This window comes from Anomaloglossus baeobatrachus, chromosome 11 (genome assembly GCF_048569485.1).
Source record: "Anomaloglossus baeobatrachus isolate aAnoBae1 chromosome 11, aAnoBae1.hap1, whole genome shotgun sequence".
Taxonomy (NCBI): Eukaryota; Metazoa; Chordata; class Amphibia; order Anura; family Aromobatidae; genus Anomaloglossus; species Anomaloglossus baeobatrachus.
This window is the reverse complement of record NC_134363.1, coordinates 25,415,566-25,487,654: the sequence shown is the minus strand read 5'-3', so window position 1 is coordinate 25,487,654 and position 72,089 is coordinate 25,415,566. Positions and strand designations below refer to the sequence as shown.

At 41.0% G+C, this 72,089-nt stretch overlaps 2 protein-coding genes across 2 annotated transcripts; both read left to right on the top strand.

The window, feature by feature from the left end:
- Positions 1–277: 277 nt before the first annotated feature.
- On the top strand, positions 278–19,947 carry LOC142256034 (formyl peptide receptor 2-like). The gene is made up of 4 exons (XM_075327529.1): positions 278–361; positions 515–585; positions 2,295–2,363; positions 16,633–19,947. The coding sequence occupies exons 3-4, from the start codon at positions 2,308–2,310 to the stop codon at positions 17,609–17,611; spliced, it is 1,035 nt and encodes a 344-aa protein (XP_075183644.1). The 5' UTR covers positions 278–361; positions 515–585; positions 2,295–2,307; the 3' UTR covers positions 17,612–19,947.
- A 14,182-nt stretch (positions 19,948–34,129) lies between these two features.
- On the top strand, positions 34,130–57,585 carry LOC142256317 (formyl peptide receptor 2-like). The gene is made up of 4 exons (XM_075327943.1): positions 34,130–34,202; positions 34,385–34,455; positions 35,237–35,308; positions 56,124–57,585. Exons 3-4 carry the CDS (start codon positions 35,250–35,252, stop codon positions 57,100–57,102), a joined length of 1,038 nt encoding a protein of 345 aa, XP_075184058.1. The 5' UTR covers positions 34,130–34,202; positions 34,385–34,455; positions 35,237–35,249; the 3' UTR covers positions 57,103–57,585.
- Positions 57,586–72,089: the final 14,504 nt, after the last annotated feature.

Sequence of the window (72,089 nt, the reverse complement as noted above, 5' to 3'; positions counted from 1 at the left end):
AATATTTACAGGATTTTATCACTAAATTCAACAGGAACAAACACTTTTGTATTGAAGTTTTCTTATAATGGACTCAATGCGCTGATAATTATATGACTCAAGAAAAAGCATAAAAAATGATATGTATAAAATATGTATCAACCAAAACATCCCAATATTTCAATAACAACTAAATAAATGATATAATCAACAATTATTTTCTACTTTGATAATTATTTGCACTTTGTGGATGTGTCTGATGGATTGGAGGGTGGAGGAGTGAATATATATACACATATATATACAGGAGCAATACTGGTTATAGGCAAAGGATCCGCTGCTCTCACTGACCAAAGAGAAGAGATCCTGGAGGAGAAGAAAGGTAATGAAATTTATCTATCTATCTATCTATAATTTATTTTTCCTATTAGATTTGTATTTATTACTGAACAGCAAGATATTATACCAGTATTGTGCTACTTATTGGATTTCTTACAGTGAATTTGGTCATGTTTTGACTTTTCATTGTTTTCAGAGAGGAACACAACCCTATAATCAGTGTGTGGAGAGGATTGTGCGGACAGATTCCCTTTCGGGCGTCTCCAGGTAGATATTTAGCTGATGCTTTGAGTGTTATGTCTCGTGATGAGTGATAATGATATAACTGTAGTAAGTCTATCCACAGCACATCATGATTTCTTTATCCAACTCTCTTTGTAGACATATTTGTGGCACATGATATAGGTAGATTTGTGGCAAATTGTCCCTGCACTGCCATATAAAATAATAAAATATTATTAATTAATTAATATCTATATTTTCCTTATTTTGAGCAATGCTAATATTTCTGGATGCTGTCAGTCATAAAGTACTATACTGTGTGCAGCTCTTCTTCCTCCAGCCGGCTTTATAATTTCCCCATAATACTGTATAAGGTGGAAATAAATGTTATTAATGTAACACAATACTTCCCAGTCGTCATCCTCTGCCGTTTCCAGCACTGCTCCAGTCTACTCCACCATCATGTGACCGCAGTTCTGTCCTGCCGGATCACTCAGCGTCTTCTATGTGGAGCGGAGGTCACTTTTTCAGTGTTAAATAAGGAATAACGTTTGGAACACCATTCTAAGTCTGAACTGGGTGCAAAAGCCTAAAAAAACATCACTATGGGGAGATAAGGTATGCACACCAGTGACTATGTAAGGGGAATACATGAAATAGCAGAAACTGCTGTGTGAATACTGACTTGAAAAATCCAATAGCTATATGCAAGAGTGAAAATGTGAAAAATGGAATCTGCATTACTGCCATGAACATATGAATCAAGAGAAATTTAGCTACTGAATTGATCAATGCAATAGAGCCCCAACACTACGCCAAAGTATTTCTCTACGTTGGGGTCCCTAGCTTGTGTGTGTCCTCTCATGCAGTTAAAAAACTTACCGTGTATGGGAAGCTGAGACCCAGGCTATTTGAGCGTATGATGTGGATTGGCAATAGGTGTGGTTGGGGAGGGTTCACAAACGAAAAACTACAACGGTAACAAATAAGGAATAACGTTTGGAACACCATTCTAAGTCTGAACTGGGTGCAAAAACCTAAAAAAAATCACTATGGGGAGATAAGGTATGCACACCAGTGACTATGTAAGGGGAATACATGAAATAGCAGAAACTGCTGTGTGAATACTGACTTGAAAAATCCAATAGCTATATGTAAGAGTGAAAATGTGAAAAATGGAATCTGCATTACTGCCCATACACGGTAAGTTTTTTAACTGCATGAGAGGACACACACAAGCTAGGGACCCCAACGTAGAGAAATACTTTGGCGTAGTGTTGGGGCTCTATTGCATTGATCAATTTAGTAGCTAAATTTCTCTTGATTCATATGTTCATGGCAGTAATGCAGATTCCATTTTTCACATATTCACTCTTGCATATAGCTATTGGATTTTTCAAGTCAGTATTCACACAACAGCTTCTGCTATTTCATGTATTCCCCTTATAGTCACTGGTGTGCATACCTTATCTCCCCATACTTTTTCAGTGTTAGTCTATGATACTCGGAACAAGGCAAAGAAAACTGGAAACAGCAAAAGACGGAGACTGTAATGTAATGTAATATATTCTCTACACACATTACTGATTGCTGACTGAGGGGACAGTAAAATAAAAAAAAAATGGCAGAAATACGGCAGTGATTTTTAATAAAATTCCACAACTTCTGCTGCACAGAAACAATGTTCACATGATAGTCTATATTATTATTATTATTATTATTATTATTATTATTATTATTCACTTTTCTTTTAGGTGACTCCTCAGAATGGCCCCTGATGATGATAATCTGACCACATCTAGTACAACTCTGAACAACAACCAGTAAGTTTATATTCCTAATTCTTCATTTCTCTGAGATATCAGTGCAGACTCCATTCTCATCTATATCCGAGCCTCCGCCCCGATTATATCAATATTCATCGGGATAAATCAGCTCCACCTGCAGCACCATTATTCCTACCACAATGATGGAAACTCAGGATAACCCATCAAACTCCTCTACACATCAGTGTCGTCCATCAGGCGTCAGTGGTGTCTGTGGTGCAGAGGATTCGGCTGTGTATTGCGACTCCTGTATAATAACTACATATTTCTCCGCATCAAAAACGCAACAACTTACAGTTCCAGTGTTTGGGTTTTTTTCGGCATAAACTGACCTGTGTTGCAAATTTTAAAACCATGGGTCTTCCTCCACCTTTCTTATTCTATTTGTTAGGTTTGTAGGCGGCCTCCCTATTTTGCTATTGCACCTTTTACACTTGTGCACATGTTTTATGTTTAATCTAGCTTGGATTTTGTCTACGCCTGCATTCTGTCCTTTTTTTGGCTACATGTGTGTACCTATCTCCTCTCTGGTTCCTTATGACCAATGAGAAATGGTTTGATGGCCATTCAGGGACCCAGGTCCAAACTGTGTCCCTAGCCTCACAACTAGAAACCAATTTTAGGCTATATAGTAAGCATTTAGGCATGGATGTAGCCTTGGTTGTTTAGGCTTCATGTCTCCTTTTATATGTATGTGTCTTTATATGTGCATAACAGCATTATTCTATATGGAGGACTATGGGGTGTGTATTATTCTTCATGGAGGACTATGAATGGTGCATTATATTATATGGAGGACTATCAAGGTGCATTTTATTATATGGAGGAATATGGGGTCTGCATTATTTTTTATGGAGAATTATGGAGTGTTCATATTATAAATTGAAGACTATGGGATGCATTATTTTAGATGGAGGACTATTGGGTGTGAATTATAATTTATGGAGGAATATGTGGGTGTTTTATACTATATGGAGGACTATGGGGTGTGTATTATACTTCATGGAGGACTATGAAGGGTGCATTATATTATATGGAGGACTATCAGGTGCATTTTATTATATGGAGGAATATGGGGTCTGCATTATTTTTTTATGGAGAATTATGGGGTTTGCATAATGTACTGTAAATGAAAGACTATGGAGATGAATTATTTTAAAGTTGAACTATGAGGTGTGCATTATTTTATATGAAGGTACATTATAAAGTATAGAGGACTATAGGGTGGGAGTTATACTATATGGAAGATTATAAGGTTGTGCATTATATGATATGGAAGGCGTTTGTTTTGCTCTGCTTTTTTGAGGGTGGAGGGACCAGCAACTAACACATCTGCATAGGGCACTGTTGTGAATGTCATCCGAGTGGGTGCTGGTGTTGAGCTCCCTCTGAAGGCCAGGAATGGTAATGAAGCTGAGTTTGAATCTGTGATTCACACAGGTGATGGAATTAATTGGGAATCCATAAAATCATATTGCAGATCAGCCTAGTCTATTTAAGAGAGCATTTTGTGCTTGTTGGCCGCCGGTAATAAATGTTTCCTGCCTGCTTCTGAAGATGGATGGGAGTTTTCCCTTCTGTTTCTCCCATTTATTCGGTGCCTAAATCTACTCCAGATAAGTTTACTGTTTCTGTGCTTAATTGCTGGATTTGCACTTAGGAGTTTTTCTGCTTATTCAATTTGGTCCTGTGTTTGGTTTCTTGTATGTGAGGATCTGTCTTTCTGTTTCTGTGAGCATGGCAGTTAATCCCGCAAAAATAGGGAGCTGGCTCCCTGTTCATGATTGGAGTATTTATACTTTAGAATATTATTTGTTCTGTGATTTTGTTTCTTCCCATTATATCTGCAGTTCTGTCTAAAGTGTCTGGCACAAGAGTACCTGATATAGTAGGGGAGAGACCCAGTGGTCTCAGATCTTTTTTCCTATCAGGAGATTGGTATTTTTTGCAGGGTTTTTTGCTGGCCGCAGTCAGTTATCTCAGTTATCTGTCCTGTTCTGTTTTATCTAGTAAGTCGGGCCTCACATTTGCTTATATATATTTTCTATCTGTGTATTGTGTGTTCTTACATCACCGTCATCTACATGTTGGGGGCTTGCTATTCCTTTGGGGACTGCTCCGAGGCAAGTTAGGATTCCTCATTTCTATCTTTGAGGTGAAACTAGTTTCTCCAGCAGTGACGAGGTGTCTAAGTGTGTTAGGAACATCCCACTGCTATTTCTAGTGTTGTCCGATAGATAGTGAATTGCAGGCAGCTTAGTTTCCAACTACTCTTGTGTTTTTTTTTTCCCTGATTAATGGGATTTTTTGTGATTGTCCATGGTTATCAGATCATAACAGGGCACGCCTGAACTATCACGGCGGTAATGGTAGTATGGCTAATTTTCTGTAGATCCTATCACTCGTCCATTTTTCCATGGACATCTATTATATATAGTTGTGAGAAATAGTATTTACTCTGATAGCAATAAGAACATTCCTTTTACATATTATGTGCATTATACCTTACGTGCATTTTCCTCATGTTTACATACATTTGGGAGACAGAGCAATATACATTAACCTCTTAAGCCCCAGGGCGTTATCCATTTTTGCGTTTTTGTTTTTTGCTCCCCTTCTTCCGAGAGCCGTAACTTTTTTATTTTTCTGTAAATCTTGCCCTGGGAGGTCTTGTTTTTTGCGGGACGAGTTGTACTTTTAAATGAAACCATAAATTTTACCATATAGTGTACTGAAAAACAGCAAAGAAAAACCAAGTGTGGAGAAACTGCAAAAAAAGTGTGATCGCACAATAGTTTTTGGGATATTTTATTAACCGTGTTCACTATATGGTAAAACTGATGTGTCATTGTGATGCCTGAGGTCGGTGCAAGTTTGTAAACACCAAACATGTGAAGTTTTACTTGTATCTAAGGGGTTAAAAAAATCACAAGTTTGTCCAATAAAAGTTTTGTGCCATTTTCCGAAACCTGTAGCGTTCTCATTTTTCGGGATCTTTAGCTCAGTGATGGCTTCTTTTTTGCGTCTTGAGCTGACATTCCTAATTTTACCATTTTTGCGCAGATGCTTTGTTTTGATCGCCTTTTATTGCATTTTGCGCAAAACTTGCAGCGACCAAAAAACGTCATTTTCGCGTTTGGAATTTTTTTGCCGCTACGCCGTTTACTGATCAGATTAATTGATTTTAAATTTTGATAGATCGGGCGTTTCTGATCGTGGTGATACCAAATATGTGTATATTTTTTTATTTTTTAACCCTTTAATTTTCAATGGGGCAAAAGGAGAGTTATTTGAACTTTTAGGTTTGTTTTTTTTTTTTTAATTTTTAAAACTTTTTTCTTTACTTTTTTTTATTTTACTAGTCCCCTTAGGGAGCTATAGCGATCAGCAAACCGATCGCTCTGCCCTATCTGTAGATCTCAGCTACAGAGCTGAGAACTGCAGATATGGTGCTTTACTCTCAGTGCTGGCATTATGTCGACATTGAGAGGAAGTGACTCATGTTAGCTACAGGCGTCATCACATGACCCTGTGCTACCATGGCAACCACTGAAAGTCACGTGATCACGCACGTAACTTCCGGTGGGGGCAGTGGTAAGTAAAAGTAATGGCCGCGCGCATATACAGTCATATGAAAAAGTCTGGGCCCCCCTAATAATGTTAACCTTTTTTCTTTTTTTTTTTTTTTTTATAATTCTTTATTTAACCGAAAAACATTGGAATACATCAATCCAGAAAAGTAGCATAACAATTTACAACCATTGTATATTGTCACCCATCAGGCTAACTGTAACAACTGATAAATACCACACTTTGACTCCTCCATGGTTACCCGGGAATTTTCAAGTATAGAGATTCTGTAGAGAATTAAGGAGAGAGAGAGAAAGAAGCAAGAGAGCAGAAGAAAGTAGACCATAGACGAATAGGAGGGAGCACACAAAAAGGGGGGTAGGAAGGGGGGGGTAAAGAGCAGAACATAAGGGAACAAACAGCCACTAGGCAGAGATCCATCATCTCAGAACACCACTGTCTAAAGGCAGAAGAAGACCCCCTCAGTCAGGGGGGATCCAGGTACCGTATTCCTTGGAGAATTTAAACTCGATCCAGGGAAACAAAGTCCCATGAAAAGCCTCCTGTCTGTCGTGGAGAGACGCCGTCAGGTCCTCCATATGCAGCAATTCATTCACCCTGTTTGCCCACATTGATAGTGTCGGCGGAGTGGGGGATCTCCATCTCAGGGGGATGCACGTCCTGGCGGCCATCACCAGGAAGCTTAATAGAGACTCCTTATAAGCACGGACAGAGGAGTCGGGCAGTTGAAGTAAGAAGAGCTCCGGGCCCAGGGTCTGCGCGTGTCCAACCACATGCCCGATCACCCCCCGCAGCCCCTCCAGAAAACCGTTGCAACTCCGGGCATGCCCAGAATTTGTGCAGGAAGTCACCTTCCCCAGTCCCACATCTCCATCAACTGGAGTCTACACCTGGGAACATCCTGTGGAGTTTCGTCGGGACCCTATCCCATCGAGAGATACATTTATAGTTGGCCTCTTGGAGTTTGGAGCTAACTGATGTTTTGTGGGCGAGTAACAGCACTTTATTTCTTTGCGAGGTCGAGAGGGTGAGGCCCAGGTCTGACTCCCAATGTAAGAGAAACCCCGGCGGGGACAGGTCTGTAGAGTTGCATAGCATGGAGTGTGAAATGGCCAGGGAGTGTCGAAGAGACCCCCTTTCCATACACAGCTTCTCAAAGTCGGTGAGGGGTCTGTCAAACTGACTATGGACCGGTAGAGTAACGAGAAAGTGTCGCAGTTGTAAGGAACGCCACGGGCCCAGGGGTCCAGGGACCTGGAAGCTCCGAAGTTCCTCTATTGTTGGCCAATGCCCCCCGACTCCGATGTGTTGAGCGCGGAATCTATTCCGCGAGATCCAGAGGCGAAACATCGGGTCAGAGAGACCCGGCGAAAAATTCGGGGCGCCAATGATCGGAGAAAGGGGAGAAGGCAAGGGCAGTAGGGCTCTCCGGACCACCTCCTGGGAACAACAAGATAGCGTAGCACCAATAGTAGGATGGGATTTGAGTTCTGTGCCCACAGGGGGAAGTGCCCAGGGAAGCCCCGCCAATGGCATGTCAGTAATGCTCTGCTCCACCTGAACCCAAGCCTTGGCTTTAGAATGGCGACACCAGTCCACCACCCTGGCCATGTGTGTGGCGATGTAATACGTCTTGAGGTCCGGGAGACCCAGCCCCCCCCGAGCCCTAGGTCTACACAACAACGACGGTGCCCGTCTCGCCGGCTTGTTTGCCCATAGGAACTTCGTTTGTAGAGAGGAAACTTCTCTAAAGAATGGCCTGGGGATCCCTATGGGTAGGGTCTGAAGGAGGTACAAGAGTCTCGGAAAAATGTTCATCTTAAAAATCGCCGCCCGTTCGAACCACGAGAAAGTGCCTTTTGACCAGGTTTTACAATCTTCTTTAATTTTTTGGAGCAGAGGGTAAAGTTCAACTGGAAAAGGGACCTCACGTCGGCCGACAATTTAAGTCCCAAGTATCACAGGTACTGAGGAGCCCACTGAATATCAGAGGCTCCCCGCAGCTGCAAAACTACCTCCGCGGGGAGGTTAACGCCCAGAGCCTCCGATTTAGACAAGTTGACCTTGAAGTTGGAGAGGAGGGAGTAACGATTAAATTCCTGCATTAGCACTGGGAGTGATTTGGCTGGGTCAGAGATAAAAAATAATAGATCATCCGCAAAGGCTGCTATCTTATGAGTCGCTCCCCCGATCTCCGGTCCCTTAATACTAGTGTTCATCCGAATGTGTCGCAGTAGGGGCTCTAATGTGAGTATGAATATCATTGGGGAAAGCGGACAACCCTGCCGGGTGCCATTGGTAATCGGAAAACTCTTTGAAAGCACTCCATTAACCCGAACACGAGCCGACAGTGCACTATATAGAGAACCTATCCAACTTAGCATGTTTCCCCCCAGCCCTAGGAAAGCAAGGACACCATCCAGGAACGTCCAGCTGACCCGGTCGAACGCCTTCTCGGCGCCTGTCGACAACAACATGAGAGATCCACCATCAGGCCTGGCCCTATGAATCAGGTTTATGGCCCTCGTGGTGTTATCCCTAGCCTCCCTGCCCAGCATGAACCCGGCCTGGTCAGAATGGACAATACCCCCTATCAGTGGGGATAGTCGCTCGTCCAGAATCTTAGCAAACAACTTTAGGTCCACATTGAGCAGGGAGATCGGGTGATAGTTGGCACAAGTGGAGGGATCCCTCCCCTCTTTAGGAATAACCACAATGGTAGCAGCAAGGGCATCTCTTGGTAAAGGTGGGGATGGACACGATGGGATGTTGTTGAAGGCTGCTAGAAAATGGGGGGTCAATATAGGACCCAGCTTCTTGTAATAGGCCACCGGGAGCCCATCCGGCCCCGGTGCCTTACCCGAAGGGAAATTCTTAAGGGCCGCAGCTAGCTCCGACTCAGAAATCGGTGCCTCCAGTGCCTTTATATCTTCCGGTTTAAGCCTCGGGAGTCCTGAGGATCTTAAATAATCCTGGATTCTTTCCCTGGCTGTCTCCCTATCGTCCTCTTTCGAGTTGTTGTCAATCGAATACAGGGCTCAGTAAAAGTCCCTAAATGCAGCAGCAATGACAGCCGGAAGTGAGGCTCTCTCCCCAGATTGTTTCCATATATGTGGTATAAACCCCTTCAACCTTTGAATCCGCAACGCCCTTGCTAGAGTCCTGCTATTTTTGTTTCCGAATTCATAAAAATGCCTTCGGCACCTTGCTAATGAGGCTTTAGCTTTGTTGGAAAGTAGTGATTTCAGCTTTTCTCTTTTCTGAAAGAGAAGGGTTTTGGTCTCATCATCTAGTCGGTCTTTGTGAATCCTCTCCAACACGTCTACGTCTGCCAATAGCGACTCGATTTCCGCGTTTCTCTCCCTTTTCAACCGAGCGCCATGTTTAACAAACAGACCTCTCACTACACATTTATGTGCTTCCCATGTTACCGCGGGTGTGGTGTTTCCCCGGGCGCAGAGGTTGAAGTACTCCTCCACCGCCTCCCGTATTTCCTGCATGGTCCCACGATCCCCCAGCAAAGAAGTATTCAATATCCATTGGCCTTGTTTAACCAATGGGCGCACTAGGGAGACATCTAGAATTATTAAAGCGTGGTCAGAAAACAAGATCTCATCTATTTCAGTACCCACCAGGCAGTGGAGATCCCTGTGTTTGATAAAGAAGTGGTCCAACCTTGAGTACGTATTATGGACAGCGGAGTAGAAGGAATAGTCCCTATCTGTCGGGTGTTGCACCCTCCACGCATCGACTAGCCGGTATTCGTGTAACCCCCGTTTGACCCGACTATGAGCGGCTCTAGACATAGTGGCGGCACCCTTTGAAGTATCTATCTCTGGGTGCATAACAAAATTAAAATCCCCTCCCACTATCAACGTACCCTCTGAGAACTCGTCCAGGATGCTCAGGTATTTTAGCCGAGCATTGCACCGTGTTGGGAAGGTAAAGGGCCGCAAAGGTGATGACCTGGGACTGGACACGACCTTTTATCATGATCAATCTCCCCTCCTTGTCCGTGTGGGTCCCCATCAACTCCCATGGCAGAGAGCTCACAACCAGAATGCTTGTCCCCCTGGATCGTGGGTCAGGTGATGGCGAATGGTAGACCGTCGAGTATCTCCGGTCAGACAGCTTATATAGTTTATCTAGGCAATAGTGGGTTTCTTGTAAGAAGATAACCTGAAGTCGCCTTTTCCACAACAGGTTCAGGAGGATTGAGTGCTTCTCTGGGCTGTGAAGGCCCTTGACGTTCAGGGACCCCACTCTAAGATCAGGTTTGGACATCTGCTTCGTGGCTTCAACAGGGACCTATGGGGAAACGACAAGGACAAGACGCACAAACACACCACGGGGAAAGGTATTAAGGGGGGGAGAAAAAAGGGGGAGATGTAGAAGTAGAGGGAGGGTGAAAAAGGAGAAAAAGGAAAATAAAGAAAAATTAGGCTAAAAAAGGAGAAAAAGGAAGAAAACAGAAATCAAGAAAAGATGCTCTCAAAGAGCTTGCAGGCCTATGGGCCCGCCCTAGGCCTACTAGGGCAGTCTCAACGAAGACGGTAGTGAACACACGTATGAAGCCCACCCGCCACCCCCACCCCGCTATATACTGATTATCCCCCCTGTAAACCCACAGAAGGCAATGCTTATTATGAATTCCAACAGCCTCTCCGCCGCCGCCACCTTCAGACCATATGTATGGCCCACCTCCACCCCCCCACCACTGGAACAGAAACCCCAGAAAATGCAAGGGTACGCAATACACCAAAACAGTAATCCAAGAATGGAGCCTTGTAAACTTCTCAGCCACTGCCACCGCTTGGCACGAAACCTGGAACCTTTCCCCTCTTCTGCATCTGGGGGCTCGTGGACTCCCAGGATAACCAGTCTGGAATGGGGAGATCGGGCAAATCCAGGAATTTGTATAGGTCCGGCAGGTTCGCAGGATGCTTCAATAGGAAGACAGACGACCCTTTCCGGACAATAAGGTGGAACGGATGGCCCCAGCGATACTAGGCGTTCCCCTCCTTGATTTTAACCAGGAGTGGTTGAAGCTGACGCCTCATGTAAAGTGTGCAGCTAGAGACATCAGAGAAAAGCTTAATAACTGCACCGTCCATCTTTACAGGTCCGAACTCCCAGGCCCTCCTCAGGATCTGCTCCTTGTCCGTGAAGAAGTGTAAACGGCAGAGAACGTCTCTTGGTGCGGACGAGCCGGCTAACTGGGTGGCCCTGGCAACTCTGTGTACTCTGTCGCATAGAAACGTGGCATCCAGTGGTCTATTAGTGACAGTATTAAATATTTCTTGCACCTTGGTACGAAGCAACTCAGTGGGCCAGTCCTCTGGGATACCTTTTACTCTTATGTTGTTGCGGCGTCCTCTGTTCTCTTGATCGTCCAGCAACAGTGTCATATACTTTAAGCGGTTATTGTAGGCCACACATTCTTTCTCCAGCCGTGTGACTCTGCTTTCCACAGAATCTTGAGCCTGTTCAGTGGCTGTGACCCTGTCGTCCAAGGCCCCTATCTCCTCTCTCACCGCAGTGATGGCCTGTTGATGAGATTGCTCTATTCTGCAGACCAGTGCATCTAGGTCACTTTTACTTGGAAGGTAAGCTAAGATTAACTCCCTCAGTGCCTGTATATCTGCTGTATTATGAGCAGGGCTCGCACATGTGGGGAAGAAAGCCGGGCTGCCCAGGGGAGGCCCCCCCACAGGGAGGAAGATAGCTGGAATGTCTCTGCCTGGGGATTTCTCTGGTGAGTGCAGGGAGCAGCTCTCATGCACTGGGCTTGTGCTGGCCGGGTGCTGCAGGCCTGTCAGGGGCCCCACGATCTGGGCCTCCCCCCCACTCCTCCGTTTCTCCTCACCTTCCTCCTCGCGGTGCCCTGCGGGTCCCGTGGCGTCCCCGCTGTGGAGCTTTTCAGATGTGCGGTGTCCTTTCATCGGCTGGGACGCCCTCTCTGCAGCCGCTCTCGTCCCTGCTCCGTTGCGGGGGCTCGCGCCGGCCGCCGCTGACTTCTGCGGCGTCCCTGCCTGTGGGGATTCCCCCCCAGCGGGCCGCAACATGGGAGCCGGCGCCATCTTAACGCTGCTGCCCGCGCAGAAAATGTGCAATCTGCATTTAAACAAAATTTGACCGGTGCAAAAGTATGGGCACCTCAACATAAAAGTGAAACTAATATTTTGTAGATCCTCCTTTTGCAAAAATAACAGCCTCTAGTGGCTTCCTGTAGCTTTTAATGAGTTCCTGGATCCTGGATGAAGGTATATTTGACCATTCCTGTTTACAAAACAATTCCAGTTCAGTTGACTTTGATGGTCGCTGAGCATGGACAGCACGCTTCAAATCATCCCACAGATTTTCAATGATATTCCAGTCTGGGGACTGGGATGGCCATTCCAGAACATTGTAATTGTTCCTCTGCTTGAATGCCTGAGTAGATTTGGAGCTGTGTTTTGGATCATTGTCTTGCTGAAATATCCATCCCCTGCGTAACTTCAACTTCGTCACTGGTTCTTGCACATTATTGTCAAGAATCTGCTAATACTGAGTTGAATCCATGCGACGCTCAACTTTAACAAGATTCCCGGTGCCAGCATTGGCCACACATCCCCAAAGCATGATGGAACCTCCACCAAATTTTACTGTGGGTAGCAAGTGCTTTTCTTGGAATGCCGTGTTTTTTTGCCTCCATGCATAACGCCTTTTTGTATGACAAAACAACTCAATCTTTGTTTCATTAGTCCACAGGACCTTCTTCCAAAATGTAACTGGCTTGTCCAAATGTGCTTTTGAATACCTCAGGCGGCTCTGTTTGTGGCGTGCTTGCAGAAACGGCTTCTTTTGCATCACTCTCCCATACAGCTTCTCCTTGTGCAAAGTGCGCTGTATTGTTGACCGACGCACATTGACACCATCTGCAGCAAGATGATGCTGCAGGTCTTTGGAGGTGGTCTGTGGATTGTCCTTGACTGTTCTCACTATTCTTCTTCTCTGTCTTTTTGATATTTCTCTTGGCCTGCCACTTGTGGACCTAACAAGAACTGTACCTGTGTTCTTCCATTTCCTTACTATGTTCCAACTTTTTGGAATCCTTCCCCTGAACAACTATGTTGAATAATCTTTGTTTTCAGATCATTTGAGAGTTGTTTTGAGGAGCCCATGATGCCACTCTTCATAGGAGATTCAAATAGGAGACCAACTTGCAAGTGGCCACCTTAAATACCTTTTCTCATGATTGGATAAACCTGCCTATGAAGTTCAAAGCTCAATGAGGTTACAAAACCAATTTAGTGCTTTAGTAAGTCAGTAAAAAGTAATTAGGAGTGTTCAAATCAAGAAATTGATAAGGGTGCCCATACTTTTGCACCGGTCAAATTTTGTTTAAATGCGGATTGCACATTTTCTGTTAGTACAATAAACCTCATTTCAATCCAGAAATATTACTCAGTCCATCAGTTATTAGATATATGAAACTGAAATGGCTGTTGCTATATATAAAAACCCAAATTGTTATGAAGAAAAAAGGTTAACATTAATAGGGGTGCCCAAACTTTTTCATATGACTGTACATCTCGCTGCCAGATTTTGGCAGCGAGATGTAAGGGGTTAAATGTTGCGAGTGGAAGCTATTCCACTCGTAACATGCAGGCACACATGTCAGCTGTTGAAAACAGCTGATAGGTGCGCAGATCGCCGCGAACTGCCCTCAGCAGGGGGCGGGGCTTAACCTCACATGCTGCATGACGGATAGATCCGTCATTGGTCATGAAGGGGTTAAACTCTTGTTAAATTTGCACATGCACTTTAATTTTCTTCCAATTTAACCTTTTTGATAGCACATATTTGTATAAACCATATATATTTTAGAGGGATGGGTAATATGTATTATACTACAGTTGGTTCAGATATGCACTTTATTTTTCCTCCGAGAGACAAACTTTTGCCTCCTTGTATATAACTGTATGGTCAATATTTATCATTGACACAAGGAATGTGACACTTGTAGCCCATGTCCTTGATACGTCTGTGTGTAGTGGCTCTGGAAGCACTGACTCTAGCAGCAGCCCACTGCTTGTGAATGGCTTTTTCTTAAAAATCCAATTAAGGCTGTGGTTATCCTGGTTGATTATGCACCTTTTCTACCACACTATTTAGCTTCTTTAGCAATGACCTTTTGTAGCTTACCCTCCTTGTGGAGTGTGTCAATGACAACTTTCTGGAAATCTGTCAAGTCAGCAGTCTTCCCCATGATTCTGTTGCCTACTGAACCAGACTAAGGGACCGTTTTAAATGCTTTGGAAGCCTTTGCAGGTGTTTTGTGGTAATTATTCTAATTTTTGGAGAAAATGACTTTTGAGCTTTCATTGTCTGTAAGCCATAATCATAAATGAATTAGATCCCTCTGTGTGTAATGACTCTATAAAATATAAAATGACACATGAAATAGATCCATCTGTGGGAAATTACTCTATATAATAAACAAATAAAATAGATCCTTCTGTGTGTAATGACTATATAATATATAATATATAATACACACATGAAATACATCCCTCAGTGTCTAATAACTCTATATAATATAAAATACACACGTGAAATAGATACCTCTGTGTGTAATGACTTTTTATAATAATTAATAAACACATTAAATAGATCCCTCTGTGTGTAATGATTCTATATAATATATAATAAACACGTGAAATAGATCCCTCTTCGTGTAATGACTCTATATAATATATAATAAATACATAAAATTGATCTCTCTTTGTGTAGTGACTTTATATAATATATACATGAAATATATCGCTCTGTGTGTAATGACTCTATATAATATATAATAAACACGTGAAATAGATCCCTCTATGTGTAATGACTCTATATAATATATAATAAACACATGAAATAGATCCCTCTGTGTGTAATGACTCTATATAATATATAATAATACATGAAATAGATCCCTCTGTGTGTAATGACTATAAAATATATACGTTTAACTTTTTGTATTGAATAATTGAAATAAATTAACTTCTTGATAATATTCTAATTTATTGAGATGCACTTGTAACTAATTCATGGGTGTCTAGTTATTCTGGTAACTCTTTATCATTGTGGTATTCTTTCCTTTTTAACAAATATGTATTTTTTATGAATTTTTAATAAATAATATAATATTTTAATCTTTATCACACGGCTTTGATTTTTGTGGGAGCTGATGTTGTTTTACTGCATTTGGATAATTATTGAATATGGAATCTTGATTGGTAGGATATATTCCCTTTATTTATAAGGACATTTGTATGTATACTGTCTGACTTGCGTAGCTGCAGATTAGTGATCATGACACAACCGCCATATCACACACTCACACGTCTGAGCTAACTGCTTTGTATATGTGAGTATGGGCGCCTGTATTACACACCTGGTTGAGTTCATGTCTTTGTTATTTGTACATATAAGAAGCGTTCTCTGACCACAGCCTTCTTTTTACCCTTCATAAAGCCGCACTGCAGGTGGCGACCTATGTGGGATGATTCTCCTCCCCATTATATTGCTCCAGGTTCTGGCTCACACCTCTTCTGCCTTTGGTTGGTGTGTTGCCCCCTCTATGTCTTTCTTCCATAGTGTGGCCGCACTCTTCTAGACTTTGTATATTCATTTATTGCTTTACATTGTGTTGCACTTGTTCTTCTATCTCTCCTATTTATTGCTCAATTATTGCTACGATAATTTTGTTGCTGCGCCACCCATATATTCAACTCCAAGAGGTGGAAGCTGATAGCATTCTCCTATGTTTGTTTTTACTCCTATTATTCAGTGATTTCTTCCTAATCCATATGTTACCACACTTTATACCTATCACTAGGGATGATCGAATACCTCAAATATTCGGCTTCGCGAATATTTGCCGAATAAGTCGCCACTATTCGACTGTTCGCGAATATTTGATGTGCAATGTAAGTCTATGAGAAACCCGAATAACAACTATTCGTAAAGATTCGGGTTTGCCATAGACTTACATTGCACATCAAATATTCGCATAGAGGCCACCAATTTGTCAGATATTCACGAAGCCGAATATTTCAGGTATTCGATCATCCCTGACTATCATCTTTATGGCTGCACACAGATACTGATGATAACTTTCTGATCTGTGAGGTTATACTGTATTCAGACACTTTATTATTGTAGTAACCTCCTTCCACACAAGTGTTTTACATTCCCTCCTTTATTATAACATCTCCAGTATATTGTGGTTGAATTGTATTTTATTGTCATTTTCATACTGAATTGCCATTGTAAATAAGCATTCTCTACATCACTTATTTTATATGTAAGCCTTTACTGGTTCATTGAGGATTCGGGTTATCATGGGTATCATGGGGCAGGGCCGCTGGCTGCTTCAGCATCGCTGTACCTTGTATCATGTCTGCAGTCTCAGCACAGCCGCACATTACATATTGTCATCAGACCGTAAGGGATTGTGATCACGGTACAGTGCGGCTGAGGCACCTGGCGGACGTGCAGCACTAAGCAGTTACTAAAGACCGGCCCGAGGGGCATCTCCCTTTCTACCACCCACTTCCCAGGTGAGGCCACCCCGGCAAGCCAGACATTTACGAAAACATAAATTGTTAACTTTCCTAATGTCTACCCCATCCTGTCTCCTCAGGTCATTTCACGGTTACTACTTTTATTATTACAAAAACATTTTACCCAAGATGTCAATTACATTATACAGCATTGTTTTTGCTCTCGGGATTATCGGTAATGGATTAGTCATCTGGATTGCCGGATTCAGGATGAAGACCACAGTCAGTGCCGTGTGGTTCCTCCACCTGGCCATCGCGGACTTCCTGTGCTGTGCGTCTCTGCCTCTGAGAATTTATGAGTGTGTTTTATATTACTCATTGTACTCAAATGGCCATTTCTCAATAATTGCAAATTGCACAGCAAACATTTTTCTCTTTAATATAAACATGACCGCCAGTGTTCTCCTCCTGACGGCCATGAGTATTGACCGCTGGGTGTCCGTCATGTGGCCATTCTGGGCCAAAGTTCATAGAACCTGTAATGTGGTGATAATCTCTGCAGCGATCATCTGGGGGCTGAGCCTCGTTGTAGCGGGTGTACTGTATTACATGTATACATACCGTGTAGGTGATAGAAATGAATGGTGTATATATTTTGACAATATAATTCCTTATAACCCAGAGTTAGATCACACCATGAATCTGATCAGATTCGTTATAATGTGTGTGATCCCTTTTCTCATCATCGTCACCTCTTATGTCACCATTCTCTACAAGATTAAAAAAAGTAAGAGATCCCAGAGATCTAAGAGATCCTCCAGGATCATCACAGCTGTTATATCGTGTTTCTTCATCTGCTGGTTTCCATATTACATCTGGCCACTAACACCCTGGGATTATTTTTTACATGACTTTCAATTCTATATAATACAGATCATTATCTCCACCCTGGCTTGTGTTAACAGCTGCATGAATCCAATCATTTATGTGTTTATGGGACCGGGTTTCCGACAAGGTTTCCTCAGATCCATCCCCGCCAGGGTAGAAAGAGCCTTAAGAGAACATCCTAATGACCTGAGCAGGGAAGATACAGGAAATACTCGCTCTACTGATGTGTAATATATATCCCTGTTATCTCCTGTATGTGACACCTATTAACCTCTTGGAGTCTTGCCTATTTTTTATTTTTTCACTTTCTTTCCTTCCTCCCATCATTCATGAAACATGACATTTTATTTTTCATCCTCACAACCTAATGAGGGATTATTTTTTTGCAGTATAAATTCTCATTTTTAAAGTCGTCCTTCCTTTAACCATATAATGTGCTGAAAAACAGGTGAAAATAAATCTTAAGTGAAGTGAAATGGTTAAAAAAAAATCTGTAATTCCTCCATATTTCTTTGGGTTTAGTTTTTACTGTATTGTTACCCGGCAGTGCGATTCCCCCGGACATTACATCTATGGTGATTACAGATGAGCGGATCGATCTGCGGGGGATGGAGTTAGTGTCACATTTCCTGTAATTTACTTGAATTTAACCCCTTCACGGTCCTGTCATTTCTGTCTTTTTTACTTTTTTCTCTCCCTTTCAAAGAGACATAACTTTTTTATTTTTCCATCAATATGACCATATGATGGCTTAGTTTTTGCAGGGCAAGTTGTACTTTTGAATGACTCCATTCATTTTACCAAATAGTTTACTAAAAAATGGGAAAGAAAATTGTAGTGAAAAAAAGTGCAACTATACATTTGTTTTTATTATTATTATTATTTACCATGTTCACTATGTAGTAAAACTAATCAGGCAATGATTCTCCAAGTCAGTACAAGCTCTGAGATACCAAACATGTATGGATTTTTTAAAGAATTGGTGATATAAATATAGAAATTTCCCCCCCCCAAAAAATAATGCGGCATTTGTCGTTATTTTCCAAGATCAGTAATGTTCTCACATTTTTTTCACGATTATCATCATTTTTGAGCCAGCATTCAGTTTGGATGTACCAGTACATACAAAGTCATAAAGGGGTAATGAGAACTATTCATAGTAGGAGGATAGGGGTAGTAGTCTGCTCTGCTGGTAATGGAATCAAGAAATCTGGAGACTGTATTCAGGATAGGACAATGCAGTTTATTTTCTACACGTTTCGATGCTTAAAAGCTTCTTCATCAGGTTCTCCTGATCCGATCCTCAATAAGGTCTCTGGATTTATTGATTCCATTACCAACAGTGGAAACTATTACTCCTATCCTCCTACCATTTAGTTTCCATGGTGGGATTTCCCTACCAGAACGTTCTGCAGCAGATGTCATACTTTGCCTCATCAGTTGTTGGTTAGACAATCCCAATAGGTGAGCAATTCCCTTACTCCTCCCCTGGATTATTCTCCGGCGGATAATACCCTATTGCTCTTGGTGTTCCCTTCTCTTAATGAGAACAATTTTACATTTTATCCAATCTCTGAATAAAGTATTACAGAATTGCAGAGAAACGTTCCCCCTCAGTCCTGGAGAAGTAGTGGACAGCCGGAGGTCTCTGACGTCGCTCCAGATACGGTGTTATTTCTTATTATGGATCCATGTGTTTTATAAATTCTTCCTCTGTCTTCAGTTCAGCTTTTAAGTCCAGCGTCGCCCGGTGTTTCCTCTGTGACCCTTTATAGATCCCCATGAAATTGTTTCTCTTATTTTCCCAATAATGTAATAAGTGATGGAAATGATCAATTTACACAAAATGTTATCAATAAAATTGTCAGCTCACCGCACAAACAACCAGGTTCACATCAAATTTTCCACCGATGTAATTGTTCTGATCTGAAGAATCCTGTTTTTGGGTCATTGTTTGCTATATATCGATCACCACAAAAAAAATTACCCTCAAAAATATTGAATATACCATTCAATACCATTTAATTTTTTTCCTTTACATTAACTTCTACAATTAATGTTGTCAGCTAAAACTAGAAGTCGTTCAGCAAGATAACAAAGATCTTGATCCACAAAAACAAGTTTCATTGATGGAAAATAAAAAGTTCTGGCTTTTTGAAGAAGAGAAAAAAAACAAAAACTAAAAAACAGAAAATCCAATGTTCTTGATGGAGATAACAGATGTGACAATGTCTATTATGATTAGTTTTAATTTCACAATTTTTTAAAAGGAAAAAGGTAATTCTTTTTTTTTTTTAATTTTATTATTTTATTTTAGATTTCGCTAGATAATGTGATCCTGTGATGACTTATTCTTTGCACTGTGATCACATAGTATTACAGGATATTGGAGAAATCTCTTCTGAAGCTCAAACAGTCACTGATCCTCTCAGGAGAAGCAATATGGCCGCGATGGCGAGTGACATCCCATAATCATGTCACCTGGGAAGATTCACTGCACTAACTGCCAAAGTCATAGATCCCACATATGTACATATAACATATAAATATACAGTGTGTGTGTGTATGTGTGTATGTGTATATATATATATATATATATATATATATATATATATATATATATATATATATATATATATATATATATATTGTTATATATATATATATATATCGGTATATATATATATTGGTATATAAATATATGGTAAGTAATATATTTATGGATAGAACATTCTATGTAAAGTTGTGTTTCTTACAGAGGTAATATAATCTCGGACATTTAGAATCAATCACAGGACAGAGCCCAAGTTCCAGCCTAGAAATGTGTGTAATAGGCAGAATGTGTCCTGTGCCTGGAGAATATTACTCCAGTGTATTCTTGTATCTTTCTATCACTGATGTCACTAATTACTAATAATCTTATATCTGTAACCTGAGCAGTATTTGCTGATATAGAAGTTACAGGAGTAAATGTGCGACGTATTTCACTCTGCTCCAATAATAACAATGTTATATCACAAAAAGAGAAATAATAATGGTCTCCCGCATTGTAGTAATGTGGCATTGTAACGTCTCTGGAGATTAATCTTATTCCTCACAGTTGTGTTTCTTCTAGAGGTAATATCATCTCAGACATTTATACATTATTCACAGAACGGGGGACCCCAAATTCCAGTGTAGATGTTGGTCCGGAGGTCGGACGTACCCTGCACCATGAGAATATGACATTACCTATATATTCTTTATATACATTAATATATATTATATATTTATATATATTATTAATATATTATTTTTGCTCTCGTGTTATAATGTTCTACCATATATAATCTTATATCTGTGTAACCAGAAATGTATTTTATCAATGTCTAACAGAATATAATGAGCAAAATGTATTAAATGTATAAAGAAGTTGCAATTATAAAAATATGATAATAAATAAAAGTCAAATATGAAAAAGTCATCAATGAATGGTAAAGTCGACTTTGTAACCTGAGAGTGTAAAAATGATAAATATTTTTGAATGCAATATCCATTCTGCATTATGTTCTGAATGATGTTATAATTACTAAAAATAAAGAGATTAAGCTAATGTTTGATTCTTCTATTCACATGAACTTTACCTGGAAATCTCACTTATTGAGAGTTTATTCTCCGAGAGTGTGAAGTCCTTTATTACCGTATAAACAAAGAAAATTCAAGTGGCGCTCACTAATGTAAATGAACATTCTTTATTTCTCAGATGACAGCTGTTTTGCTACACAATGAGCTTCATCAGGTTCCCACCTATTATCTGATATACAGCATACTCCTTAAATAACTTACACCTACGTCAGTGCAAGAAGCCATTTCGATAATACAGTGATAGACATTTCAAACTATGATGAGTTCTCTTACCCTGATGAAGCATCTTGACTACAAATGGGAAATGTACGTTGGGGTCTAATTCTGTTTGGTGCACATGTGTCTGGCCTTCTATCTATTTCCTCTCTGAATATGATGGGTAGGTCTCTTTTATATATATGTAAGGAGGGAAATCCAGGGCACTACTCAGCGCGCACTGTGTCCATTAAGAAAAGAGTCTCTTGCCCAAAGGCTAGAATCAGTGCAGAACTGGGTTGCATATATATGAATATCAATTGTCATCCAATATAAGAAAAGAAAAAATAATATTGCACTCACCGTTTTTTTGCTGTGCAGGGTGCAGTTTATTCAATGTTGGAGGTTACATGTGTGGAGAGGGTTGGTAGGGGAGGGAGTACACGCCGTACGTGGCAGACGACCAGCTGAAGCACCGGACAGGTGCGAAACGGTTGTCGTCTGCCACGTACAGCATGAACTCCCTCCCCTACCAGCCCTCTCCACACATGTAACCTCCACCATTGAATAAACTGCACCCTGCACAGCAAAAAAACTGGTGAGTGCAATATTATTTTTTCTTTTCTTATATTGGATGATCTTTTATATATATATTTGCTGTGGGGATATCCTTGAGATCGCCTATATACAAATATTGATGGAAATTGACTTATAACATATGCACACTCTATGGTGCTTTACCAAAAGGCAATTACAGCTGGCAGCATTTTACTGATAGATCTCTGCATTTACACTGTGATTATATGCACTGTATGATGAGACTCGTAAGAACTGCCCAATTATAACTACTGATGTAAATAGATTTCTATTATACGCACACTTTATGGTGCCGCAGCAAGATACAGTTGCAGTTGGTTAAGATTACAATCCACAAATAACAAGGACAGACACATCAATAGCTGCATAATATTATTATAATATATTATTCTCACTGTATAATTGATCTTGATTAGGCACATTATGTATATGGCCAATTATACAATTACTCACTGCCCTGCTATTAATCAGCTTTTATTTATCTCCCAAGTATGAAGTATGTGTTTTATACTGTCTTTTATTGGCTTTTGATATCTTTTTATTGGCTTTTGATATCTTTATTTAGTCATGATAGTGTAGATCACAGTGTATAATATTATTTAATATAATATATTTATTATAATATAATATTATTTACACCTTATACTTGATTTTGATTGGGCATATTATGTTTATGAACATATATTTCAATTATTTGATTTTCATTGGGCATATTATGTATATGGCAAATTATACTATTACCCACCGCCCTGCTTTTAATCAGCTTTTATAACTCCAGAGCATACAGCATGTGTTTTATACTCTTTTTAAAAATGAAAGACAAACACATTATAAGTTTAAAAAGGTTTATTAAGACCAAAAATCAATAACATTTTACAATGCTTCAGTCACAGATCAATTCCATACAATTACAGAATATCATGGAGCATTACAACTTACATTTCACAACATTTCTGCTTATAGAATCTTATAACATGTTGTGTAAACCTATACTGATGACCATACAATACTGTTTTAGAGTCTGGTTATCTCCCTTTATTTATTTATTTATTTATTGGTTGAACTTATATGCCGCCCCTCTCCGAAAACTCGGCGCGGCTCACAACAACGTAAGTATACAACAACATATGATCCCTATCAGTATGTCTTTATCCTGCTTGCACCCATAACTAAAAGAGCGGACACATCAGTGGTTGCAAAGAGGTATACAGAATTGCTTATGAAGATGTCCTGCACTGCTTGAATGTTTATATAAAATGGAATTTACAAAGTCAGCCACTATAACATATATTTTTTTTAAATTAGTAATAAAGCATTGTAATATCTTACTGTGTGGCATACCCCGCGCTATATGGTATAAAACATAAACTTAGTACTGGCCACACACACTACTATACGTTTTCTGTAATTGAGGGGTGTGATAGCCGTATAATTATGTGTTTATGTTTAAGAAGCTTTCAAACTCGGTGGGAAAAAGTACAGTGACTGGTGAGAGCCCATAACTATCAAAAAATACTGCCTTCTTATCATCACAGGGTATCACTAGTATCCAATGCTGACCACTTTGACTGGCGGCGTCTGTATTCATGATGTGTGCAGCAGGTCTCTGAGTCACTCTATAGGATGATAGAAAATCACAAAGAAATTGTTACGTCACCCCCGGAGTCCGCTCCAGCGACTTCTACTCCGATCGCCAGGTGATGCCGTGTTCCTGCCGTGGATAGTGCTGGTGATGGGAGAGGAGTTGACACCAGCGGCACCAGTGGGCACAAGCTCCGCTCATCCACTGGGCTGTGTTTCCTTGGGATCTGCAGTACCACTGGCTGACTGTAGGTGGCGTGTGTCTTCCAACTGAATTTATCATCATTCAGCTACAACCAATGGGAAGACACCACACCCTTCTTAATTCCCCTCCTGTCTACTGACCACTGCCAGAGATAGTTCCCAAAATAATGGTTCCTGTTCCGCTCTGTTTTGTTTTGTGATTTTGGTATTCTGACTTCTGCTTGTTTCCTGACTACCTCTCCTGCCTGCTGTTCATGTACCTCGCTTCCTGATCCGGATTCAACTTCTGCTTTGTTTTCTTATTACGTCCTTGCCTGCTAATTCGGTCCCTGTTCTGCAATTCCTGGTTTGACCCTAACTGACTACTACTCTCTCGGACTGCAGACTTCCTCAGATAGTGATCACTTTGGGCCCTGTATAATTCCAAATCCCTGTATAGGGGGTAAAGGGTTTCAGGGTTCTCGGGGTCCTGCTTGGTGAGTGGCTTCCCTCTAGCCTGTCCATTACAGCCTGTCTGAGTCTTTGGATTCAGGCAGGCATTACAGAAATACACAAGCAAATATGCATTCTGTATAGTGATTAAACTTCAACAGGTTTGTGAGTTACAGGGTATCCATAGTTAGATTTAATAAAATAATACTTTTCTTCTGTGATTGATTTCAAGTATAGTTGACTTGAGGGCATATACGATCATATTTACAGTGTGTGGCATAGGTTACGCAAACTGCACTTCAACATGCAGGTTACCTGTTTGAACGAGCGAGAAATGGCTTCTAGGCTCTGGATCGGGGGATAAATCAAATGCAAATATTGTGACTCCATCAATAAATCATCAAACTTTTGCTTCCAAGATAATTGGGCATGAGCCATATACTCTTTGACAGCTAAATCAACATTGAAATTAGGTTGGTATGGCCAAACTGGTATCTGCTAACTAGAGACGAGTGAACCTTTGGAGGTTTGGTTAGCCAGTAACCTTGAAATTTTAGATAAGGATTGGTTTGTGACCCTCACTTGAACAGAACCTCAATGGAAGTCAGTAATTGGGCAGTTTGAGTTTCCGCCCACATGCAGCCAGCCATAAGTAAAACACTTCCAGGGGCGGCTGAGTGGGTTTGTTCAATTTTTTTGTTTGTGTGTGAACAATGCATCTGATCATGCTGATTTTACCCCAAATGTGAGCCATTAAAACACTGCATGCAGCTTGCTAAGCATCACTCATACCCAAGCACAGCGCTGCTCGCTTCAGTGGTTTGCCTCATAACTCACACGAACTTCATACCTGAACCTTGATTCTTTCTAAGTCAGTTTCCGAATCCGAACCTCAAACCATGAACCTCTGGTTTGCCCATCTCTACTGCTGACCATCCAGGTAAAGAGCCATGTGGTTTACATTATAATGATTAAAGCACAAAAGATTTTTATTATATAACACTAGAAGTCCCAGAAATTTCGAGCTCCCCCCGAAGTCCCGAAAGAGGGTCAAATGACACTATACAATAAACTGAATAGAACTAACTGGAAACGGCTAAACTCATTGGAAAATAAAAACCTCCTGTGGTGCGACAGTAATGGCCTTAATTACAGAACAAAAGACGGTTATTATAGGATGTTAGCTAAAATCCTTCAGGTCATTCGACCCGTCTTTCGGTTCCAAAGGTAGAAATGTTTAATGACCCCTCTCTGAGACTTCTAGTGATAAACCACTAAATGATTCATTATCTACAAAACCTAATAAAACTGTTGCTGGAGTTTGGCATAAGAAGAGGTTCTCCTGGTTTATAATTTGCGTAGCAGTCAGTATGCTGTATACTTTCATTCAGGTCCTATCAATAGCGCATTTGGCTGTTGTGGATAGTAGGGCCTGACTGTAACCTATTCAGACAGCTGGAGAAACTTGCACTCTCTTTACATAGAGAGATGCTTGTAAGATCTGTACTTTATACAGATCTGCGTCACTTGATATCAAACAGAAAGTATACTTATTTCTCGACAACTTGATCATCAAGTCCATTTGGTATGAGCTTCGGCTGATTAAAAATATATCTCAAAAATTGTGCCCAAAAGATCTACAAGCTTAGAGTGGGCAGTTATATAGGCTCTTTTGACAAACCCAACATTTTCTCCATCCAAGATCCATTCATTATGAGATGACCCGCACTGCCTTCATAGAACAATTCATTAGTAAATTGTGTTTATAGTGTTTTCGAGCTGTAATTTAAAAGAGTTTCAATACATGCACTATGGCTGCAGAGGTTATCCGATTGTGAGTTAAGGCGACCTCCCAGAGTGATATTGACCTGATTAAAAAGAGTCGCTAGAGGATATTTTGTAAAGGCCACACGCGCCCCATCAGCGATAGCTGCATTATCCTGTTTCCCGATACATTCCGATGCAATTTATGTACAGTAGCGCGTTGTTCAGATCATAATAATGTTGAACACTTCCCGATATAAAAAAATCCAGTGGTGCATTGTCTGACGGAGCTGCGATAGGTTTAACTTCTACAAGAAGCAATTTCTCTATAATTGTTTGTGTCAAAGGGAGGTCAAAAATATCTGGTTCAGATTTTATGCACACTACAGAAGCATCATGTATGAAAGTCATGATAAATGATTAGAAGATGTTGTCCACAGAAAGTGTTACTATTTTCTGATGCGTTTATCTCTTGGTAGTATTTTTATTCATGAGCATATGTGGCTGTGAATAGTGAACACGTCTTTTTCTTTTTTGCTGTTTTTTAGCAACACAAACTATGCCGGAGCCCTCCTGTGGGGTCATGTTTATCTGATTCATTACAGCTGATGAGGGGGATGTGACCACATCTTTAGCAATGTTTTTGACCGCTGTCGTTACCTATGCCTATAATACTAGAAGTTAAAAATTAAATAAAAAAGTTAATATTTACTGTTAGAGTAGAATAGATGCTTTAACCTTGTCTTGACCCCAGCTAGTTTTTGGCAAGCACATTGTTTACTAGTCACTCACGGCCTGTATATAAAGCTGTACAGCGGAAAACACACCTTCCGTTCACATCCACAAGCACAGCCCAGTTACTCCCAATAAAAAGATATCAACAGCAGTCTCAGACTGGCTACCGGAGGAACCACCAGTAATACCAATCCTGGCTGCAGTTACCTGCATTGAACTCTGAACCTCTCATCTGAGCTCCGGAGTTCAGGCCGGCCTCTCCGCAGCTGTCATGAACTGAACTGCAATCGCCGTGGAATCAGTCGGCGCTCGTGGTTCAGTCCTGTAAACCCTGAATTCAGTCCATGCTGCTCTCCGGAGTTCAGGTGAGAGCTCCAGAGTTCAATGGAGGTAACCGCAACCAGGCCTGGTATTACTGGAGATTCCTCCGGTAGCCAGTCCAACACTGATTAAGAGTCTATAAAGATACCAAAAGTCAATTAAGATATGAAAAGTCAATATAAAGATACTAAAAATCAATAAAACAATATCACAAGTCAATAAAGATATCAAAAGTCAATAAAAAGATACCAAGAGTCAAAAAAGACAACACAATTTGATACATTTTGATAGATAGGGGGCGTAGTACATGACAAATTACTTTTCAAGTTATATTTATATTGAAAAGATACATTTAACAGGATTTATACAGTTTGTATTTATGCTACAGAGAATCAGATGATGATGCGCACCACTCCATCCTTATTTATTTAATCATCGTATCAAGGCATAGTGAAAAATATTACAAAAACAGTGTTTCAACCCTAAAAATTCTGTTTTTTTTGGAGGTGCTATATAGAGAAACACATAAACATGGTATTAAAAAGACAGATCTGTTTAATTTACTGAATAATCAGTATGCATATACTCTACACAAGCCTGTGACAGAAAGATTTGTGACAAATAAAATTATTGTCAGATATTGATGCAGAATTTGCAGGCGGATCTTGTCAGCATGATTGATTAATAAGGGAAAATTATATCAAATACATTCTGACTGTTATTGATGCAATATTAAAATTTGCATGGTGCGTGGCCTTATCAAATAAGAAAGGATAAGTGTTGCCAGATCACGTGAATTAATATTTGAAAATGATCAGCGGATACCAAAGAAGCTACAACCATACTTATTAGATTACAATACACTGTAGACCCGATGATGTGACAAAACGTAGCTCGCTACAAATCTGGAGAAATTGTTACACTTTTGGTATTACTGCTAAGCCTATTAAACTTTAACAATTGGTGATCATGTGAGAGTGTCACGATATAAAGGAATTTTCGCTAAGGCGTATGAACAAATGTACACAGATATATATTTGTTATTACATCTATCAACATTAAATTTCACAAACCTCTATAAAATTGCTGATTTGAGCGGAAAAGATGTACAGTGGTCGTTTTATAAAGAAGAGCTGCAAGAAAAAGCTGTGGATGAGAATCACATCTATAGAGTAGTAATAATTTTGAGGCAAAAACGTGTCAGCGGTGAGACAGTGTAATTTAACAGCTTTATTAAAGAAAATCATCTGATGGACGTACAAATCAATGAGGAGGGATCATTTTAGATAACTTTACCGTGCAATGCGTCTTCTAAAATGTACCCCTTTGATGCCGAATAAAAGGACTCTCCCGTTACTTCAATCAATGTGGCTCATTATGTAACTTCTCTAAATTATTCTGCAATTTTTTATATTATTCTGTATTAATTGTATATTAGTTTTAATGCTCTAAATTCTTATGTCATTGCTGTAATGTATATGTATATATTATTAATTTCAGATTGGTGTATATAGTTGTAATACTTTTATATTGTTCTGTAATATTTGTTAAATAAAAAAAATGATTTTTGATCTAAAATGTAATTGATTTTTGGTCTCAATAAACCTTTTAAAACTTATAATGTGTCTTTCATTTTATGCAAACAATAAAAAACACAGACTTTATACTCAGGAGTTATAAAAGAGGATTAATAGCAGGGCAGTGGGTAATAGTATAGTTGGCTATATACATAATATACCAAATAAAAATCAAATTATTGAAATAATTGGCCACATACATAATATGCCCAAACAAAATCAATCATGCTGTGTGAATAATATTATATTATAATCAAATTATTATAATAAACTATCAGGATTAAATGCAGATATCAAAAGCCAAAAAAGATATCAAAAGTCAATAAAACCCCCCACACTTTGATACATAGGGGGCGTGGCACATGACAGTTTGATACACATTGATAGAGGTGTGACACCTGTCAGATTACTTTTTATGGATCATGTTGCTTCCACACTACTCATTTATATGAATATTGGGGCTTCTACTCTATAACCAATGGCTAATACTGTAATAATGGAGGGTAGAGAAGACTCGGTGGCATTTTTCACCAACTGTAGCAAGCAAGATGAATTACAAATCATTAGTACCATATCTTTGGAAGGAAAAATTACAAACGTGTCCAAAAAAGAGGACAGGTTATCCTGGACTACAAATGCATTAAAATCATGCATAGAGAGCAATTGGGTTTCCTCTGGTTTCAGATTTTTGAAAATATTTCGTAATTCCATGATAACAAAGAATTCTCAGTATCATGGGAAAAAAAATCCATCATGACTTCGCAATTAATTTGGTTAAGTTGGTCTCAGAACAAAATGAAAAAGAACATGTGAAAGTGAATTTAAAGCTGTAAAAAGTTAAAATTTCATTATTAACAAGCGTAACTGGGCCAACAAGAGACAGCATTTCTTATTAAACTGGACAAAAAGTAACTTCTTTAAAAAATGAAAAATTCTTGAGAGACAAAAAAGAGACTATGAAATGAGACAAGTGTTTAATTTGAATAATAATAATAATAATAATAATAATCATGAAAATATTAAATGCAGAGGAATAGAAGAAATACCACAGACCACAGACTCAGATTCAAGTGCCTCTTTGGAATGCCCTAGACCTTCAGCTTTGAGGATTTATAAGGAATTGTCTCAGGATCACATATTTTTTAGGAGATAGATTAGGATGGGCATAAGGAAGAATAAATACAATAAGAGGAAGAAAACAGAAGCAAATCACATGGAGAAATTAACTTGGGAATCAGCAAAAAATAATTGATAAGTAATTACTACACACAAGTTGGATGATGGCGTAATTCAGGTCTAAAAAAGGGACTTAACTTTTGTATAGAAGAAGACTGTGACTTTGTTGATTTCAGGATCAACATTTTCAAAGCCAAATGCAAAATATATTTATGTAAAATGTTTCAAAGTAACTTTGGTCAGAGAAAAACAGTTGATTTACTGGATGCGTTTGTAACATCTTGTAAGATGATAGAGTCCAATGATACTAATGAAAGTTTAAATGTTAATTTTATAGGAGATTAGAATTATTTTGCAATTTCTGAAATTATTTTCACGAATGTTGAGAAGTATTTCAACATACCTAAAATTAGTTTAATAAAAGACTAGAACCATCTCAATATACTTCAAATTAGTCTGCAAAAGGGAACCAGATTTTGAGACTAAGAACATTCGAAGCCACCTGGAATCAGTCTCAGGGAATCCATATTGACTCCAAATAGCAAAGATGTGTCGTATAGTATTATGACTACATGTACATCAATGGATATAGTGAGGGGTAAAATTAACACAAAGGCCTTAAAAATCATTTATATCCCAAAATATCTCTGACTAATTGTAGTGCATGAATAACTCAGGAGATGGAGGCTCTATAATAGAGAGACACAGGAACCCAAGGACGTCAGGCTCCGGAAACTGAGAGCAAGAAAACTGTTGTGAGATCAGCTACGGATATAAGATTGAGGGAAGGATGGTGAGCATGACAATAAAAAGGTAGTGGCAGGAGAGAAAGGCAAGAGAAAGAGGAACTGGAGAAGAAAGGAAAACACAAAAACTGCTGTTACTGAGAGGATGAGGACAAGGATAGGAGGAAAAGAATATAGGAAAGCCCAAAGAGAGACAAGTGTTCCTCTAGATTTCCATCTTTCCTAAGTCAGATGTGCGCTCATTTTTGCCCAAGAATTTTACCTCAGTTTGTGCTTGTGACAGAGTAGTTTATTGTTATCAACGGTTATTAATAAAGTCAGTTAAATGACAAAACTTGAAGCTAGAAGGAAAAATAAACTAACATGTACAGAAAATACATAATAAAGTTATATTGTGGTTACCATGAAAGTCAGAAACCGCTCCTGTCCTCATGTTAGGCACAAAATGAAGTCACTTGCTGCTTCTGTACAATGGTGGAAGATCATACAGCAGATATCTGTACTGACTCCAGGTATGATTTTGGAGTGGCAAATGACTTTTCCAGAAGAGCAGGTATTTCATTGGATACACAGATAAGCCCATACACCAGCGGTCATTAACTTTTCTTACATCGAGAGCCACATTTTAATCTGAGACATGGTAGTGTGCCATATTCAGACAAGAAACCCCAGAGAAATGACACTCATAGTAAACCATTATAGGTATGATGACAGCCAAAACATTCCCCACAGAAAGTGCACTGAGATCTTGTGTCTATATAGGTAGAATAATGACATCCAATTGTTCCAACTTTAATCTGATTTGGTATTCTTCAATATTCCCTCTAACAGTATCATTCTATCTTTATTCTTCTATTTTTATTTCTCTACCTCGTAATCCAGTAAGTATATGCCCATCCATATTTTCTATTCTGTGAGGAGCTACTCTTATAAGTCACCATGTGGAGATCTTCTCTGCATTTTTAGTTTCTAGCCCAAGTGCTAATGCTCCAAGCTTTCAGATTGCTGTGAGTCACATCTTGGGCTCACAAGTCCCATGTGGCTGCTGAGCTACAAGTTCGGGACCCCTGCTCTATGCAATGATGAAATAGCTCAGACAACAATTCTGAGCAGTAAAGCTGCCCAAAAAAGATCTAATGAAGGAAAAAGCAAGGGAAGCCCAGATATTGCCGATAAAGCAGCCAACCATCCCACCACTACCAAAGAACTACATAACTAGATTGTAACTAGAAATAATAGTAGACTGCAGACAAAGAAAGGAAAGAAAGAATGTAAGAGGAATGGAGCAACATGAGAGTGATGTGCGGAGATTGGGTGAGAGGTGTTGTTTTTCCAGATTACGGACTACAAAGATGACCCATTTGTTACATGGTATAACTTGTAAGGCTCAAGAAGAAATAGTAAATATGGTGAATCAATGACTAATGACTAACCGGCTCTCACCTGTATTAGACTTTCATATTGCTTTACATGGAGGATTGTGTCAATAGACTGAGCTTGCTGCCACTATATAGACTCATCTGGAGATATGTAGGTAAGGTATAATATAGCGCAAGAAAGGAAAGGAAACAGAAAAAATAGTTTGATAATTAAAGAAAAACATTCCCTCACACTAGGATTTTTTGCTCGTTTCGATGCCATATTAGAACTTCGTATCAAGGCAGAGAAATACAAAATACATTTCCGAGTGTTCACTGTGATACTCCAATATGTATAGATTTTAGTAACAAATACTGTCCATTTGTAGTATATGAGACGAGACGCTGCACAGACTGAATTCAGCACAATGTATTTCTCCATACTGGCAGAAATAAAGAAGAAATCCTAATAAGACAAATAAAAATGTATAGAGTCAGAAAACATTTAAAACACTACCAAGTTCTCAGGTATATACACTGGAGATCGAGATTAGAGAGCAATGTACTGTATGATCACTTGATTTTTTTTCAGAAATAATGTAATCTACATTGATCAATATTTGAAGATATTTTTTTTTGCAAAGTTTGCACTATGTCACTAGGACAGGGTTTTACAACAAATCTAAATGTTTATCAACATAAAACCTGTATTTTGCCCAAAAGGTGCTGATGATAATTAGAGAACAACAATGACCGTGGCACAGAGGAAGAATATCAGTAAATGTTCTGCAGGTGAAAAGTCACCTATCAGTTGGACGTGCACCGGCCGTCGCTGTGAATGACTTCAGCATATCTGCAGCCACAGGACATCACTAGCCTCTCACACTGCTCTGGTGGGATTTTGGTCACCTCTTCTTCCATTCTTGTCCACACTTCTTTGACTATTGTGGGTTAATTGGCCATAACTTTGTCACCAAGGATTTTCCAGAAGTTTTCAATTGAGTAGAAGATCTGGACTCCGGGCTGGGGCCATTTAATTGATTTAATGTTTTATGTTTCAGGGAAATGCTTTACCTGTTTTGCTGTGTGACAGGGGACATTGCCCTGCATGAAATTTGCTGCTGATTGAGTGATGAATGCAAGAAAAGAGCCACGTATTGTGAAGAAGGTTCTGATCCACACTAGCATTAACTCTGCATGTAGCTGTATGAGAGATACAACTCCTTCTTCAGAAAACATTCCAAAAACCATGACCTTAACTACACTGCCTCTCCCTGACTTCTTAACACACTTTGGGTTCAGTCATTCCACAGTTTGTTGATAAACATAATGATTTCCATCAGACCCAAATAAGTTGAACTTGCTTTCATCACTAAAATGAACTGTGGACACTTCTCTATCCACACAACATGCTCCTCACCAAAGAAGAGTTTAGCCTTGTGATTCTTTCCGCTAATGAGAGGTTTAATCACTGTAGAGTGGGCTTTCAGTCCAAATGCCCTTAAACGTTGTGACACTGTACAACAAGACAGATCCTTACCCTGTTCAGTGTTGAACTGCTGAGCAATTCTTGCTGTAGTGTTGGAATGATTACCCATGGAGATTCTCCACATTATCCTGTCCTCGCTTGCATTTGTCTTTCAAGGGAGACCAGACTTCTTGGGGGACTAGAAAGCATTTGTGATGTTATAATGATGAAATATTCTTTAAATCACAGACTTTCTCTTGCTATTGCTGATAGGGTCATCCCTTTGGTCTTCATCTAGACAATTTGCTGCTGAAGGGTTTCAGTCACTTTGGAATGGCACACTATTTTTGCAAAGTCAGTGCAAACTGGAAAGTTAGGCTGCCAGTTAGGTTTGTCGGATAATTAAAGAATTAGCACCAAGAGCCAGATTAACACCAATAACTTGCAGATATCTGAAAGTGTTCTCTAATTTTGATCAGTGTCTTTTTCATTTATCTGATTTACATTTATATTATGGGCTTTATAATAAATTAAATTTATGAAATAAGCAGAAAATCCTGCAAGTTTTCTCATGTTAAGATATAATCACATAGGACGACACAATGACTGCAACATTTAGGAAATTGTGTGTTGTTTTCTCATTATCATCTTTAGTGTATGTCTAATACCTAACTAAATGCATTAATATTTACATGATTTTATCACTAAATTCAACAGGAACAAACACTTTTGTATTGAAGTTTTCTCATAATGGACTCAAAGCGCAAATAATTATGAGTCAAGAAAAAGCATTAAAAATGATATATATATAAAATATGTATAAAGCAACATATCCCAATATTTCAATAACAACTAAATAAATGATATAATCAAAAATTATTTTCTACTTTGATAATTATTTGCACTTACTGGAAGTGTCTGATGGATTGGAGGGTGGAGGAAAGAATATATATATATATATACAGGAGCAATGCTGGTTATAGACAAAGGATCCGCAGCTCTCACTGACCAAAGAGAAGGGAACCTGGAGGAGAAGGAAGGAAGGTAATGATATCTATCTATCTATATATCTATCTATTTATCTATCTATCTATCGATCCCTCTGTCTGTCTATCTATCTTTCGATCTATCATTTATTTTTATTATTAGATCTCTATTTATTACAGAACAGCAAGATATTATATTGATATTATTACGGTCATGTTTTGTCTATTTATTATTTTCAGAGAGGGACAGGACCCTATAATCAGTGTGTGGAGAGGATTGTGCAGACAGATTCCCTTTTGGGCGTCTCCAGGTAGGTATTGAGCTGATGGGTTTGAGTGTTATGTCTCGTGTGATGAGTGATAATGATATAACTGTAGTAAGTCATTCCACAGCAGAACATGACGTCTTTATCAGCGATGGGATCCTACTCTCCTTGGAGACATATTTGCATCTCATAATATAGGTAGATTTGTGGCCATTGTCCTTGCACTGCCATATAAAATAATAAAAAAATAATATTATTCTCTATATTTTCCTTATTGTGCTCAATGCTAATATTTCTAGATGCTGTCATCAAGAACTATACAGCGTGCCGCTCATCTTCCTCCAGCCGCCTTTATAATTTCCCCATAATACTGTGTAAGATGGAGATAAATGTGATTAATGTAATACAATACTTACCAGTCATCATCCTCTGCCGTTTCCAGCGCTGCTCCAGTCTACTCCACCATCATGTGACCGCAGTTCTGTCCTGCCGGATCACTCAGCCTCTTCTCTGTGGAGCAGAGGGCACTTTTCAGTGTCTGTCAATGAGACTCGGAACAGGGCAAGGAAAGTTGGAAACAGCAAAAGACGGACACTGGAATGTAATGTCATATAATCTCTGCACACATTACTGATTGCTGACAGAGGGGACAGTAAAAGAAAAAAAATGGCAGAAATACGGCAGTGATCGTTAATAAAAGTAGACAACTTCTGATGCACAGAGACGATGATTACATGACAGTCTGTATTATTATTATTATTATTATTATTATTATTATTATTATTATTATTACTACTGTTATTATTATCATTTACTTTTCTTGTAGGTGAATCCTCAGGATGGATCCTGGTGATGATAATCTGACCACATATAATACAACTCAGGAATACTACAACTGGTAAGTTTATATTCCTAATTCTTCATTTCTCTGAGATATCAGTGCAGACTCTATTCACATCTATATCCGAGCCTCCGCCCCGATTACATCAATATTCATAGGGATACATCTGCTCCACCTGCAGCGCCATTATTCCTACCATAACCCACAAAACCCCTCTACACATCAGTGTCGTCCATCAGGCGTCAGTGGCGTCTGTTGTGCAGAGAATTCGGCTCTGTATTGTGGCTCCTGTATGATAACACAGTTGGGACCGGAGTCGGACATAGACTTTCTCACTGCATTCATTTATTGGGAAGAGACACAAGTACAGAGCAGGTTTTATTCAATTTTATTTTTTCGTTTAGCAAAAATAATGTATAGAAAGCAGCAGACATGCCCAGATATGTTAAACCCACATCTAATCAAGTCTGTCTCATCTGAATATGTACTTACTAACATGAGTTAGATCTTCTCTTTATTGGGGGTTATCTGTTTAAAATAATAAAAGGGGAGACCTGTCAATCACCAGTAGCAGCTTTGGGAACAGCCGGTGGGAGGCAGCACTGGACTAATCTCGTCTCCATCTTTGATCTTGTATCTCTACTTTCTCTCAAATGCCGGAGAGTATCAGAACAATATAGATATCTGTAATCTGTAATCACACAGCCGGCTGTTCTCTTCTGCTCATGGTTTATGCAGCATGAATCCTCAGACAGGTTCCCTTGATGACCATACAATACTTACATTTTGGGGAAAGTTAAGGATGGAAATATCTGTAAGTACGAGCCATTGTAAGATGCAGCTCCCCATGATAAAGGCAGAGGCAGCAAAATACTGATGAGACACCTACTCACAACCATCAATTCTTGGAGGAGGGGGCCTGCTAGTATCACCACCGCCGCAACTGCCATTGCCACCGCACATTACGCTTCCCCTTGGCATCCTCTGCAGGCGCTTCCTTCTACCTTGTTCCACTTTCACACGACCACTCTGACTATGTTCTGCAAAATGTGAAGACCCTTGTCAAAACTTTCTGAGACGGTCGTCAGTGTGACCCGCACAATCTGGTATTTTTGCGTAACGCAACTACCTTGAAAAAGGCGTAAAAGCCGAAACGTTGGTGTTGCTCTGGTCAAGGTCCGCTTTTTGCAGTCTGTTAATAAATTCACTTGCATCAAACCAATCTTTGCCCTTATTTACTCTGAGTGCTTGGAAATATCTGTGAGTACGAGCCATTCTGTATCACTCTGATTTCTGGATATATGGCGTCTCACATAAGACATAAATTAAAAAATCATCACAGATAAAGAAGCCGCCATTACCAACTAAAGACCAGATCACCAATTCACTACATGATGCAGATCCCCATGATAAAGGCGGAGCAGCAAAATACTGATGAGACACCTACTCACAGCCATCAATTCATGGAGGAGGTGGCTTCTGGTATTACACATGCACACAGATGAAGTTTGCATACAACACCAGTTACACAGGTATATGTGATGCATGGTGTCCAGATTATGGCCTATTGATGACACCTATACTATAAGATCAGGCGAGTTGCCTAGCACTATATAAGTACACCCCACAAAGGCATACACCCCAATTCACCCAAACAATAATAGCATCCTGCACAAAGATGAAAGCTAAAATGTTGTATGTCCTGTGTGGTGCAATTATATAGCGCAGGGCAGCTGCCCGATCTAATAGTATGGGCGTCATCAATAGGCTGTGACCCAGACATTGTGCACCACACATACCTGTGTGACTGGTGTCCTACACAAACGTCCCCTGTGTGCATGACTAATAGTAGCAGCCACCTCCTCCATGAATTTATAGATTGTGAGTGGTTGTTCCATCAGTATTTTGCTGTCCCCATCGTTATTATGGGTCTGTTGCATCTTGTAGTGCATTTCTAATCTGGTCTTGTGTTAGCAATGGCGGCTTCTATATCTGTGATGTTCTCTGGATATTAAGTTATAGGAATTGCAATTTAACCCATAAACATGGCTGTGGTCACACTAACGTTATGTGCCATCAAGACTCGCTGTGTCCTAAATGTAGTGGGTCTTGACCTTCGGGGCCACGAGTATCCTCCACAGGAAACCGCAGCTGCTCGTACACATGATCAGAGTTCAGTACGCTGCAGTCTCTTGCTTGAGTTCTCCCTACGGGGGACGCATTCGAATCCGCAGCAAACAATTGACATGCTGCAGTCTGGAAAAAAACAAGAAATCCTGTCCACTGTGCTTGTACTGTACATTGCAGCGTCTTGGAAGCAGCTGAAGCATGCTACATTCAAAACACTGTAAACACTGATCGTGGGCACGCAGCCTAAAGCGGGCTTTACATGCTACGATATATCTAACGAGATGTCGGCGTGGTCACGTCGTAAGTGACGCACATTTGGCATCATAGGTTATATCGTAGCGTGTGACAGCTATGAACGAGCAGAAATACTCACCTTCTCGTTCATCACTGACACATCGCTCAATTTCTAAAAATCGCACGTCCTGTTGTTCATCGTACCCGGGGCAGCACACATCGCTCCGTGTGACACCCCGGGAACGATGAACTGCAGCTTACCTGCGGCCGCTGGCAATGCTGAAGGAAGGAGGTGGGCGGGATGTTTACGTCCCGCTCATCTCCGCCCCTCCGCTTCCATTGGCCATCTGCTGTGTGACGTCGCTGTGACGCCGAACGTCCCTCCCCCTTCAGGAAGTGGATGTTCGCCACCCACAGTGAAGTCGTTTAGAAGGTAAGTGCGTGTGACGGGGGGTTACAACATTGTGCGACACGGGCAACAAATTGCCCGTGCCGCACAAACGATGGGGGCGGGTGCGATCGCACGAGAAATTGTAAGGTGTAAAGTAGCCTTTATGCTGCCCTATTCACCAATAAAAAACACTTCAAAGATATATCATTTTTTAAGAAATGAGATGAGGTGAAAGTTTATTACGACTTGAGGTCCATAGAATACATAATTATTTTCTAAAGTAAGGGAATGTCATAAAATAAAATTGTACTGTGTATATTTATACCTTAATATTGATTCCGCTGCTGCTCTGGTGCCGGCACTTTGTTGCTCTTGTTCGGCCTCATTCACACATCAGTATTTAAACTCGTACATGAAAAATGTTACCGGTGTCATCAGTGAGTCCATTTTTATCATCAATATGTCATAAATGTTTTTTGCAGATGATAAATAAACAAATAAATAAATAAATAAATTACAAAGCTTCTTCTATACCTTGTAATGTTAAGCTGGAGAGCACATGAACCGTACACTGATGCCATCCGTGTGCATGTGAACAGCAGTATAGAATACAATGTATGTGTTGTATCTGTGAAAAAAACAGATATAACACACCCGGGTCACACGAAAGTGTGAATGAGGCCTTAGGCTGTGTGCACACAATGAGTTTTTGATAAGTTTTTAACACTGCAAATTTTCTCTGCATCAAAAGCAAAACATGGTACAGTTCTGGAGTTTGTTTTATATTCAGCATAAAGTGACCTGCGTTGCGAGATTCCAAACCGAAACATGAGAATTTCTCTTGTGTGTTATGTGCTAAATTCACAATTAACAAAACGCATATATTGAAACACACCAAAACACATGTAAACTGCACATGATAATATCAATAAAGTTTTGTCAAAGTGAAATTCCAGGAAGAATCAAAAACATGGCAGCCTAACACCCCAAAAAGACAAAAATCACAGCATCAAAAACATGATAAAAACGCTCATAAACTAATTTAAATATTGGTTGGAGTTAAAAAATTTGCAAAATCAAAAACTTACCAAAAGCTCATTATGAGGAAGTAGCTTTAAGGTCTTATGATTTGAGACACTGATTGGTTGGAGAATTTATGTGAAGTGAGGCGCATCACCACTAGTGATGAGCGAGTGTAATCGTTACTATTTGTATTTGCACGGATAGGACGGTGTTCAGGTTACTCGTTACATTGCAAGTTTTTGTATATTGTATTAAAATGTCCCGCCCAGAAGGTTGGGCACCTGATTTGCAGCCACTAAACATGCTGAGCTTCTTAACCAATCACAGTAATGTTGCAGTCATCTTGGTGGGGGCATTACCGTGATTGGCTGGCCATGCAGCATCATAGGGTCACTCACATTGTTCCAGGATAAATTAATTCTCTCTCGCTGTCCTTCTGTCTCTGCCTCTTTCTCAGCGCTTCATACTCACCGATCACCGGCGTGGCACGGCTGTCACACTGCTTCTGCAGCCTCTCATTCTTCTTCCCTGCCCGATTTTTGGGGTGTTTGTGTTTATTTACTTTCACTGACAGATTAATGAAGGGGATGTCTCATAGATGCCTGCCATGACTAATCTAGGATTTAGTAGCTTCTCTGGGCTGCCATTAACTCCCTAATTACCCCGAATGCCACTGCACCAGGGCAATCGGGAAGAGCTGGGTAAAGTGTCGGGACTGTCACATCTAATGGATGCAGCAAATCCAGGCAGCTGCTGGCTGAGAATACCAGCCCGCAGCTGTGGGACTATATATTGGCTGGGTAGCAAAATTGGGGGAGACCGCACGCTGTTTTTTTCATTATTTATTTATTTTTTTACTGTACAAAATAGACCCTCCCACTGGTGTCTGTGATTGGTTCCAGTGAGACAGATGTTACCCAGCGTGGGGGCGGGTCTGGTCAGGAGAAGCAGTGAATATGTATGAGAATAATGAGTGTGTGCAGTGAATATGTATGAGCCTATTGAGTGGGTAGGGAAGAAAAATGAGAGGCCGCAGGAGCAGTGTGACAGCCGCACCATGCAGGGGATCGATGAGTATGAACCACTGGGAGAGATTGAGGTAGAGAGAGAGAGAATAAGTAGCATAATACTGTGACATCCTTATTCCCAGAAATCATATATGAGTCAGAAATGCATGCAGGCATATCCTCCAGACTCTCCACATTCAGTTTTATCACTTTCCCATCCATTTCAGCCTTTTCCTCAAGCCCCAGACCTCTTTGTTGGGTCCAGCAGAAAATTACTCGCATTTCCCATTGACTTGCATTGCACTTGCTATTTGGAACGAATACACTAACTATGAGTGAAAAAAATGTTTTTGTGTTATCATTCATATTCTCTGAAAAAAGGCCAAGAAATAAAAAAAAATGTATGTAACCTTTTGAGCACTTAGTCATTTAGCTTTCTCACTTTCCTGGCAAAGCTGAACCTATAATAAAATTTAGAAAAATTAAGTAATTCTTGAGTATATCACTCAATGGAACTCATAAGCATGAAATCAGCTGTATGTCATAGCATATTTATGGATGTCATAGCACTTTTATTTAGATACAGTAGCACCTAATATATACAGGTGCATCTCAATATATTAGAATATCATCAAAAGTTGATTTATTTTGGTGATTCAATACAAAAAGGAAATGCATATAATATATAGTCATTACACACAGAGTGATCTGTGTCAAGTGTTTATTTCTTTTAATATTGTAGATTATGGTTTACAGCCAATGAAAACTCAAAAGTCATTATTTCATAAAATTACAATAATTACCACAAAACCCCTGTAAATGCTTCCTAAGCATTTAAAATGGTCCGTTAGTCTGGTTCAGTAGGCTACTCAATCATGGGGAAGACTGCTGACTTAACAGATGTCCAGAAGGCAGTCACTGACACACTCCACAAGGAGGGTAAGCCACAAAAGGTCATTGCCAAAGAAGCTGGCTGTTCACAGAGTGCTGTATCCAAGCATTAGAGATGAGCGAACCGGCCACGGTTCGGCTCGAGTTCGGTTTGCCGAACAGAGGTCTGCTTCGAGTTTGGTTTGGCGAATCGGTTCGGCGAACCACTCGAACCCCATAGGAAACAATGGGAGGCAATAACAAACACATAAAAATGCATTATAAATGTACACATACAGTTAATAAACATTGCCATAACACTTACCTGTCCCCGGGATGCGTCCTGCACTCTGTCTCCTGCCGCTATTCCTCCCGATAATCACTGCGTCCTCCTGCCAACCAGCAGTGATGCAGGACCTACGTGACGTCATCAAAATAGCATGTGACCAGTCACGTGTCTGTTATCTCATTGGCTACAGAGTGGTCACATGACTATGACGCCTCATGCTAGGACCTGTCATTGCATCTCTCTGTTACACGGTGCACGTTTGTGTATCGCCGTGTACCAGCGACATGCTCTAGCTCGACTCCCCGCTCTGCTTCCCCGTTCCCTTAAGGTACCGTCACACTAAGCGACGCTCCAGCAATCCCACCAGCAACCTGACCTGGCAGGGATCGCTGGAGCGTCGCTACACGGGTTGCTGGTGAGCTGTCACACAGGCAGATCTCACCAGCAACCAGTGACCAGCCCCCAGCCAGCAGCGCCGCGTGGAAGCGATGCTGCGCCTGGTAACTAAGGTAAATATCGGGTAACCAACCCGATATTTACCTTGGTTACCAGCGCACACCGCTTAGCGCTGGCTCCCTGCACTCCTAGCCAGAGTACACATTAATTAATTAGTTTTACCCGATGTGTAGTCTGGCTATGTGTGCAGGGAGCAGGGAGCTGGCACTGGCAGCGTGAAAGCGGCGGATGCTGGTAACGAAGGTAAATATCAGGTAACCAAGGAAAGGGCTTCTTGGTTACCCGATGTTTACCGTAGTTACCAGCATCTGCAGAAGCCGGCTCCTGACCAGCTGACACAGCCGGTCAATAACGGAGATCACCGTTGCCATAGCAACGCGCTTGGTAGCGGTGACGGGGACGTCCTGCTACCAGCACGCAGCGGCACCGGAATCACGTACGGAGCACAGAGTCCTTTCTCCCATGCACTGCTGTCTGATGGAGCAGACAGAGCTGCATGTGTTGAAGGGGAAAGAAGACAGAAGAGCAGGATCGTGGAGGGCTGAGAGGGGGTAATAAAGATGGATTCTCTAATGTGTCTGTGTATTTATTTCTAATAAAGTATTTTTTTTCTGTGTGGTCTTTTTTTTAACCCTTTATTGGAGATTCTTAATGGCCGGGTCAAATGTGCCTGACATTAAGAATCTCTGGCTTAATACTAGCTAGTAAAACAAAGCCAGTATTAACCCATGATTACCCAACAAGCCACCCGGCTTCTGGGCTGTTGGAAGAGTTGGATACAGCGCCAGATGATGGCGCTTCTATGAAAGCGCCATTTTCTGGGGCGGCTGCGGACTGCAATTCACAGCAGGGGGGCCCAGAAACCTCGGGCTAACCTGTGCTGCGGATCCAATCCCCAGCTGCCTAGTTAAACCCGGCTGGACACAAAAATGGGGCGAAGCCTACGTCGTTTTTTTTTTTTAATTATATCATAAAATTCATGAATTAAGTAAAAAAAAGGGCTTCCCTATATTTGTAGTTCCCAGCCGGGTACAAATAGGCAGCTGGGGTTTGGGGGCAGCTGTACCTGCCTGCTGTACCTGGCTAGCATACAAAAATATGGCGAAGCGCACGTAATTTTTTTTGTAGTTTTTTGGCAAAAAAAATAAAAAAAATGCTTCCCTGGATTTTCCATTGCCAGTGAAGGTAACACCAAGCAGTGGGGGTTAGCAGCCAGTAACTGCTTGAATTACCCTTAGCAAGCAATACAAAAAATGCAGTGGGAACCCATATATATTTTTTTAATTATTTATTTAAATAACTAAAAACAAAAAGGGCTTCCCTGTATTTTGATTGCTGGACATGACAGTGCTGTAAAAATAAATCTTTAAAAAAATGACGTAGCGCTTAGCGGTATTTTTGATTCTCAGTGCAGATAAAGCAGACAGCTATGGGTTGCACCCCCATCTGCCTGGCGTTACTTTGGCTGGCAATCAAAATACAGGGAACCCCATTAATTTTTTCTATTTAAAAAATAGTTAAAAAAAATGACATTGGGTCCCCCCGTTTTTGATAGCCATCTAGGGTAAAGCAGACGGCTGTAGCCTGAAAACCACAGCTGGCAGCTTTACCGTGGTTGGGGATACAATATGGAGGTCACCTCAGGCTCTTTTTTTATAATTACTTTATAAATATTAATAATTACAAAAAAAATGTAGGGTCCCCCCCAAATTGGATCACCAGCCAAGGTAAAGCGGATAGCTGTGGTCTGGTATTCTCAGGGTGGGAAGGTCCATAGTTATTGGGCCTTCACAGCCTAAAAATAGCAGGCCGAAGGCACCCCAGGCGTGTCGCATCCACTAGATGTGCCAATCCTGGTGCTTCACCCCAGCTCATCCCGTGCCGTGGTGCAGTGGCAAACGGGGTAATAAATGGGGTTGATACTAGCTGTAAAGTCACCTGACATCAAGCCCAGCAGTTTGTGATGTCATGGCATCTATCAGATACCCGACATCACAAACTGTCAGCACTAACAAAAAAAACAGACAAAAAAAATTTATTTGAAAAAACACTTTCCAAAACATTCCCTCTTTCACCAATTTATTGTAATAAAAAAAATAAGGGGGTCCCACGACAACTCTGGACCGTCTAGAATATGGGGGGAGACACTCAGGGAACGTATCCCCCATTTTCTAGGAGTGCAGACCCTCCATGTGAGGAGTGTGGGTGCAATGAATCTGCACTCACTCTCCCCCGGGTTCACAGCAGCAGAGTCCATGTCGTAACAGTTGCTACCAAAGCTGCAATGCCCTGCTCATGAGGTAAGGGCATGCCTAATTAGGAGAACTATTCTACATTTCCAAATATTATTATTAGCTGATAATTTTGCTATTCCACCTACTATATATTGGGGATAGGATCTTGGAGATGGAATACCCCTTTAAGTCCAGTTATCCAGCTGAATGAATACTAAACAACAGAGCTCGCTATTTAGACGTGTTTTCTTGTGGCGTATAACGGACTCTCATGTTTGGTAGTCATTCAGCAGGGCAACTATAAAATCAAATACCTCCATTTGGAAATGTAATATAGCTCTCCTAATCAACTATGTTCCTTACCTCATGAGGAGGCATTGCAGTAATAATAATTTATTCATTTATATAGCGCTATTAATTCCATAGCGCTTTGCATACATTGGGAACACTGTCCCCATTGGGGCTCACAATCTAAATTCCCTATCTGTATGTCTTTGCAGTGTGGGAGGAAACCAGAGTACCCGGAGAAAACCCACACAAACACGGGGAGCACGGGGAGAACATACAAACTCTTTGCAGATGGTGTCCTTGTTGGGAATTGAACCCAGGACCTGAGCGCTGCAAGACTGCAGTGCTAACCGCTGAGCCACCGTGCCGCCCATTCAGTTTACAGATGCATAACCACCACTTACTGTGTCTGAACACAGGAAGCTGAGCTGACAGCCACTCTGTGCATGCGGCAGCGTCTATTGTGAAGGAGAGGGCTGTGGGGGATCAACGCTGCACAGGTACCGTGGGACACCGGGGAACACCAGTGGGGTTATAGGGGGTGACCTGGCAGGGCCAGGGGAGGAGTTTTCAGAGGAGTAGGGTGAATGCGGCCGGGCGCGCTGCTGTGTGCGTGGCCATCTTGGATTTCCGGGAGGGGGTCAGAAGGGGCACTTTGGCGACACCGGGAGACCGGAGGGGACCGGGGAGGAGATTTATCATGTTTGTTCATGCAATGGGAGATAAATAATTTTATCTATACCAGTGATCACGTGAGCGGGGACCGGAAAAACCGTCCTGAATCATGATCTCCAGGGTCTCAGCTAGCCCTGAAACCCCGGAGATTTTCTGACGCTGGGGGACGCTATTTACTTATTTCTGCCTGCTGTTTATAAACGGCAGATCAGAATAAGGCTACATTAACACGACCGATCCATTTTTGCGGTCCGCAAATAACAGTCCGTTTTTTTCACGGGTGCATACGTGTGGCATCCGTTTCCGTTCCGTAGACGGTCTGTATGTCATCTGTTTGTCATCCGTGTGCCTTCTGTTTTTTTTGCGTACTGCAAAAAAACTGAAGGAGGGAAAATACATAAATTTACCCAGGATCCATAGCTTCAAACTACATGAGGCGGTCACATGTTCACTCCAGTGCCATTTTCTACTGCTTTTCACAGCGTAGAGCGCTCTGGTGATTTTCTTGTGCTTGTACACTTCATATCAGTCTCTTCTGTCATTATAATAGCAGAAAGACACATAATATCCCACTCTCCTGCATTTTGTAATTTTGCACCCTTTGGTGCCTTTCATGTGGCACTAAGGGGTGCTTAGCCTTGTATTTAGCCAAAAAAATGAAAAAAAATGACGTGGGGTTCCCCCTATTTTTGTATCCAGCTAGGGTAAAGCAGACGGCTGTAGCCTGCAGACCACAGCTGGCAGCTTCACCTTGGCTGGTAATCCAAAACTGAGGGCCCCCCATGCTGTCATTTTAAATTAAATAAATAATTTAAAAAAAAACACGTCTGGGTCCCCCCAAAATTGGATCACCAGCCAAGGTAAAGCAGACAGCTGGGGTCTGATATTCTCAGACTAGGGAGGTCCATGGTTATTGGACTCTCCACAGCCTAAAAATAGCAGGCCGCAGCCGCCCCAGAAGTGGCGCATCCATTAGATGCGCCAATCCTGGTGCTTCGCCCCAGCTCATCCCGTGCCCTGGTGCGGTGGCAAACGGGGTTATATATGGGGTTAATACCAGATGTGTAATTTCACCTGGCATCAAGCCCTGGGGTTAGTGATGTCACGCGTCTATCAGATACCCGACATCACAAACAAAGTTAGTAATAAAAAAAATAGACGACAAACACATTTTTATTTGAAAAAACACTCCCCAACGCATTCCATCTTTCACCAATTTATTAGAAAGAAAAACAAATCCAGGTCTGCTGTAATCCAAGCGGTTACCATGACGATCCACACTGTCCCAGTCAATGAAGAGCAAGATGTTCCCCATTGGCTGGGAGAGCAATGCAGTGACCGGAGCTAACATCAATAGGTCAGCCCAGGTCACTGCAGGGGATGACAAGTGCTGCTGTCAGGAGCGAGGTACATTACCTGTGCTGATCTCCGGCACTGCTGACAGCACCTGTCATTGACTTCAATGACCTTCACAGCCAAGTATCGCGAGAGCCTGTGACGTCACCGCTATTGACAGTCTCGGGTCGGAAGCGAGAGAAGTTGATGTAACAAGCGGCGGCCATGGAGGACAGTGACAGCGCTGCGGTTGGGAGGGCGGGACTTCATCATTGCAGATAAGCCAAGCACGGCCATGTGTGCGGAGTGCGAGGTGGGTGGAGGAGCTAGCGGGGTAATGTGTGCAGAGTGCCAGGTGGGCGGAGCCTAGCGGGGTAATGTGTGCCGAGTGCGAGGTGGGCAGAGCCTTGTGGGGCCATGTGTGCAGAGTGCCAGGTGGGCGTAGCCTAGCAGGGTCACGTGTGCAGAGTGCCAGGTGGGCGGAGCCTAGCGGGGCCATGTGGCGCTGAGGACGTCAGTGTCGTGGACTGCCAGGCTGGGGACAGGTGAGTGTGAGTGTGTGTGTGTGAGTGTGTGTGTGTGTGTGTACATGCCGCGTGCAGGAGGGGGAGGAGCGAGCTGAGCAGGGAAGTGTTGGCTCCCTGCACACGTAACCAGGATAAATATCGGTTTACCAACAAAAGCGCTTTGCTTTCTATACCCGATGTTTTTCTTGGTTACCAGCTTACCGCAGGCTGCCAGCTATGGCTCCCTGCACACTGTAGCTGTAAAAAGCCCTGCTTTTGCTGCTAGAACCGTTCTCGAACATAACTCGAACTGTCGAGCTTTTAGCAAAAAGCTCGAGTTCTAGTTCGATCTAGGACACCCCCTAAAATCACTCGAACCGCGAACTGGAGAACCGCGAACCGCGAACCGCGCTCAACTCTACCAAGCATATTAATGGAAAGTTGAGTGGAAGGAAAAAGTGTGGCAGAAGAAGGTGCACAAGCAATCAGGATAACTGCAGCCTTGACATGATTGTTAAGAAAAGGCCATTGAAGAAATTGGGGGAGATTCACAAGGAGTGGACGGTGCTGGAGTCAGTGCTTCAAGAACCACCACACACAGACGTATCCAGGACATGGGCTACAACTGTCACATTCCTTGTGACAAGCCACTCTTGACCAATAGACAACGCCAGAAGCATCTTACCTGGGCCAAGGAGAAAAAGAACAGGACTATTGCTCAATGGTCCAGGGGGTTGTTTTAAAATTAAAGTAAATTTTGCATTTCATTTGGAAATCGCGGTCCCAGAGTCTGGAGGAAGAGTGGAGAGGCCACAATCCAAGCTGCTGAGGTCAAGTGTGAAGTCTCCACAATCAGTGAGGGTTTGGGGAGCCATGTCATCTGCTGGTGTAGCTCCACTGTGTTTTATCAAGACCAAAGTCAGCACAGCCGTCTACCAGGAAATTTTACAGGACTTCATGCTTCCCTCTGCCAACAAGCTTTTTGCAGATGTAAATTTCCTTTTCCAGCAGGACATGGCACCTGTTTTCACTGCTACAAGTAACAGTACTTTGTTTACTAACCACAGTATCAATGTGTTTGATTGGCCAGCAAACTCACCTGACCTAAACCCCATAGAGAATCTATGAGAGACACCAGAGCCAACAATGCAGATGAGCTGAAGGCGGCTATCAAAGCAACCTGGGCTTCCATAACACCTCAGCAGTGCCACAGGCTGATCACCTGCATGCCATGCCGCATTGATGCAGTAATTCACGCAAAAGGATCCCCGATCAAGTATTGAGGCATTTAATGTACAGACTTTTCATCTTTTCAGTAGGCGCCAACATTTCTGAGTTTAATATATTTTTTTCAGTTGGTTTTAGATAATATTCAAATTTTCTGAGATAATGACCTTTTTGTTTTATTGGCTGTAAGCCATAATCATCAACATTAACAGAAATAAACATTTGAAATAGATCTCTCTGTGTGTAATGACTCAATATAATATTTGCATTTCACTTTATCTATTGAATTACTGAAATAAATGAACTTTTTAATGATATTCTAATTTATTGAGATGCATTTGTACATGGTGTATACATGTGCACCCATATATACTGTAGCACTAGCAATAAATCTGATCTACAAAAACAAACCAGTACTCTGGCCAGGTGGGTATAGTCTAGGCTAGGCCACTTTAAACCCCATCGGGTATATTCTGGCCTGGAGGAGTATAATCTGGCCTAGGTCAATTTATACCCTGTGGTACAGTTTGTTGTAGGCCATAATATACCAGGGATATAATCTGGCCTAGGCCACTTTAACCCCAGCTTTAGTCTGGTTAATGGTTAGTGAGGTTAATGTGGCCTATTATCCAACAAGGAAGGAAGAAAACTGACTGCATTCAGCTGCTGTGCGGGAAGATTTATTTAGGATTTTTCTCCATAAGTGCAGGTAAAAAAGCGGGAGGTGACCTGGATGCGAGTCCCTCCAGGAGGACGACGGCCGTTTCGCCTGTCAATCAGGCTTCTATGGGTCCACATGTGGAGGCGATCGTACACTCCTTAAATAGGGGAGTGCACCCAGGTCACATCACCACACATTAAAAACAGAGGAATCACCACAAGTCAGTGATTTGCATATATGCAATCAAATGCTCAACATTAAGAAAAAAAAAAAACGTGTTTACAAAGCATCACTGTACAAATTTAAAAACAACATGTCCAACAGAAAAAGGAACAAAGGGTTACATGGGCATAATACAATAACATATCATGATATACGAAATTTTATTTTTGCAGACTCAATTGTCTGCTTCAAAATTATTTATAAGAACACAGTTAAATCGTTGCGGTCATTCAGTCCCAGATTACCCTGTGCTCTAGGCTTGTCCGAAGAGTCAAGGCTAACTTAAGGACAACAAGGAAGGAGCTCCGGGAAGATCTCATGGCAGTGGGGACATTGGTTTCAGTCAATACGATAAGTAACGTACTCCACCGCAATGGTCTCCGTTCCAGACGAGCCCGTAAGGTACCTTTACTTTCAAAGCGTCATGTCAATGCTCGTCTACAGTTTGCTCATGATCACTTGGAGGACTCTGAGACAGACTGGTTCAAGGTTCTCTGGTCTGCTGAGACCAAGATCGAGATCTTTGGTGCCAACCACACACGTGACGTTTGGAGACTGGATGGCACTGCATACGACCCCAAGAATACCATCCCTACAGTCAAGCATGGTGGTGGCAGCATCATGCTGTGGGGCTGTTTCTCAGCCAAGGGGCCTGGCCATCTGGTCCGCATCCGTGGGAAGATGGATAGCACGGCCTACCTGGAGATTTTGGCCAAGAACCTCCGCTCCTCCATCAAGGATCTTAAGATGGGTCGTCATTTCATCTTCCAACAAGACAACGACTCAAAGCACACAGCCAAGAAAACCAAGGCCTGGTTCAAGAGGGACAAAATCAAGGTGTTGCAGTGGCCTGGTCAGTCTCCTGACCTTAACCCAATTGAAAACTTGTGGAAGGAGCTCAAGATTAAAGTGCACATGAGACACCCAAAGAACCTAGATAACTTGGAGAAGATCTGCATGGAGGAGTGGGCCAAGATAACTCCAGAGACCTGTGCCGGCCTGATCAGGTCTTATAAAAGATGATTACTAGCTGTTATTGCAAACAAGGGTTATTCCACAAAATATTAAACCTAGGGGTTGAATAATAATTGACCCACACTTTTATGTTGAAAATTTATTAAAATTTAACTGAGCAACATAACTTGTTGGTTTGTAAGATTTATGCATCTGTTAATAAATCCTGCTCTTGTTTGAAGATTGCAGGCTCTAACTTATTTGCATCTTATCAAACCTGCTAAATCTGCAGGGGGTTGAAGACTACTTGTAGGCACTGTAGAGGCCTTGATATATCCTAGCTTGGACAGGAATTTGAGTGAAGGAGAGTTGGCTGCAATAAAAACAATGCGCACGTGGGAGGACACGATATTCCGCCAAGCAGATGAAGGCGGTAATATCGTGTTACTGACACGTGCAGCATATGTTAAAGAATGCTTAAGACAACTACAGGACAGCTCCACATATACTCCCTTGCAGTCAAATCCCACAAATGAATATAAAAAACAACTCACGTTTGTTGGACAGATATGTGACACTGGGCTTTATCTCACGTACTCAGGCTGAAAAATTGATCCCAGCTTTTCCAACAAAACCCCACTGGTATTGCATACCAAAAATACATAAAAACAACAATAACCCACCACCTGGCCGTCCAATAGTGGCGGGGATCGGATCTTTGACTGAACCCCTGTCCCACTATTTGGATTGGCTTTTGAGGCCATTATTGAAAAAAATTCCCTCTTATGTTAAAGACAGCGGCGACTTTGTGTCATTGTTGAGAGGTTTTAATTGGCAGGATGGTTTCAGTTTAACATCCATTGACGTGGAAAGTTTATATACACGTATTCCACAGGTTTGGGGTATGCAGGCAGTGAGGGAAACCGTGGCCCGTTGTGGTAAAAGCCGTTTATTTTGTGAATTTGTGAATGAGGCCCTGGAATTTGTGCTGTCTAAAAACGCCTTCATGTTCCTTGAAAAATGGTACGTTCAGTGCGGGGGTACCGCTATGGGTACCCCCATATCTTGTGCCATGGCTAATATCTTTTTGGGATTTTTTGAAAGTGTGTACGTTTTCAGCAGCACAAACCCCTTCCTAAAACATATTAAGTTGTATTTAAGATATGTGGACGATGTGTTCATGGTGTGGGATGGAACTGAGAAGGATTTCTCAGGTTTTGTCACTCACCTGAACAACGTTAACACCATGAACATGCCTCTCACTTCTTTGTTTGGAGGGAGTACAATTACTTTTTTGGATATAGAGGTGGAGATAAAAGAGGGGACGATATCGACCAAAGTGTATAGAAAACCGACAGTCTCCTACTCCCTCTTACATTACCAGAGTGCCCACCCCATTCACACGAAGACGGCTTTACCTTATTCCCAATTTTTGAGATTAAAAAGGATCAATAATAACAGGGAGTCCTTTGAGGAACAAGCTAGAAATTTAAAATCAAGGCTATTAATACGGGGGTACCCTAATACAGTAGTTGATTCAGCCTATAAGAGAACTTTAGTTGAGGAGCTGGAGGAGCCCTTGGTTACGCATGTCTGTACTCCAGGACAGGATGAGGTGAAAGTAAAAAAGAGAAGAAAGAGAAAAAATACTGAAAATAGATTTGTGTTCAGTTTTAAATTCGGCCCCCTGGATAACGCAATAAGAAAAGCCATAAATAGAAATTGGCACATTCTTGCAAATGATTCCGATTTGAAAAAAATGACAGATGCAGGACCCTTAGTTTCCTATAGACGATGTAACAATCTGAGAGACCTGCTGGTGAGGAATAGGTTAACTTGTTCATCCACGGGGTTAGAAAAATGCTCCCCAGTAGGGAATTACCGCTGTGGTCAATGCAAGTTTTGTAGCTTGCACATCACCGGCACCTCTCTCCGGATTGGTTCCTATTCACACCAGGTCAAGCAGTTCATATCTTGCAAAACGAAGTACGTTGTGTACATTATATATTGCCCATGTGGAAGATTCTACATTGGGAAAACAATCAGATGTATGTACATACGCTTTAGGGAACATTATAAATCCATCGCCACTGGGAAGGGTTCCCGAGATTAATAGAACATATATGTACAGCACATGAAGGTAACCCTGATACCCTGCGATTTGCGGGTTTAGTTCAGATCTCCTTGCCCCCCCCCCAAGGGGGCGATCTCCAAAAATTATTGTTGCAAAAGGAGGCTAAATTAATAATAAAATTTGGAGCACAGGGTAATCTGGGACTGAATGACCGCAACGATTTAACTGTGTTCTTATAAATAATTTTGAAGCAGACAATTGAGTCTGCAAAAAAAAAAATTCGTATATCATGATATGTTATTGTATTATGCCCATGCAACCCTTTGTTCCTTTTTCTGTTGGACATGTTGCTTTTAAATTTGTCCAGTGATGCTTTGTAAACATGTTTTTTGTTTTTTTTTAATGTTGAGCATTTGATTGCATATATGCAAATCACTGACTTGTGGTGATTCCTCTGTTTTTAATGTGTGGTGATGTGACCTGGGTGCACTCCCCTATTTAAGGAGTGTACGATCGCCTCCACATGTGGACCTGTAGAAGCCTGATTGACAGGCGAAACGGCCGTCATCCTCCTGGAGGGACTCACATCCAGGTCACCTCCCACTTTTTTACCTGCACTTATGGAGAAAAATCCTAAATAAATCTTCCGGCACAGCAGCTGAATGCAGTCAGTTTTCTTCCTTCCTTGTTGGATGACTGAGATTTATCTTCTTTTCTGACGTGCACGCTGCACTCGGAGCTTACTAAGCGCTACAACCCCATCCTCTGCACGTGTGTGAAAAAAACCACAAGGTAACCTGAGGGCAGGCGGTGCAGGACTTTTACTCTATTTGCAGTATATAATGTGGCCTATTACATTTGATTCATTCATAAATGAAGATTCTTCAAAAACATTAGTGCGTGCCCTCATCATTTCCTGCCTTGACTAGTGCAACCTCGTGCTCTATGACACTCTTGTACCCCTTCAACCTATTCTAAACTCTACTCCAACAGTAATCCACCTGTCCCACTGCTATTTCCCAGCCTTTTTCTTTGCCGTTCCCGTCACTGGCTTCCCAATGTTCAAAGACTGCAGTTCAAAACCCTAACCATGATATACAAAGCTATCCAAAACCTGTCTGCTCCATATATCAGTGACCTAGTCTTTTGGGACTGCTCAAAACCAAAAATACACAAAAGATCTTCTTTCCTCACATCTAATCTCTTCTTCCCACAATTACATACACTTCTCCCATGCTTTCTACATAATCTGGAACACTCTAGCCCAAAACATCAGACTTTCATCTACCCTGGAAACCGTCAAAAGGAGTCTGAAGGCCTACTTCTTCCAAGCCTACAAGGTGCAGTAATCCTCAGTTACTTTATGACTCACTCCACAATTTTATCAAGTGGATTGACGGAGCCACAAGACTGACACATGTCCCCAGGACTGTGCGGCCGCAGTAGCTTTGTGTTGCTGTAGCCATGCAACTGCAGAAACTTTGGCTCTATGCAGCCGTAGTAGTATAATTGGCTGTGCGGACTCAGCAACAGCAGTTGTGGAATGTGGCATCAAGAGTTCTTGCTCAGACATTGTCTGAATTGCGCAGCTGCAGATTAGTGCTCATGACCTACCCTCCATGTCACACACTCACACAACTGAGCTAAATGCTTTGAATATCTGAGTATGCATGCATGTATTACGCACCTGGTAAAGTTCATGTTTTTGTTCTTTGTACATATATAAAGCATTCTCTGACCACAGCCATTCTTCCGACCCTGCAGGTGGCGATACTTGTAGGGTGATTCTCCTCCCCATTATAATCCTGCAAGCTCTGGCTCACACTTCTTCGGCCTCCTATTCTGCCGTTGGTTTGGTGTGCCACCCACCCTCTTGTCTTTCTTCCATATTGTAGCCACACTCTTCTATGCTTTGCTTGTTCATTTATTACTTTACATTTTGTTGCACTTGTTCTTCTATCTCTCCTTTTTATTGCTCCACTATTTCTATAATAATTTTGTTGCTGCCTCATAAATATCTTCAACTTCAAGAGGTGAAAGCTGATAACATTTTGTTACTTCTAATCCTAATGCATGTCTAACCACACTTTATACCTATCACCTTTATGACTGCACGTAGATACTGATGATAATTTTCTGATCTGTGTAATTATACTGTATTCATACACTTTATTATTGTGGTAACCTATTTCCATACAGGTGTTTTACATTCCCTCCTTTATTATAACATCTACAGCATATTGTGACTGAATTGTATTTTATTGTCATTTTCATGCTGAATAGCCATTGTAAATTAGCATTCTCTACATCGCTTATTTCATATGTAAGTCTTTCCCTGGTAGTGATGGGCGATCCCGATCTGTAAGGACTGGGGATCGTACCGATCATATAGGGATCATGCACACGATCCTGATCACGAGCTGTCCTGGGGAGTTCGTGTTACAGTTCAGGTACAGATCGGGTCCAGGGGCTATAAAAAAACACATTATTGTAAACATTATGATTATACTTTCATGAATTTCATGAACTAATTAAAAAAAAACTAAGTGGCTTTGTTCAATTTTTGTGTCCGGCCGGGTACAACTAGGCAGCTGGAGATTGGAATCCGCAGTGCAGGGTGACCCATGCTTTCTGCCCCCGCTGTGAAATACAGTCCACAGCCGCCCCAGAAAATGGCGCTTTCATAGAAGCGCTATCTTCTGACGTTGTATCCAACTCTCCAAGCAGCTCTGGTGCCGGGTGGCTCGCTGGGTAATAAGGGGTTATTACCAGCTTTGTTTTACCAGCTGGTATTAAGCCTGAAATTTTTAATTTCAGACCAAGTTTGACCCGGCCATTAAGAATCTCCAATAAAGGGTTAAAAGAAGACACCACACAGAGAAAAATAATATATTAGAAATAAATACACAGACACACTTAGGAACTCCATCTTTATTACTCCCTCTCACTCCTCCACGATCATGATCTTCTGTCTTCTTTCTTCTGTCTTCTTTCTTCTGTCTTTTGTCACTGATCTAGCTCTGCTACATCAGAAAGCACGGAATGCTTCTGCTCCCCGTGCTGTGTAATTACTCAATGAGTGAGCCGAGACTGCGTGTTAGTAAGCATTGTCATAGTAACCTAACATTACAATAGCAATGGTGATCTCCGATCACCTGATTTCCGACACCGCTATTCACCGGCAGTGGCATTACAGTGTGTGGCAGCCAATCCCTGCATGTGGGCTGACTCTTTAAAGAGCGCCAATATGCAGGGAGGAGGAGCCGAGCATGTGCTTGAGCATCTTGCCGGTACTCTGTGCTCAACAAGTATCTCGAGTACTGAGATTACTGAGATACTCGGGCGAGCACCGAGTACTAGCGAGCATGCTCGCCCATCCTTATTCACTGACACTACAGGACCTTGCGTGACGTCATACCCATGTGACCAGTCCATAACCAACGAGGTAATGCAAAATTCACATCTGATTGGTCACATGGCTATGACATCACGGAAGGTCCTTTATTCAGTGCTGGTTACCGGGCAGCACAGTGATGATCAGACTCGGAAACAGCAGTGGCAGGAAACAGTCTGCAGGACGTGTTGCAGAACCTGTAAGTATAATGACAAAGTTTATTATTAACTATATTCTTTATTTTACAGCCTTCCCCCATCCCATAACTGTAAAGTCCAAGATCGTCGATCGGACGCAAGATCATATTATCTCAATCCGGATCTTTACAAAACGATCGGGCGAGTCTCCCCAACCCCATCCATTGGAGAGATCGCCCATCGCTATTCCCTGATTCATTGAGGGTTACGGTTCTATAGGAATCCGTTAATGGGTTTCTTGTAGCCTATGTGCATTTTCTTTAATTGTTCATAATTTATTTTTAGGGTTTTTTTCTTCATGTTGATAAAGTATAATATATTGTAATGCTCCCAGTACTCTGTGCTTACTTTCTCTTCTCTGCTTAGCAGTAATGTAAAGGTGCAGCTCCACTAGGGCAGGGTCAGGGCCGCCGGCTGCTTCTGCATCACTGTTCCTTGTATCACGTCTGCAGTCACAGCACAAACTCACATTACAGATTGTGATGAGACCACAAGTGATTGTATTCACAGTACAGTGCGGCTGAAGCATCTGGCCCTGAAGAGTTACTAGTAGACCGGTCCGGGGGGGGCATCTCTTCTTCTAGCCCCCCTCCAACCTGGCCAAGGCCGCCCCAGCAAGGCAGACATTTATGAAAACTTTATTATTATTATTTATTTATTATTATTGTAAACTTTCCTAATGTCTACTCTATCCTGTCTCCTCAGGTCTTCTGACAATTATGACTTTTATAAATATTACCATAACATTGCACAGAAGATATCAATTCCAGTATTCAGCATTGTTTTTGCTCTCGGGGTTATCGGTAATGGATTAGTCATCTGGATTGCCGGATTCAGGATGACGAAGACGGTTAGTGCCGTATGGTTCCTCCACCTGGCCATCGCGGACTTCCTGTGCTGTGCGTCTCTGCCTCTGAGAATTGCTGAGTGGGCTGCACTTTTCTCCGACAGCTACTTCCCAAGTTTTGCAAATTGCACAGCGAACATTGTTCTGTTTAATCTAAACATGACCACCAGTGTTCTCCTCCTGACGGCCATGAGTATTGACCGCTGGGTGTCCGTCATGTGGCCATTCTGGGCCAAATTTAATAGAACCTGTAATGTGGTGAGAATCTGTGCAGCGATCATCTGGGGGCTGAGCCTCATTGTGGCGGGTGTACTGTATTACGTATATAGATACCGTGTAGGTGTTGTACATGAATGGTGTCTATTTCATCATTACATAACTCCTTTTAACCCAATGTTAAATGAGACCATGCAGCTGATCAGATTCGTTATACTGTGTGTGATCCCTTTTCTCATCATCATCACCTCTTATGTCACCATTTTCTACAAGATTAAAAAAAGTAAGAGACCCCAGAGATCTCAGAGATCCTCCAGGATCATCACCGCTGTTATATCGTGTTTCTTCATCTGCTGGTTTCCATATTACATCTGGCCAATTATAGACTGGTATTATGATGTACATCTCCTTTTTTCTTTTATTCTACACTTGATTGTTACCAGCCTGGCTTGTCTTAACAGCTGCATGAATCCAATCATTTATGTGTTTATGGGACCGGGTTTCCGACAAGGTTTCTTCAGATCCGTCCCCGCCAGGGTAGAAAGAGCCTTAAGTGATCCTCCTAATGATCTGTGCAGAGAAGGAGAAGATGCAGGAAATACTCGCTCTACTGGTGTGTAATATATATTGCTGTTATCTCCCGTATACACCTATTAACCCCTTGAAGATTTGGCCATTTATTTTTTCACTTTCTTTCCTTCCTCCTCTCATTCATGAACCAGAACATTGTATTTTCCATCCTCACAACCTAATGAGGGATTGATTTTTGCAGGATACTTTCTCATTTTTAAAGTCATCCTTCATTATTATATAATGTGCTGAAAATGGGTGAATATAAACCTTAAGTGAAGTGAAATGGTAAAAAAAAAATCCGCATTCCACCATATTTCTTTGGGTTTAGTTTTTAATGCATTTTTACGCAGCATCAATATAAAAAATTTCAAATTATCAAAATTCATTGTAGCAAATCGAGTGCCACCTCAGGCAAACCATTGCCATGCACACTCAGCAAATAGACAGAACCGGAGAACGAGAGTGTTGAACGCAAATAGGTCAAAAGTTTATTAGAAAATGAAGATCATACACAAGGGTCAGCAGAAAACCGTGCAAGGTTAAATTGCATGAAAGGGTTGCGACAGAATGGACAAAGAATACCCATGGACGGGACCTCAAATAGAAATATTCATAGCAATGCACCAGTGAAAAATATGAAAAATACCAAGTTTTTTTTGGGAACAAACTACATAATGTAAAGTGCCTGGTGCAAGATGATACGCCATTGTCACGATGGATGCTATATACATCAGTGGTATTATATACAAACAAATGGTGTATAGGTAACATAGCTCAATGACTGATTGTTCTCAGTGAGAGAAACAAAATTATAATCTTGTTGGGATACCTTGTCCATTGTCCATTGTCTACAGCCAGGCCCTTCGATAAAATCATATCTGTTCCAGCCCTGCAGACGGGGATGAACACTTAACCCATCTTCTAAACCAAGGCTACCTCCCCACCTCCATAGATGATCAGATCATTAGAGCAACGCACAACACAGGAAATATAGCTCAAAAGACCAAAATTGGGTTTGGCTATAGCACAAATCGCACAGAAGGTAATATACCTATGTACCTCCTGATGATACTCCCTTGTCACCTTCTGTGCGATTTGTGCTATGGCCGAACCCAATCTTGGTCTTTTGAGCTATATTACCTATACACCACTTGCTTGTATATAATACCACTGATGTATATTGTATCCATCGTTCCAATGGGGTATTATCTTGCACTAGGCACTTTATATTATGTATTTTGTTCCCAATAACAACTTGGTCTTTTTCATATTTTTCACTGGTGCCTTGCTATGAATATTTCTATTTGAGGTATTCTTTGTCCATTCTGTCACAACCCTTTCATGCATTTTATCCTTGCACGGTTTTCTGCTGACATAGTTACATAGTTACATAGTTACTAAGGTTGAAAAAAGACCTAGGTCCATCCAGTTCAACCTTCCTCCACCAGTTCTACATTTGGTCACTAAGTCAATTATAACCAACAATGTTTTGTACTGAGGAAATCATCCCGCCCTGATATAAAAGCTGTTATAGTATCTGCCATTACTACCTCTTGTGGTCGGCATTCCACAGTCTGACTGCTCTTACTGTAAAGAACCCTTTCCTATTTAGCTGTCGGAATCGCTTTTCTTCCACTCGCAGTGAGTGCCCCCTGGTCCTTAGTATTGTCTTTGGAAGGAATAAGTCATTTGCAAGTCCTTTATATTGACCACACATGTATTTATACATATAAATGAGATCTCCTCTGAGACGTCTTTTTTCTAAGCTAAACATATCTAACTTTTCCAACCTCTCATCATACGAGCGGCCTTCATTCCTTGTAGAAGTCTAGTTACCCGCCTTTGAACTGACTGTAACTTCTGAATGTCCTTCTTAAAATGCGGAGCCCAAAACTGTATCCCATATTCCAGATGTGGCCTTACAAGTGATTTATAGAGGGGTAACAATGCAGTGGGATCCCGGGATGTAATCCCTTTTTATACACCCTAGAATCTTGTTTGCTTTAGCAGCTGCCTGACATTGAGTGCTGCTGCTCAGCTTATTTGTAATGAGAATACCCAAGTCCTTCTCCTGTTCTGTAGTCCCGAGTTTACTTCCATTTCATGTATACGTAGCTATAGGATTACTCCGTCCTAGGTGCATTACTTTACATTTATCAACATTAAATCTCATTTGCCAAGTGTCTGCCCATTCTGACATCTTATCCAGATCTTTTTGTAATATTGTACTATCAAGGTCAGTTTTTAATATCCTACATAGTTTGGTGTCATCAGCAAAGACTGACACTTTACTATCAATCCCATCCACAAGGGCATTAATAAAGAGATTAAAAATAACACTGGGGAACACAATTTTTTAGGAGTTAGGTCTGACAACTGTTCTTAATTAATTTTTGGATGCTGAATCAGATCTGATCAGAAATTATCTCAGTTTTTCTCTATCATGTCAAGTTTTTGAACTATAGGATTTTTGTCTTCTCAAAAGTATGTAAACTACTGTACCTAAAAAGTGTTGTTTTTTTAAATAGTACAAATATGAACAAAAAATGAAATATATAAGAAATAGGCATGACAAATATGTTTTTTAACACTCATGTTGCCACGTAGCTCTATGTGAGTCGAATTGTACTCAGATAACAAGTTTTATTACAGAAATCAGTGCAATTGTGCTTCTATGGCAGGTAAGTTGAGGAGGAAAAACTTGACGTGATAGAAGAAAACTGACTACATTTTTGGAATCAGCAGCCAATTTTAGTATAAATCAGCTCAAAAACCTAACTCAACAGAAATTGTTTTTCAAATTGTTCCCCAGTGAATCGGTCCTAGCACAGATCCCTGCGGCACCCCACTGCTGACTATAGCCCATTTAGAGAATGTAGCATTTATGACTACTCTTTGTTTCCTATCTTTTAGCCAATTCCTTACCCAGTTGCATATAGTTTCCCCTAGTCTTTGCTTCTGGAGCTTTAGTATAAGGCTATTATGTGGTACAGTATCAAATGCCTTTGCAAAATCCAAAAAAATCACATCAGCTGCATTACCAATATCCAGGTTTGCACTTAACCCCTCATAGAACCCCAACAGGTTGGTTAGACACGACTTATCTTTCATGAATCCATGCTGTCTGTCAGTTATTATATTCTTTTCTCCAATATATTTTTGCATGTCATGCCTTAAAATGCCCTCAAAAACTTTGCATACCACTGATGTCAGGCTTACTGGACGGTAGTTGCCTGGATCTACCCTCTTACCTTTCTTAAATATCGGCACTGCATCAGCAATCCTCCAATCCTGAGGCACCAGCCCTGTTACAAGCGAGTCTAAAAAGATGAGATACAGCGGTCTGTCAATTATGGAGCTCAATTCCCTCAATATTTGTGGATGAATGCCGTCTGGCCCTGGGGATTTGTCAATGTTTAATTTACTCAGACGTAGGCGTACTTCTTCTTGTGTTAAATTAATTATTTCGGGTGGTGAACTTTGATTTTTCACTTGTTGAATGATCCCTGGTACAGTCAGTTCCTTGGTAAACACAGATGAGAAATGCCTATTTAATATCTCAGTCTTTTGTTTGTCCTCTATAACTCACTTGTTATTATATTTTAAGGGGCTGAAACAATCCTATGTTTTCCTTTTAGCATTAATGTATTTATAAAAGATTTTGGGATTTATTTTAATGTCATTGGCGATTTTTGTTTCAGTAGCTAATTTTGCTTGTTTGATTTCTTTTTTACATTTCCTATTGATATCTTTATACTTCTGAAATGCTATTTCTGTATTCTCAGCCTTTAAGATTTTAAACGCCCTTTGTTTTTGTTTTATTATACTTTGTACAGTTTTATTTATCCATAGTGGTTTCTTTTTATTCGTGGACATTTTATTACCAGAGGGTATAAGTTTTTTACAGGACTCTAGGAGTATATCCTTAAACTTACCCCATTTAAGTTCAGTATCCCCAGTTACCAAGACTTGGTCCCAATCTACACATTTAAGCTCTTCCCTTAATTTGTTGAAATCAGCTTTCCTAAAATTCCAGGTTTTAGCATTTCCCCTTTGATATGTTCTATTGAATATTACATTGAAGCTTACCATAATATGATCACTGGTGCCCAAGTGCTCCCGGACCTGTAGATCTGAAATTGTATCCGGTCTATTTGACAGGACCAGATCTAGGAAATTAACTCCCCTCGTCAGTTCATCTACCATCTGAGAGAGGAAATTGTCTTGAATTGTGGATAAGAATTTAAAGCTTTTAGCACAACCAGAAGATTTTATGTCCCACTGTATGTCTGGATAGTTGAAATCCCCCATAATAAGAACCCGATTATTATTATTATTAGCTGCCTTTTCAATTTGTTACAGCATTTCACCCTCTATTTCTTCAGGTATGTTAGGAGCCTTATAGCAAACTCCAATTAGCATTTTTCCATTATTCCCCTCCCCATGTACATTTAACCATACTGACTCTACATTGTTGCAGTTCCCCCCAATGTCATCATTCTAAACAGGTTTTAGGTTAGATTTGATAAATATACACACCCCACCACCTTTTTTGTCTTTCCTGTCCCTCCTAAATGTACTATAACCCTCTATGTTTGTCACCCAGTCATGGCTTTCATCCAGCCAGGTTTCTGTAATGCCCACCACATCATAATCCATGGTTGACATAAGAGTCTCTAATTCATTCATTTTGTTTGCAAGACTTCTTGCATTTACCAGTAGACATTTAATCCTATTAACACATTTATTACTCCTACCCTCCCTACGTTCCTTGCATGTCTCATTCCCCCCTAATCCTTCATTGACCCCTACCGTCTCACTGTCTCCATCTGCTCTATCTGTCCCCTTTTTTGCTCCACTACCCTCCCTCCCCCCAGATCCTAGTTTAAAAGCTCCTCCATCTGTCTGACCATTTTCTCCCCCAGCACAGCTGCACCTTCCCCATTGAGGTGCAGACCATCCCTACCGTAGAGCCTGTAGCCGACTGAGAAGTCAGCCCAGTTCTCCATGAACCCGAACCCTTCCTTCCTGCACCAATTTCTAAGCCACGTATTTATCTCCCTAAGCTCCTGCTGTCTTTCTAGTGACGCTTGTGGCACCGGTAGTATTTCTGAAAACACCAGCTTGGATGTCCTGGACTTCAGCTTCTCTCCTAGTTCCCTGTAATAATTTTTAAGGACCTTCCACCCGCCTCTAACTTTGTCATTAGTACCAATGTGCACCATAACCACTGGGTTTTCTCCAGCCTCACCCAACAATCTGTCTATCTGACCCTTGTGTATGATTTTAATTTTCTAATAAAGTTTCCACCTATTTGCATTCAACACTCTCGTTCTCCGGTTCTGTCTATTTTTACACGGCAGTACGATTGCCCCGGACATTACATCTATGGTGATTATAGATGAGTGGCTCAATTTGTAGGGGATGGAGTTAGTGTCAAAGTTCTTGTATTTCACATTAATTTAACCCCTTCATGGTCCTGCCTATTCCCTCTTTCGCACTTTTGCTTTTTCCTCCCCTTCTTCAAAGAGCTATAACTATTTTTTATTTTTTGTCAATATGGCCATATGAGGGCTTCATTTTTGTGGGACAAGTTGTACTTGTGAATGACACTATTCATTTTACCATATAGTGTACTGGTAAAATTGAAAACAAATTAAGGTAAAAAGAGTGCAATTCACAATTGTTTTTTTTAATTATTATTATTATTATTATTATTAACTATATAGTAAAACTAATCAGGTTATGATTCCCTAAGTCAGTACAAGTTCGGAGATACCAAACCTATATGGATTTTTTTTTACTTTATTGGTGAAATAAATATAGACATTTGCCCCCACCACCCCAAAAAAAAAAAAGAAATTGGCATGTGTCATTATTTTCCGAGAACAGTAACGTCTTCACTTTTTGGGATCTGGGGCTGTAATGACTTATTTTTTAAGGCCTGATCTGATTCTTTTTTACTAGTATTGTTTTTGAGCCTGTGCTGAAGGCGGGGGGTGCGCTGCTCGAGCGCGCTTGCGGCTCGGGTCCGGCTGCTGCTACGGTGGGCCGGATCCGGGGATTTGAGCGGCGCTCCTCGCCCATGAGTGAAAGGGGTTGGTCTGGTTTGGGGATCGAGTTTGTGACGCCACCCATGGGTCGCGGCGAGGTTGGGGCACCACCGCTGCTGGTGACGGGGATCCCGGGAGCGTTGCTAGGTAGCAGCTGGGATGTTTTCCCCCTCTGTGGGTAGGGGTTGGTGGTCCCGGTGCCCGGTAAGGGCTGAAGGGAGGGATGCAGTGCAGGTGAGGTGCAGGGTCGTGGTGGCAGCGCGGTGCCGGATGGCACGGTGGCACTCACTCAGCCAGTAACGTACACGGAGTCTCTGGTAAAACAAACGGCTGGATGGACGGGTCCCACAGGTGGCTGCGGTGTTTTTCCCCTGACCCCAGTTTGGTAGTGTAAGTCCTTTCCTGCACCTTCTTGTACGCTCCTCCTGCGCCCTGGTTTCCAGCTGGCTCCCCGGTTCGGTACCGGTGGGCCACCGCCCAACCCCGGCTACCTACGGTTCCACCAACACTGTCTTCCCGGCCCCACAGACGGCCACTACCTTCTGCCTGACTGGCTACACGAGGGCCCTAGGCTCCAACCTAGGCCCCAGTCTGCGTCTGCCTCTCTGCAGACCTCCTCTCCCTTCCTCTGCCTGGACTTGTCTGCACTTGTTTTCTGCCTCAGGCCAGCTAGACTCCTCGGTGGGCGTGCCTATCTGCTTAGCTCCACCCACCTGGTGTGTCTGTCTGAACCCGAGGGAAGAAATCAGGTCTCACTGGGGATGACAGCTGTGAACTGCTGGCGGTGGGGGTGTGTGTGTGTTGTTACCTGTGGCCCCTGGCTAGTCCAGGGCGCCACACCTGCATCGACCTTGGATGAACCAGTATATAGAAAGTTGTAAAGGGCTTAATGAGAACAATCAAATATAAGGAGGATAGGAGTAGTAATCTGCTTTGCTGGTAATGGAATCAAGAAATCCAGAGACCATATTCAGCATAAGACAATGCAGTTTATTCTCTATGTGTTTCAATGCTTAAACAGCTTTTTCATCAGGTTCTCCTGATCCGATCTTGAATACGGTCTTCAGATTTCTTGATTTTATTACCAACAGTGGAAACTACCACTCCTATCCTCCTACTATTTGGTGTCCATGGTGGGATTTCCCTACCAGAGCGTTCTGCAGCAGATGTCATACTTTCCCTCCTCAGTTGCGGGTGAAACAACCCCAATAGGAGAGTAATTCCCTTACTCCTCCCCTGGATTAATCTCCACCGGATAAGCCCCTATTGCTTTTGGTGTTCCCTTCAGTTAATGAGTACAATTTAATTTAAATTTTATCTGATCTCTGAAACAAGTATTACATAAGCGCAGAGAAACATTCCCCCTCAGTCCTGGAAAGTAGTGGACAGACGGAGGTCTCTGACGTCGCTCCAGATACAGTATTATTTCTTATCATGTATCCATATGATTTATAAATTCTTCCTCTTCCTTCAGTTCAGCTTTAAGTCCAGCGTCGTCCGGTGTTTTTTTTATACATCCTCATGAATTTGTTCCTGTTATTGCCCCAAAAATTCAATAAGTGATGGAAATGTCCAATTTACCCCAAAATAGTATCAAAACAAAATTGTCAGCTCACCGCACAAAAAACAAGGTTCACATCAAATTTTCTGCCTATGTAATTGTTCTGATCTGGAGAATCCTGTTTTCAGGTCATTTTTTACTATATATCGATCATCCCAAAAAAAAAAAAATACCCGAAAAAATAATGGTTAAATATTATTTCTTTTACACCACTTACATTTTTTTTCCCTTTACATTAAATGCTACAATTAATGTTTTCGGCTAAACTAGAAATCGTTCATCAAAATAGGAAAAAACTTGATCCACAAAAACAAGTTACATTGATGGAAAAATAAAAAGTTCTGGCTTTTTGAAGAAGGAGAGGAAAAAAACAAAAACTCAAAAACAGAAACTCCAATGTTCTTGATGGAGACAACAGATGTGACAATGTCTATTATGATTAGTTTATAATTTCACAATTTTTACAAAGGAAAAAGTTGAAATATAATTTATTATTTAAAATACAAATTGTTTATCTTATTCCTTTATTTTAGATTTTGCTAGGTAATGTGACCCTGTGATGACTTATTCTTTGCACTGCGATCACATAGTATTACAGGATATTGGAGAAATCTCGGCCTCTTCTGAAGATCAAACAGTGACTGATCCTCTCAGGAGAAGCAATATGGCAGCGATGGCGAGCGACATCCCATAATCATGTCACCTGGGAAGATTCACTGCACTAAATGCCAAAGTCACACCCCACATCTGTATATGTTACATATAAATATAGATATAAGATAACTAATATATTTATGTATATTTAACATTCTCTTTAAAGTTGTAATATAATCTCAGACATTTATAGTCAATCACAGGACGGAGCCCAAGTTCCAGCCTAGAAATGTGTGTAATAGGTAGAACGTGTCCTGTGCCCGGAGAATATTACTCCAGTGTGTTCTTGTATCTTTCTATCACTGATGTCACTAATTACTAATAATCTTATATCTGTAACCTGAGCAGTATTTACTGATATAGAAGTTACAGGAGTAAATGTGCGACGTATTTCTCTGCTCCAATAATAACAATGTTATATCACAAGAAGAGAAATAATAATGGCCTCTCGCATTGTAGTAATGTGGCATTGTAATGTCTCTGGATATTAATCTTATTCCTCACAGTTGTGTTTCTTCTAGAGGTAATATCATCTCAGACATTTATACATTATTCACAGGACGGGGGACCCCAAATTCCAGTGCAGATGTTGGTCCCGAGGTGGGACGTGTCCTGCACCATGAGAATATGACATTACCTATATATGTTACATGCTTTGTTGCTCTTGTGTTATAATGTTCTACCAGATATAATCTTATATCTCTGTAATCTGAAATGTAATTCATGAATGTCTAACAGAATATCATGAGCAAAATGTATTAAATGTATAAATAAGTTGCAATTATAAAAATATTATAACAAATATAAATCAAAAATAAAAAAGTCATCAACTAGTGTTAAAGTCGACTTTGTAACCAGACTGTGTGAAAATTATAAATATTTTTTTATGTAATTTCCATTCTGCATTATGTTCTGAATGATGTGATAATTAATGAAAGTAAAAGACTTAAGCTAAATTTGAATTCTTCTATTCACATGAACTTTACCTGGAAATTTAATTAATTGAGAGTTTATTCTCCGAGAGTGTAATGTCTTTTATTACTATATACACAAAGAAAATTTAAGTGGCGCTCACTAATCTAAGAGAATATTCTTTATTTCTCAAATGCTAAAATCCATCAGATGACAGCTGTTTCGCTACACAATAAGCTTCATCAGGTCCCCACCAGAGCAACTGCCTTAACCTACAAATACATCATTGGAACCAGCCATTTCCATAATACATTAATAAACATTTTAAATTATGATGAATTCTCTTCTCCCTGATGAAGCAGTTTGCCGACAATCACTAGATGTATGCTGGGAATTATTGTGGATTGGGGAAGCAGTGAATATGCATGAAAGCTAATGATCAGACCAAGAAGTAGAGTTATTTTCTTTCTTTGCAGCCCCCTACTTCTTACTAACACCGGCCCCCCTAAACCTTATAATACATAAGTTTTTCCTCCCATTGAATTCAATGGTGTTTGGATATGTTTGTCACACTGTTCAGTAAACAATGGTAAAATTGATGAACATGAACCAAACTCAACCATCTCTATTTGTGACTGAGCAGTTAATTGTTATCAACTGTTATTAATAAAGTCAGTTAAATGGCAAAATATGCAGCTAGAAGGAAAAATTATCCAACATGTACAGGGTTACACTATGACTGCAGAAAAGAGGCTATAAAGCTTTATGGTGGTTACCATAGAAGATAGAAACTTCTACTGTCCTCATGTTCAGTACAGTATGCAGAGAAGAAGTCACTTGCTGCTGTCTGTACAATGGTAGAAGATCATACCGCAAATATCTGTACTGACTCCAGGTATGCTTTCGGAGTGGCACATGACTTTTCCGGAAGAGCAGGTATTTCATTGGATACAAAGCTAAGTCCATACACCAGCAGTCCCCAACATTTTCTTACATCGAGAGCCACATTTTAATCTGAGGCATGGTCGTGTGCCATATTCAGACAAGAAACCTAGAGAAGGGACACTCAAAGCCCACCATTTTAGGTATGACGACAGCCAAAACATTTCCCACAGAAAGTACACTGAGATCTAGTGCCTATATAGGCAGAATAATGACATCCAATTGTTCCAACTTTAATCTGATTTGGCATTTTTCAAGCTTTCCTCTAACAGTATCATTCTATCTTTATTCTTCTATTTTTATTTCTCTCTATCATAATCCTGTAAGTATACGCACATCCATATTTTCTATTCTGTGAGGAGCTACTGTTATAAGTCACCGTGTGGAGATCTTCTCTTCATTTTTGTTGGTAGACCAAGTGCTAATGCACCAAGCTTTCAGATTGTTGTGTCATACATCTTGGGCTCACAAGTCCCATGTGGCTCTTGATCTACAGGTTGGGACCCCTGCTGTACGCAATGATGAAAGGGCTCAGACAACAGTTCAGAGCACTAAAGCTTCCCAAAAAAGTTACCTTCATCAACGTCCAAGCTCTAATGAAGGAAAAGGCAAGGGAAGCCCAGATATTTCCCATAAACCAGCCATCATCCTACCACTACCAAAGAACTACATAACCAGAGAGCAAATTGAGACAACTGTGGACTGCAGACAAAGAAAGGAAAGAATGTAAGAGGAATGGAGAAACATGAGATTGGTGTGTGGTGATTGGGTGAAAGGTGTTGTTTTTCCAGGCTACTGTGTACAGTAATGACCCATTTGTTACATGGTTTAACCTCTTTACTACATTGTCTAATGTCATTATAATCCCCACCAGCTGCAGCCGTGGGCCAACTGATTTGAACAGCTGACTTGTGCGGCTAACAGACGCAGGTGGATTCTCAATACACCTGTGCCTGTTAACCCCTTAGATCAAAATGTCACATGTATATGGCCGCAATGGGGAAATTGCCTTTCCCTGCCGCCATTGGAGGCCCTGTGATGTGATTACGTGTAGCCAATAATTGCCATGGTAGCACAGGGTCATGTGATGACTCCTTTCGCTATCATAACTCACTTCCACTTAGAGCCGGCAGAGAGCTGCCTGTAAAAGAAAAGTAGCCTTTCTCCTGGTCTGAGCTCTGCAGCTATGATCAGGAGATATGAACAAGTGATCAAACTGCTGATCTTTGTAGCCTCTAGGAGGACTAATAAAGTAAAAAATAGTTTAGAAAAAGTTTTAAAAAATTAAAAAAATATAAAAAGCCTAAAAGTTCAATTCCCTTCCCCATTTGTCCCATTGAAATTTAAAAGATTAAAAAAATATATATTTATACATATATTTTGTATTGCCATGTTCAAAAATGCCCGATCTATCAAAATATAAAATCACTTAACCTGATTGGCAAATGTAGCGGAAAAAAAAATTGCAAATGCCAAAATTACAATTTTTTTGGTTGCCTCAAATTTTGCGCAAAATGCAATAACAGGCGATCACAATGTAGCATCTGCGCAAATTGTACCTCAGCTTGGAACGCAAAAACCAAAACAGTCACTGAGTCCCTTATCCTGAAAAATGAGAACGCTACAGGTTTTGTAAAATGGCATAAAAAGTGTGCCACTTTTTTTGGACAAACTTAAGAATTTTTTTAACCCTTTTGATAAAAGTAAACCTATACATGTTTAGTGTCTGTGAACTTGTACCGACCTGAGGCATCACACCAACACATGAGTTTTACCATATAGTGAACACGGTGAATAAAATATCCCCAAAAACATTGCACTTTTTTTACAATTTTTCCACACTTAGAAATTTTTTGCCATTTTCCAGTACACAATATGGTAAAACTTATTATTTTATTTAAAAGTACAACTTGTCCTACAAAAAATAAGTCTGCATATGGCAAGACTGATGGAAAAATAAAACAGTTACGGCTCTGGGAAGAAGGGGAGCAAAAGAAAACAAAACGAAAACACGGACAAGAAAGTGATGTTGTTTGGTAGATTCCCTTGTGTTTCCAGTAGTATTAGGCTCCTTCTGGGCAATGAATTATGTGGATTTTGCAAAGGTAAAAAAAAATGCACTTAAAGCAGTATTATTCCCTGTAATAGATGTTTCCAATGTGCATTTTTATTACTACATCAAATCAATAAAATTGTTCCCCTCTATCGGCCTTCTATAGCAGTTAATGGTCCTTGTACCCCAGACACAAATTCTTACTTATGATACAATAAAGGTAATGGAGACTGAGGATCTATCTGCTGTGCAGGATACAAGCCAGATCTGCACACCACAGAAGGAACCTTACCTCCAGCCTTACCGGTCATAATGAGACATATAACTATGATTAGATGCCAAGTAACATCAGATACATCATTCATTGTGATATCTGGTCCCGTCCGTATGTGACAGCACAGAAAGATAACTGCGAACATTTCTCTGACTAATCAGATTGTACAATCTCAACATCCGGTCACTTGATTTTGTATATTAAGCCGATCTATATAAAGTCACATTATTTATTTCTTCTTTGGTTATTTCTTTGGATAACATGATACATTGTATCTTCTGTAGAAGGGAATAATCTGAGAAATGACAAGGTAAGTGACTGAAAATCTATTGATACCCCTAAATTAAAGCAGGACTGACAAGGTGCCTCCAGAATTTACATTATTAGTAAATTGAGTCCCCCTGTGTGTAATTTAGTCTGAGGTTTGTCTAAGGCGGGCTTTGCACACTATGACATCGCAGGTGCGATGTCGGTGGGGTCAAATTGAAAATGACGTACTTCCGGCATCGCATGCGACATCGTAGTGTGTAAAGGTTAGATGATACGATTAACGAGCGCAAAAGCGTCGTTATCGTATCATCGGTGTAGCATCGGCGTAATCCATAATTACGCTGACGCTACGGTCCGATGTTGTTCCTCGCTCCTGCGGCAGCACACATCGCTGTGTGTGAAGCCACAGGAGCGAGGAACATCTCCTACCGGCATCACCGCAGCTTCCGCAGGATATGCGGAAAAAAGGAGGTGGGTGGGATGTTTACATTCCGCTCATCTACGCCTCTCCGCTCCTATTGGCCGCCTGCCGTGTGACGTTGCTGTGACGCCGCACAACCCGCCCCCTTAATAAGGAAGCGGGTCGCCGGCCAGAGTGACGTCCCAGGACAGGTGAGTCTATGTGAAGCTGCCGTAGCGATAATGTTCGCTACGGTAGCTATCACAAGGATATCGCAGCAGCGACGGGGGCGTGGACTAGCGCGCTCGGCATCGCAGCATCGGCTTGCGATGTCGCAGCGTGCAAAGTACCCCTAAGAATATGAAGGATCCGGCAGCATCAGGAGAATCATGAGGTCACAATTTTCACATTTTTTTGAGGTCCCAATTTTCAAATTCTTTTATTTGTAAGTAATTAGAAAACTATGTATCAATTACACTTCACAAATACTTATTGCTTAGTGTTATTATATTACATAAAATCCAAATAAAATACATTTAAATTTCTGAGTGTATCATGAAAAATGTGGAAAAGTTAAAATGGTATAAATACTTTTTCAAGGCACTGCACATGGATTCATTGATGTTAGTTCATTCTATACAATAATACGATTATGCATGATTTGGCTCTAGTATCTCTTAATAGTTTTTTTGCACACATGCAATAACTATACATTTGATCTTCATGATTTGCCTTTGCTGTCTGTCAACGTCTTAATGAAATATTATTTTTTTTGTTTCTGCATTTTATCTTTAACTATCTGGAACATTGATAGAAGCTACATTCCTCTCTTCGATCACCCATATCTGCATGGCTTAAGGGGAATTTAGAGAATTAAACAAAATGGACAATTCCCTAGGGGAACTGAATGTATTAAACACCTTGGCATGTTATGCCCTGTTGCTTATCCTACCAATTTTTTTTAAAAATAAGCTGTTGGGGACTGTTGGGAGTACCTTGTGATGCTTAGCTACATGGTGTCTGAACCACTACACCCTAGGGGAACTGAATGTATTAAACTCCTTGGCATGCTATGCCCTGTTGCAAATCCTATCAATTTTTTGAAAAAAAAAAACTGTTGGGAGCTGTTGGGAATAACTTCTGATGCTGTGCTACATGGTCTTTGAACCATTGCCCCTGGGAAAACTGAATTTTTTGAAATCCTTGAAATAAAGCCTGAGTTCCAGAGTGAAACAACTGCCACTTTCACGGTGCTGCATGCTTCACAAACTGTGTTCTATTCTGCAGGCGATGATGCCTCCTGCTCCCAACCTGCTTTTGGTCAGATGCAATCATCATCAATGACATCAGCTTCGATGTCCCAGCGTGGCGTTCGTTTGTCCATAAAACATACATTTCTGAATCTTTTAAATAGAATTTGAATAGAGGGCCTGTGGTGTTGGAGCCGGTGGTGTTGGTGCAGGGGGAGTATGGCAAGGCCAACACCCAAATGGCCACATTGGCAAAAGCACTGTAAAGTGTTATGGAGTATGTATTCCAATTTTCACACTAATGATATGGGGGACGCAGAAAACTACAAATGACTGCAATCCCTCCCCAATGTATGTTACAGGGCCCACCTGAGAGCCCTAAGAAGTCTGAGATTTGAGGACAGCCAGTGGCCCTTAGAGGGTCACTGGAGCTGGAGGTGCTGGTGGAGGAGGAGGAGGGCAAGGTCAACATCCCAACGGGCACATTGTAGCTGACCTTTTAAAGTGCTGTCAAATATGTCCCAAAAAAGGAGGTGTGAGACAGACACCAATATAATGTATAAGTTACAGCCCTTTCTAATCAAAAAAGGAAAAATGTAAAAAACGAAATGTGTGAACATATGCTAAAGTGTTTTGGTTTTTTTGGGAGGTCGTGGCTTGATTTGA

What these genes read in the sequence shown, in the direction of transcription:
- LOC142256034 (XM_075327529.1), top strand. Translation starts at nt 2,308, where the DNA reads ATGGCCCCTGATGATGATAATCTGACCACATCTAGTACAACTCTGAAC. An exon ending in ACAACTCTGAACAACAACCA is followed by an intron (nt 2,364 to 16,632) that starts GTAAGTTTATAT and finishes CTGTCTCCTCAG; the next exon opens with GTCATTTCACGGTTACTACT.
- LOC142256317 (XM_075327943.1), top strand. Translation starts at nt 35,250, where the DNA reads ATGGATCCTGGTGATGATAATCTGACCACATATAATACAACTCAGGAA. An exon ending in ACTCAGGAATACTACAACTG is followed by an intron (nt 35,309 to 56,123) that starts GTAAGTTTATAT and finishes CTGTCTCCTCAG; the next exon opens with GTCTTCTGACAATTATGACT.